The 72,089-nt window shown below is 31.5% G+C and overlaps 1 protein-coding gene across 5 annotated transcripts; it reads left to right on the forward strand.

Moving 5' to 3' along the window:
* Nucleotides 1-24,655: 24,655 nt before the first annotated feature.
* LOC101263151 (sterol 3-beta-glucosyltransferase UGT80A2) lies at nt 24,656-37,378 on the forward strand. 5 transcript variants are annotated; one of them, XM_010328019.4, is made up of 15 exons: nt 24,673-25,132; nt 26,722-26,785; nt 26,892-26,998; nt 28,064-28,303; nt 30,436-30,547; nt 31,477-31,647; nt 33,352-33,415; nt 33,555-33,612; nt 33,764-33,941; nt 34,067-34,197; nt 34,723-34,825; nt 34,950-35,026; nt 36,428-36,475; nt 36,564-36,713; nt 37,045-37,378. In XM_010328019.4, the coding sequence occupies exons 2-15, from the start codon at nt 26,752-26,754 to the stop codon at nt 37,213-37,215; spliced, it is 1,644 nt and encodes a 547-aa protein (XP_010326321.1). In that variant the 5' UTR covers nt 24,673-25,132; nt 26,722-26,751; the 3' UTR covers nt 37,216-37,378. The 5 variants fall into 5 exon arrangements, with proteins under 5 accessions (XP_010326319.1, XP_004247104.1, XP_010326321.1 ...); XM_010328018.4 differs by having other exon boundaries at nt 24,789-25,132; nt 26,767-26,785; XM_069288695.1 differs by lacking the exon at nt 24,673-25,132 and adding an exon at nt 25,672-25,964.
* The last annotated feature ends 34,711 nt before the right edge of the window (nt 37,379-72,089 follow it).

Below are 72,089 nucleotides of genomic sequence, written 5' to 3' on the forward strand. Positions count from 1 at the left end.
CGGAACGTGGCACCCGATCCATATTCTATCCTGGTGTCGGAACGTGACACTCCGATCCTCATATACTATCCTGGTACCGGAACGTGGCACCCGATCCATATTCTATCCTGGTGTCGGAACGTGACACTCCGATCCTCATATACTATCCTGGTACCGAAACGTGGCACCCAATCCATATTCTATCCTATTGTCGGAACGTGACACTCCGATCCTCATATACTATCCTGGTCCCGGAACGTGGCACCCGATCCCCTAATCTCACTACTTTCGTTCATCAAACCTTCTTTTATACCAAGGCATCATCATTAACAAAGTAGATTAGGGTTTCTTTTTCAAGATTTAGGATTCAATAGCTTCATCATGCTTATTTTATCACAATTATATAATCACAACATGCAAACACATAATAAGCATATAGAAGGGTTTACAACACTACCCAATACATATCATTCGCTATTAAGAGTTTACTACGAATAGTATAAAAACCATAACCTACCTCTACCAAAGATTCGTGATCAAGCAAGCAATTTCCCAAGCCTTTTCGTTTTCCCTTCGTTCCTTTCTCTCGATCGATTCTCTTTCTCTCTCTTTCTGTTCTTTTCTTTTTCTTATTCAAACCCTCTTTCTTTAACCCTAATTAGCATATAATTAAGTATGAAAGATGATGAATTTAACCCATTAATTAACTAAAGGTTACGTCTTTTAACCCCCAAGTAGTTAGACTTATTAACATTAACCCACTAACTTTATAATTAAAGCAGGATTAGTCCAAAACGCCCCTTAAATTACTTAACAAAAATCCGACCCAGCCCTGGATTACGCAGCCTGTGACAGGCCGTCGTGCCTGCGACGGTCCGTCCTGCTGCTCCGTCACAGATTTCAGAGACTCTATTCCAATAAAGGGTCTGTGACGGTCCGTCGTACCCGCGACGGTCCGTCCTGCCATTCCGTTACGAAGTTCAGAGAGTTGTTCTCAGTACCTAATTTTCCAGAGTCTAAGTATTTTGGAACAAGACCCCCTCGACGATCCGTCGTGCCCATGATGGTCCGTCGTGGGATCCGTCGATCCAGACAGTTATTATCAGAAATAAACTCTACTGCTCAAAACGACTAACAGGTCGTTACAATAGATACCAATTTACCCATCGTTCGTCCTTGAACGATCACAAGAAGAAAAACAAGGGCGAAAAGGAGTACCTGAATTTGTAAACAGGTGTGGGTATTTTTCTTGCATATCAGCCTCCTTCTCCCAAGTGGACTCTTCAACTGGCCGATTCTTCCGTTGAACCTTGATGGATGCAATCTCCCTTGACCTCAACTTGCGGACTTCTCTATCTAAGATAGCAACAGGCTCCTCCTCATAAGACAAATTCTCATCAAGAAAAGCTAAATCCCAACGAATGATGTAGTTTCCATCCCCATGGTAACTTTTCAACATAGACACATGAAATACCGGGTGCACTCTTGACAGTCGTGGGGGCAAGGCTAATTCATACGCTACCTCCCCCACGCGCTTCAGAACTTCAAATGGACCAATATACCTCGGACTAAGCTTACCTCGCTTACCAAACCGCATCACCCCTTTCATGGGTGAGACCTTCAGCAAAACTTGCTCACCCTCCATAAACTCCAAGTCTCTAACCTTTCGATCTGCATATTCTTTCTGTCTACTTTGAGCCGCTAAAATCTTTTCTTGAATGCATTTCACTTTATCTAACGATTCCCTTAGAAGGTCAGTACCCAAGGTCTAACCTCAAATGCATCAAACCACCCAATGGGAGACCTACATCTTCTCCCATACAGTGCCTCAAATGGGGCCATATCAATACTTGAGTGATAGCTATTGTTGTATGAGAACTCTTCTAAGGGTAAGAAGTTATCCCAATGACCACCAAACTCTATCACACATGCACGAAGCATATCCTCCAAAACCTGAATCGTTCGCTCAGACTGACCATCAGTCTGAGGGTGAAATGCAGTACGAAGATCCAATCTAGTACCTAATTCGGCATGCAATGTTTTCCAAAACTTAGAAGTAAACTGAGTACCTCTATTTGATATGATGGAGAGTGGAACTCCATGCAATCTAACAATTTCTGAGATATAAAGTTTGGCTAACTTCTCTGCATTGTAAGTCACCTTAACCGGAATGAAGTGAGCAGACTTAGTTAACCTATCAACAATTATCCAAATGGAGTCATACTTACCCATTGTCTTTGGAAGACCAACCACGAAGTTCATTGCAATTCTCTCCCACTTCCATTTCGGAATGGGCATTATTTGAAGTGTTCCTCCGGGCCTCTAGTGTTCATACTTTACTTGCTGACAATTTGGACATTTGGCAACAAAATAAACAATGTCGCGCTTCATTCTACTCCACCAAAAGTGTTGCTTTAGGTCACGGTACATCTTGGTTGCACCAGGATGTATAGAATATCCGGAACTATGGGCCTATGTAAGAATGGTGTGGATCAAATAATCAATACGGGGCACACATACCCTTCCCTTAATTCTCAAAACACCTTCCTCATCCATTATTGCTTCCTTAGCCTCTCCTTGCAACACTTTATCTCGGATCCGGATCAATTTCTCATCATTAAACTGCTTTCCCTTAATCTTGTCAAGAAAAGAAGATCTTGCCTCCACACAAGCCAGCAAACCTCCCTTATCATTTACTTCTAACCTCATAAAGTCGTTAGCCAGAGTTTGAACCTCTCTAGCCAATGGACGTCTAGAAACTTGTAAGTGAGCTAGACTTCCCATGCTCCCTGCCTTTCTACTTAGGGAGTCGTCTACAACATTAGCCTTTCCTGGGTGATACAAGATGGTAAATCATAATCCTTCAGTAGTTCCATCCATCTCCTCTGTCTCAAGTTCAAATCTTTCTGAGTAAAGACATACTGTAGACTATGATTATCTGTATAGACTTCACACTTGGCTCCATATAGATAATGTCTCCATTGCTTTAATGCAAACACTACCGCAGCTAACTCCAAATCATGGGTCGGATAATTATGTTCGTGCACCTTTAATTGCCTCGAAGCATAAGCAATTACATTCTTCTCTTGCATTAGTACTGCACCCAAACCCGAATAGGATGCATCACAATAGACAATGAAATTCTTTTTTTCCACTGGCAAGGTAAGGATTGGTGCGGTAGCCAACAAGGTCTTGAGCTTCTGAAAGCTTTCTTCACATTCATCCGACCATACAAATGGAACATTCTGCTTAGTCAAGTTCGTCAATTGGAAAGCAATGGAAGAGAATCCCTTGACAAATCGACGGTAATAGCTAGCTAAACCAACAAAGCTCCTTATTTCTGACACATTAGTAGGTCTTACCCAATTTCTCACTGTTTCAATCTTAGAAGGATCCACCATCACTCCATCCTTAGAAACTACGTGCCTCAAGAATAACACTGCATCTAGCCAAAACTCACACTTGGAGAATTTGGCATAAAGCTTTTTCTCCCTCAACATTTCCAATACAATTCTCAAGTGCTCCTCATGTTCCTTCTTGCTCTTTGAGTATACCAATATATCATCAATAAATACAATCACAAAGATCGATTCTCTTTCTCTCTCTTTCTGTTCAATTTCCCAAGCCTTTTCGTTTTCCCTTCGTTCCTTTCTCTCGATCGATTCTCTTTCTCTCTCTCTCTGTTCTTTTCTTTTTCTTATTCAAACCCTCTTTCTTTTACCCTAATTAGCATATAATTAAGTATGAAAGATGATGAATTTAACCTATTAATTAACTCAAGGTTACGTCTTTTAACCCCCAAGTAGTTAGACTTATTAACATTAACCCACTAACTTTATAATTAAAGCAGGTATAGTCCAAAGCGCCCGTTAAATTACTTAACAGAAATCCGACCCAGCCTGAGATTACGCAGCCCGTGGCGGGCCGTCGTGCCTGCGACGGTCCGTCCTGCTGCTCCGTCACAGAGTTCAGAAACTCCATTCCAATAAAGGGTCTGTGACGGTCCGTCGTACCCGCGACGGTCCGTCCTGCTATTCCGTTACGAAGTTCAGAGAGTTGTTCTTAGTACCCAATTTTCCAGAGTCTAAGTGTTTTGGAACGAGACCCCCTCGACGGTCCGTCGTGCCCATGATGGTCCGTCGTGGGATTCGTCGACCTAGACAGTTATTACCAGAAATAAACTTTACTGCTCAAAACGACTAATAGGTCGTTATAAAAAACCTTGTTGGCTTGATGCATACATGTGTTGTTATATGTTAAATAAATTTATCTCATGCCAAATCTTATTTGAAAGTTTTGCTCTCATACGCATGGTTTAGCTATAATTGAAGACATATAATTTCTGGTAAACCAATCAGCATTATCATTATAATTTCATAGTTTGAATTGTGCTCTTAATTTAGCAATCAAGCAAACAATCTTACAAACATCAATTTGTAAATTGGCAATAAAGCACATGTGACTATTGCATAAATGCATCTATTATATAAATGCAAATGATCTACATGGCAGGTGAATGAGCCCATATTCACCTTTTTATATGTTCCAAATAATTTCAGGGAATACAATCCCTATCTTAGTTGGTACAATGATAATTTATCCAGAGAACAAGCAACACAAGAGAATTCTTGAAAAATATTTTTATTCTTCATCATATAAGCCAAATGAATTCTCAATTACATTTGCATCACTTTTAAACAAGAATGGTCAATCGGTCATGCCAACTGATCTTTATTTCAATACACTGATAGTTTACTTTTGCATGTGATTTCATCAGTATGCCCATGTTTTTGTGCAACAAAGAAGAGGAAAAATTGGTAATGTTTTACATAAATATTTATAACCCGCTTCGGTTGTAGTAGTCTAAAAATATTAAATTTTTTCACAATTTATAGCCTCAATATTTCTTTTCAATTCATCCGAAACTTAAAAAGTTTCTTTTAAGTCATACTACAACTCCAATATTATTTCTCTGATAATAATACAACTCGTTAGAGCTTACAATTAATTTTGTGTACTATCACATATTCCATGACACCATTTATATGGTGAACATCTCCATCAAGGAGAAATTATATCATTATTTTCGTTGTCATAATTATTACAAGCAAGACAAGTACCATAGGTACACAACCATTGACAAATATGTACTGTCACACAGTAGTATTATTTTGGTCATGACCCCAACCTTTATGGGCAAGAAATACTTCTTTCTTTTTGCCATTTCGGTAGTTCATAACAAACACACCATAATATTTATGACGTATAAACGTACACGATCATTGGTCATTTCTGCCAAATAAAATTTAATTATTTCTCTCAAACCTCCCGTAGAGGTGAGTTTGTGACATATATCCAATCCATAATATTTATTATTATTTCTTGACTCATTCACTTTCAAAATGACCGAACATTGATCATATTTATCACAAGTCATAATGTCTTCATGAGTTGACCATAATCATTTAAATATGTGACATATTTACATGACTCACCTCAACATCACCTTGAAATATAAAGAGCACCATCGCTTTACATTCTTTCTTTTTATGGAGGATTTATAAACATATCAAATTCGATCGCACGATAACCGCGTGTCCAATGACCTTTCATGCCATGCATTTTGATAATAAAATTATTTTTCATAGTCTAAAGAACTATTTGAAGAACTCATATTATTCTTCCTTTTATAATCACCACAGTATTGACTATTATAATTATGTCCCTCCACGTCCTTATTCATATATTTAATCATTTGTTATATTTCAGACTTATTAGTCATTGCTACCACATTCATATTATAGAATGGAGCAATGGACCGATTTCGAACTTATCATACTGCTATCACATTCGCTTTAGAATGGAGCAAATTCAATGAGACACATTTTCAAGATTTTATAATAAAAATTGTCATCATTGTGTTATCACTATAGTGCATTGACTCAAACCCATTGTCTAACCCATAAAAGGCGTGTTACGCCATAATTTATGGGACTTGAACCAAATCATGGTGTATCAAAATTCAAATTGATGTCTTACCCTCTTGGTGTGATAGAACATAAATCCATCGTATTACAATCAAACATTTTTCATTATGGTGCATCCGGATTTTAACCTGATGTCTTACCCTTTTGGTGCGATGGTACTTGAATTCATCGTCTTACTCTTCAATCAATATCATATAAGTCAATACCAATAAAACTTAGCCATGAGCCTTAAAAAAATATCAAGAATTATAAAAACAAATTTAGTCAAAAGAAGACTGAGAGTTTTCTCAGGTAATTATAAATATTAACTAGATATGAAAGTGCCTGTTAACGGTCCCAATATTTCAATCTTAAATTAATTATTTTTTGATTAAATATTAAAATGCATATTTGTGTCGCGGACTTACTCCCATACAATATTTCCTTGAGCGTTCATCATGATTAATTACCTAAAACTCATTTAATCATAACGATATCTTTCCTACCACAAATAATAACCTTGGATTCATAATTCAAATTTCTTGAGTCTACATTATCATCGAGATCCTTCATATCATAAATCATAACTCTAATTCATAATTCAAATTCAAGAAAAAGTCAAGAGTATAGTTCGAGAAAGTCTTTGAGTTCAATTGTGAATCCTTTGAGAGCAACTATTGATTTGGGCTAAATTTTAATGAAGTAAGTATGAAAATTAGAAAAATTATATACATGAATTCCATATTGTTATTTAGACCCTCAAGTCGAGTCGTTCATGCCCATAAATTTGGCATGAACTTCATAAGTTGAGTATCTTCAAGATCTAAGTCTTGAGTATTGAGTTCCTAATCATTTAGGGATTATATTCCTAATAATGGGGCTACTACATGTTACCCACGAAGGTCCTTGAGTTGAGAAATGCATGTCTATACACTATAACAAATTCGATTATCAGGAATAAATAATTTCGTCATTTATAAATTATATTTAGTCACTGAAAATCTTGTGAGACGAAAAATAATTCGTCAGTAAAAGTATACAATGACGATTTAGTGCTTCTTCGCTCAAAATATTATATTAACTACAAAAAGAAAAATCGTCCCCAAATTCTTAAACAGTTGTGACAAATTTATTTGTCGTAAAAAGTACGTATATTTTTTGTAATTAACAGTATGTTTTGTCACTAAAAAAGTTATTACTACCGATAAAATTATATCGTCGCAAGTTATTTTACTTCAATCAGTGACAAAATCAATTGTCTCTATAGTTAAATGTATTTCATAGTTGAAGAAAATATCTAATTTCGCCACTAATTATTATTTTTTATATACAAAAAATTATTTTGTTCTTTAATGTATTAGGGATGAATCTATCATTACAAAAAAAGTGTATTTTCCTATGATATATATATATATATATATATATATATTAACCAAATATCTTGATTTTGAGTTTTGGATATGAAAAAAAATTTAATAGGGAGCGCTATATCCGAATAGACCTTATTTCGACGCAAAGTATAATTAATCGAATTTCCATATGGATATTGCATAATTATTAAAATTACTATTAGGAATTTGCTATTTTTGTATCTCTTTCTAAATAGTAACCAACTTAAATTTATTTACTTCTCTAACCAATGTATTGATTTCATGGGTTTAGATTCTTAACTTTTTATTTGAAACAAAAGAATAGCAATATTAAGTAAATAAAGTAAATAATCTACTATAATAAAATAAATTTTAATTTGGTTAATTTTAAAATATAAAACATTTTATCATCAAAATATTTTTATTATCAATCTACGTAAATCTAACAGGAAAAGTATCATTACTTCTCTTCAATATTTGATTCGCAAAATTTTAAAGCCCTAACCAAATAAATATTATTCAAAATTTAGTAAGAATCTTAATTTACTTTAATTTCATTTAGTTTATCTATCTATTTTATTTGTTATTTTTTATTTTAATGCCCCTAATTAAAAAAAATTACCGTCATTTGTTACATTTTAAATCATATTAATTTTGCAAAAAGAAAAGGTGTTAATGAATCATAATAAAAATAATAAGTATTTTTCTAAAAATGGGGTCCCACAATTTTATATAGACACATGATCATCATAATTAAAATTTTATATTACTCTAAAAATGAGATTACAATTTTACCAAGGTGTGATAATTATTTTCTTCCAATTTATGTGACATAAATGAAGATCGAAAATGAACTAAATTTGTTATATGTGTTTTTTCAAAAAAAATATTTTAAATTGTTAATTTTATGTACCTTCTATGTCATTTTCAAATAATATATGTTATTCCATCTGCTTCATTTTATATGATACAAGTGATTTTAGGAAAGTCAACGGAATTTTTTATATGATTCTCACATATTTTTAGGCGTCATTTTACTGTGATTTATAGTACTTTTTTAGTTCTTATATCATTTTCAAACAATATATGCAATTTTCTTTTGTTTCGATAAAAATAAGGGAATCAACCAACTTTCATTATGATTTTTAACTATGTTTTTCTAAAAGTATCTTGAATTGTTACATTGTTATTTTAAACTTGTTTTTATGTAATTTTTAAATATGCAACAAATTAGAAATTAAAACGAAGAATTAAAATTTTCAAATCATTATATTTTTATATTCAAATCTTTAAAACTCCACATATATGCACAAATTAATAGAAGGAAACCAAAAGAATTTTTTAAAAGAAATATATGAAAGCTCATTTTAATAATAACACATATATAATATATGATCCCTCCTTTTCAATTTATAGTAACATATTTTTTTTATTTTATCTCAAAAAGAAAATAACTTCTGAATTTTAATTTTTTTATATAGCATATTTAAGATCACAAAATTTAAAAATATTTTAATACACAAAATTTAAATGTACATATAAATTTTAATTTTATTTTTGATTGATTCCACCTAATATTATATTTGATATAGAATTATTAAGAGTTAATCATAATCATAATGTATTTACTTTCATATAATGATTAGATATCACAATAATTCATACAAAATGGAGTGTAACGACCTGTTAGTCGTTTTGAGCAGTAGAGTTTATTTCTGGTAATAACTGTCTGGGTCGACGGATCCCACGATGAACCGTCATGGGCACGACGGACCGTCGAGGGTGTCTCGTTCCAAAACACTTAGATTCTGGAAATTTGGGTACTGAGAACAACCCTCTGAACTTCGCGACGGAAGAGCAGGACGGACCGTCGTAGGCACGACGGACCGTCACAGACTCTTTAATGAATTTGAGTCTCTGAACTCTGTGACGACTCAGCAGGACGGACCGTCGCAATCATGACGGACCGTCACAGGCTGCGTAACCCTGACTGGGTCAGATTTCTGTTAAAAGTTTTAATGGGCGTTTTGGACTATTCCTGCTTATAATTATAAAGTTAGTGGGTTAATGTTAATAATTCAATTACTTAGGGGTTAAAGGAGATAACCTTGAAATAAGTAATGGGTTACTTTTAGCATCTTTTATACTTAATTATATGGTAATTAGGGTAAAACAAAGGGATTTTTAAAAAGGAGAAAATTAAAAAGAAAAAGAAGGGAGAACGAGCGAGAGGGAGAGAAGAACGAAGAGGAAAGCAAAGCATTGGAGAAGTAGATTGCTTGATCACGATTCTTCGGTGGAGGTAGGTTATGGTTTATGCTATTTCATAGTTAACTCTTAATAGCGAATGATATGTATTGGGTAGTATTGTAAAGTCTTATATATGCTTAATTGTATACTTGCATGATGTGATTATGTAATTGTAATGGGTTGGAAGATGAGGTTGTGAAGCTTAAACCTAAAACCCTCTCTGTTAATGATGATGTCTTGGTATAAAAGAAGGCTTGATGAACTAAAAGAATGAGGTTAATGGATCGGGTGTTCACGTTCCGACACCAGGATAGTAGTAGTGGATCGGGTGTCACGTTCCGACATCAGTATAGTAGTAGTGGATCGGGTGTCACGTTCCGACACCAGGATAGTAGTAGTGGATCGGGTGTCACGTTCCGACACCAGGATAGTAGTAGTGGATCGGGTGTCACGTTCCGACACCAGGATAGTAGTAGTGGATCGGGTGTCACGTTCCGACACCAGGATAGTAGAGGATCGGGTGTCACGCTGCGACACCAGGATAGTAGAGGATCGGGTGTCACGTTCCGACACCAGGATAGTAAAAAGAATGAATCTTGAATCATGTTAATATACTCAAATTTAAAGAACATATTTCCCAAACGAGTATGGTGTGGAGGCGTGAGTCCTCATAGATGTGCTTGGGTTGTGGCCAATGGTTATGGTACTTGTTGTTGTTATCTGTTAAGTATGGTAGTCGATTTTATGTTATTATCTGATATATATTGCTTTCTATTTTGAGTTGGCCGATGATACCTACTTAGTACTTGTGTCTTGTACTGACCCCTACTTGTATTTGTTTTCTTGTTATTTGTGGAGTGCAGCAAACGTACCAACAACTTCGACTCGTCCGCAACTCTAGCCAGTCTTCAGCATATCAGATTTCAGGGTGAGCTATTGTTCCTAGCTCGGACTGGATTCTTTCATTCATGTCTTGATGTCCTTGAAGTTTGGACATGGATCATCTGTTTACTTATTTTAGCTTCCTAGATACTCTTAGATTAGTAATTTGAGGATAGAATGTTCTTGTGGTGATGACTTCCAGATTTTAGGGAATAATAAGTTTTGAGTTTTAGAAGTTAATTATTGATTTCGTTAATGAGTTTTAAGTCTTCCGCATTATATTCTGTTTATTATGGTTGAAATGTTGGGGTTTAGATTGGTTGGTTCGCTCACATAGTAGAATAAGTGTGGGTGCCACTCGCGGCTCGTTTTGGGTCGTGACATGGAGAAATAGCAAAAATGATGTAATATCAATAATAATAACTAAAGATGTTTTTAGAACTATTTTAATTTTTTTTTAATCATTGGCAGGTTTTTGTTTGCATGAAGTTAGATTTATTTTTATCTTTGATCATCATTCACTTCTTATATAGAAATATGCTTCTAAAATTAATTATTCTTGAAAATTTTTTGTTAGAATGAAATTACATTTTAATTTTTAGTCGTCTTTAGTACAAATATATAATCCTATTCATTTTATATGTAAAATTACTGTTTAACATCTTTTTCTTTAATTTCAATCTAATCTATATTATTAATTTTTATCACACTTATTTATTTTCAAGTATATTAATTAGAGTCAAAATAAAGCTAGAAATAATTAATTTATGATAAATTTTTCTGTAAAAGGTAGACATTTTTTATAAGCATAATGAATACAAAAAATGTTAAGAATTAAACTAGAGTTATAATAAAATAGAGTAATAATTAAATAGATATCACAATAACTAATAAAAGAAAAGAAAGTGAAGTAATAACAAAATAAGTAAATGATAATAAAAATAACTTAAGATGTTTCTACAACTATTTAATTTTCTTGTCATCATTCTAGGTAGATTTTTGTTAGTGTGAAATTACATTTTTACTCTTGATCATTATTCACTTTATTATATAAAGAAAGAGATTTCTAGAATTATTTATTATCTTTCTTAATAGATTTTTGTTAGAATGAAATTACATTTTTACCCTCGGTCTTCCTCCCACTTCACTCTTCTATATAATAGAAATAAGTAATAAGTTTCTCATAATTAACACTAAGAAAATCAACTTGAAAATTTACTTCTTTATCCTTCAATTCTTTTCTGAAATGAAGAACTATTAGTATAATCATAAACCAATGTATAAAATTGTGAAAGTAAAACAAATCAATATGTTCTACCTTTTCATATATAGTAAAAAAATTATTAGTATAAGAGGAACTTTTAAAAATATAAATGTGTAACAGGAAGAAATAAATAGAATATGTTTTTACTGACAAGTGTTTCAACTACAACACTTTTGTGAAGTGCTACAACTTAGAGCATATTCGTATTAATAACATGTTATAAAATCAAGCTCATAATGATATAAGTATAAATAGAAGAAGATAAGAGAAGTAGATGAAGGAAAAGATTTTTCTTCTTAGGGAAAAGGGTCTGATATAGCCCTTAACTTTGTCATTTAGAGCTGATATACTCCTTGTTATGAAAGTGGCTCATATATCCCCTACTTGTGAACAAATGGCTCATATATACCCTTTTCCTCTAACGGAAATGAAAAAAATAATAATTTTAATCTAAATTTTTATTATTTTTTTCCAAAAAATATAATCCCATATGATTAAATTTAATCCTCGTCAAACATATTTTTTTTGACTTTTTTTTGTTTCATTGACTAATTTATAATTATTATTTTGATAATCAAATTTATTTATGTTTCACTAATATTCTTGTAAAACTTATTGTAGATGACCAAATTTTTTCTTCAAATACGAAATTAAATTAAAATACACATAAAAAAATAGTTTAATTTTTTATTCTTTAAACTAAGGAATGAAAAAAAAAACAAAATAAAAATAAGAAATTCAAATAATTATAATAAAAGAAGTCAAAAATAATTTATGTATGAAAAAAATTAAAATATACCTTGAACTTTGATAGAAGAATCATATATACCCCTAAATATTTTTTTAAAAAAAAATTAGAAGTAATAAATATAAATTTAAAACTAATTTTTTATTTTTTCTTCCGTTAAATGAAGGGTATATGTGAGCTATTTTGTAACGGCAGAGGTATATGTGAGCCGTTTGTATAACGGGAAGGGCATATATGAGCTACTTTTATAACGAGGAGTATATCAGCTCCAAATAACAAAGTCGAGGGGTATATCAGATCCTTTTCCCTTCTTCTTATGCAAGTGTATCATTCATTAAAAATGATACCTCTATTTATAAGTAGAGAAATCACCTCAAAAGTTACTTTAAAGAATGTCAAATTAATAGATACATCATTATCCCATAAAGGTTCATGTCATCTTGGGAACATACATATCCAAGATAAGAATAAATCTTGGAAATACATATCCATCCACAATAAGAATACGTTCATGAATAAATGGATCATTAGAATTTATAACAATTTTACTATTATAGTATTCAATAATTAAAGACCATCAAGAGATATGATTTCCTAGATATCATAATTAAATCAGATAATTCATTACTCAGTTATGTGTGTCTATTATACAAAATTGATGGATTTATGTCTTCAAGTCTCTCCATCCAATCAGAATAATTTAACATTAAGTCCTTTACACACCTGGGTGTGTATTGATTTTTTATTTTTTTTTGGTCATCATATTAGCTTTCTTATCTCTAGATCAAGCTATTAGATGAGGCTAGTAATACGAAATCACTGTTAATGATCCTCCTTTTCTAATTTTACCTTTTTTTTACCAAGCAAATGTAATACACATATGATTTCTAATGTTTGCAAAGCCATATTTACGAAAGAACATTAATATATACAATGACCAACACCTTCATGCGAAAGATTTAGTATCCTAATCCTTTTTCATAGTCTGATAATCCTAGTTATGATATTTAACTACTTGTAACTATTTGTGAAGAATTAAAGTAAATGTAGAAATTAACAAACATTGCAATAAGAAAACCCATATATAAGATTTCCCTGTTGTTCGTGCAAAGGTAACCATTACAAAAGTAGTAAAGTAAATCCTAGCAACGTCTTCACAAAATAATAAACAAAGAACTCTTGCACAATAGGTAATAACTTGTCGTAATAGTTTGTAACAATCTACAACCCTAGAGAAGTTATCTATATGTTTTCTGTTTATAATAATGGTAGAAAATAACCACCCTTAACTTCTCAAAAATCAGGATAGATGCCCTTATTTTTATCTTTTTGAATATCATATTTCATTTCTAATTATTTTTAACGTTATAAAAAAAATCCCTCAAATGTACTCGAGGAATGTCTCGAAATAGCATACGTCTTTATGTAAATACTGAATCATGAGAATAGTCTTCATAATTAGTTTCATCACGAGTACAATAAGGTGCAGACCCACGTGGGTTCTAGGGGGTTCATTCAAATCCCATGATAAAATATTACATTATATATATAAGGTAATTTTTCTCCATATATTAATTTTGAACCCCTTATGGACAAGAACAAAACTATAGCGCAATGGCATATCTCCTTAACATTAACTTTCATGTCTGGAGTTTGGCGTGAGCATTTCATTTTTTTTTAGCTTTCTTTTCATTTAATTTCACTTCCTTTTTTTTTGCTTTTTTTAATAAAAAAAATAATAATAAACATGTCAAAAGTGTGGGTTTGAACCCAAAAAAATCAAGGTCCCATTTCTAAAGGCTAAATCACTTTTTACTTTCCGAATCCTTATTTTTCGACCCACTAACTAAAAATTTTGAATCTGCCTCCAAGTACAATCCATAGCAAAATCTTCTCACCAAAAGTACCTAGAAGCCTAGTGGTTATCCTACAAAATTGATTCTTATTACTGACTAGTTTAAATTGATACAATCGAAAAAAGGATCAAAAATACTCTTAAACTATTCGAAATAGCTCATATACACCCTTAAACTTTATTTCGATTCAAAACTACCCTTCGAGTCATACTATTGGGTCAAAAGTATCCTTCTTATTAATGGAAGTTATTAAAATGTTACGTGGATGCAATATGGATGCCACATTGCATGCCAATAGGATTCCACTGCCACGTAGACTAAATAGAAGGGGTCAAAAATACCTTCAACTATTCGAAATAGTTCATATATACCCTTAAATTATATTTCGGCTCAAAACTACCCTTTCCCTCAAACTATTGGATCAAAAGTACCTTTCTTATCAATAGAAGTTGTTAAATGACATGTGGATGTCACATTGCATGCCAATAAGGTTCCGTTACAACATAGACTAAATCCCTAAATCCTAATTACTTCCCCCCTCATTTCATTATTTTAGAAATGATATATTCACCCATTTTTTCATACTTTTTTTCGTGGCTGAGTTTCGTAGTGGATATTCATGCTTGTAGGTTAGTAAATATTTTTTCTTATTTTATTATGTTCACGATTTTAAAACATGATAGTTAGAATTTCACAACTTTCCCCTAATTTCGTAGCTAAGGCTTCGTAGCTTTCTTGGAGGCTCAGTTTAAAAGTGGATATTCATGGTTGTAGGTTAGTAAATACTTTTTCTTATTCATTACGTTTACGATTTCAAAGTATGATAGTTAGAATTTCACAACTTTTCCATCATTTCGCGGCCATTCATGGTTGTAGGTTAGTAATTTTTTTCTTATTTTATTACGTTTTCGATTTCAAAGTATGATAGTTAGAATTTCACAACTTTCTCGTCATTTTGCAGCCAAAGTTTCATAACTTTTTTCGGAGTTGAGTTTCAAAGTGGATTTTCGTGGTTGTAAAAATAATAAAATAAGAAAAAAATTTACTAACCTATAACCACGAATATCCACTTTGAAACCCAGTGACAAAGAACATTGTGAAACCTTAGGCGCAAAATGAGGGAGAAGGGGTGAAATCGTTTCTGAAAAATAATGAAATGAGGGGAAAATGAGTAATTAAGATTTAGGGATTTAGTCAATGTGACACATGTGGAATTTTACAACTTTCGCTAATAAGAAGGTCACTTTTGACCCAATAGTTTAACAGGAAGGGTAGTTTTGAGCCGAAATAGTTTAAGGGTATATATGAGCTATTTCGAATAGTTTAAGGTTAGTTTTGACCCTTTTCCTTTTAGTCTATGTGGCAGTGGAAACCTATTGGGGTGCCATGTGGATGTCACATGACATTTAATAATTTCCGTTAATTAGAAGGACACTTTTGACCCAATAATTTGATGGAAATGGTAATTTTGAGCCAAAATATAGTTTAAGGGTATATATAAGTTATTTCAGATAGTTTAAGAATATTTTTGATCCTTTTTCCGAATAATTAATCACCATATGGACATTTCTACTAAATTCTTATACAAGTTCACACAAGAATATCCACTTTAAATTTTCTTTATCTACGGTAACATTTGATTCACTTTTCTAAATCTCATTTGATATTTACTGACCCTCAATTAAATACCCAAAACAACTTGAACATGTACCATTGAATATTTACCACCTTAGATTCTCTTGATAATTGATACCTCAAGTGTTTGTAGTAAAATCTTGTTAGTTCTTTAAATTGTTGAATGCAATGTTAATCCTCAAGTGACTGCAATCCATTATGCAAGTCAACCAGTAGCTAGCCCAAAAAAGCATGTACTGTTGTCTTCATCTCACATCAATCTGTATACATGCTCTTTGATAAAGATTTTTCGCTGTATATATCTCAAATACTATCATTGATTACTTTCCTTACTTGGTTTAAAATTGACGATCATCTCCCTTGAAGAACTCTCAACCACGGATCTTTTTTCCGTTGACATGCGTTGGAAAATTCTAGTATCTCAAAAGGAATTATTTTATTTCCTATTATACTTGAAAGAGAATATTATTTTATGCGCTAAATATTTTCTTTTCCTAAATAATATTCTAATGTCATTATTATTATTATTATTCTTTAATAAACCATTATTTTCTGTCATGGATGTTACAAAACGTCTCTTTGCTTAAATGAATTGTCTTCAATTCATTAATTGTGTTTACTAATTTTCTATATATATCTATTCTGACTGAGGGTGAGTAAGTGTGAAGACAAGATAACAATTTTTTATTTCATATATCGTTATGAGAAAAAAATTTATCTGCACTGGATGTATTACTCATTTAATAAATAAATAATATGTGTCAATTTTTCTAACTACAAGTATCTATTGTTAACTAGAGTTAACTAATATTATATTTATACATATCATAATTAATAAAGTAATATTTAAATAACTTAACTGTCTTTTTAATAGTAATGTAGAATACAATTGTTGTTGTCGTACCCGAAAAGTTTTCTAACATCAATCTGAATTGTATCTCTTTGATGGATGCTCAATACAAATCACATGCTTTTACAAATACAGAAGATATTTTATTTCTACTTTTTGTGTGGTCCTATTACATACTACTCAAGTTATACGTAATAAACTACTCAAGTTATACGTACTAAGGCGAACTTATTTACTAACTTTATCCAGCTCTGTCTAACACTATCTAGCACTATGATAAACAGAGATAAAAAGGTGTTTGGATTGATTTAGTTTTAGTGTTTCTCTTTTTATATTTTTCAAGTAGCTTCTATCAAGAAAAAATTTTCGTAAAAAATATATCGCACGCACACTAACATTAACCTAATGTACTTAATTTCTGTGCATAAAACTACACAAACTATGCATATTCAATATGCATGATAACAACACAAAATATACAGTACCTCTCTATGCGTAAAAACTACAAATTATGTACATTTATCCAGCTCAATATGAATAAGAACTATACAAAATCTGCATCACTATGCTCCAGAAGCTAATTTTGTATCTTTCTCCATAAAAATTACACATATTCTTAAAATTTTAAATAGAAAAATTGTGAATTAAAAAGAGTTTACGCAAGTGTTATATTCATGTAAATGTTACTGTCTAAAAAGCAAACGAAATTAATTTGCTATGTTCGCCTCATAACTATCTCAAAACATTTAATACCATATTATTCTCTACACAAAGAATTCAAAATTTTAAAATAAAGGATTTCACTAGCTTGCCAAAACTGCATGTGCCTCAATTATACTTGTTATCCAACGTAGTTGTAGAGTAGAATTGTTGTACAAAATTAAAATAAGTAAAATAATGAAAATCTTATTAATTCTACATAATTTCTATATAAGAATACATTGATAATACCCTTGATGTGTTCTCAACACTCTGTAACAAAGTTAACAGTGAAACATTAGATTCATTCATATCAAAATCAAAAGTATCATCCTTGCAAACAAAAAGAAAATTAAGACAACAATAATATGAAATAATTATTTGACATAAGAGAATATACATTGAAAACAAAAAAAAAAAAGAACAAGAAGAAAACAAACATGTTGATTGACTTCCAGTAAAGGTGAAGTTGCTTGACAAGGAAGTATACACATTCTCCTCAAAAAATTCATTTGTTGAGGGAACAACAACTTCTATCGATTTCTCAATAAGTAAACAAAATTTAAGTAAATTATATATTACAAAAAATTAAAACTAAGTGAAGATAAAACTTGAATTGTACTTGCTATTTTTCTCACAAATTAGCTGAGTAGTTTTTCTTTTTTTGGGTTTCTCCCAATGTCTTTGGATACGATCTTTGCAAATACCTTGTCTTCTATGTTTTTCATGCCATGTTTTGTTGAATGATGAAGAAAGGTAATGGGCAGTTTTCCTAGATAGTCATCCAACTCAAGTGAAGCATTTTCGAGATGTCTTTGAATAACTTCTCGACTCTTCTCATTAGATTTGCTAAGATGAACAAGATTGTAACAAGTTTGCATTACACTGTTAGTATAAACTATCTCAGATTCTGAACTTTCATTGATGATACAACTCTTACGTGATATAAATCTTGTGAGTGTAGATTGTAGATGCTTGAGCTAAAATTGGACTATATTTAATAGCAAGAGTCGGCTTACCTTGTTTACAGTTGAAATCTTCATGTTCTTCATTCATCCGCCACTTAGTCACTACATTCTTTTCATAATTAGTCACAAAAATATATAAATAAGTGCTTAAATCTCCAAACCCATTTTAGGACATTATTAGCACTTTCAGTTCGAGATGTCGCTTTCAATCCAGCACTAAACACATCATTATTAAAAGTTGTAGACCACGTATGTCGAATATTATAAAGGTTATTCAACTATCTATGTTCTTCTACATTGTACATCGTAAGCATCATCTTCCACGATTCATCAAATTCAACAATAGAATCACATTCAGACATGCACTTATTAAAAAGTTTTTAAAAACCTTTATTATTCTTAAGTGAACCCAAATGAGATGTGGCATTCTGAGCTATGTACCACTGACACAATCTATGTTTAGTGCCTGGCATCACTTCTCTAATGGCAACAACCATTGCTCGAGCTTGGTCAGTTATAAAAGTTTGGGGCATAATACCTCCCATTTACTTTAAGAATGTCGAGAATAATCATTTGAAAGATTATACCGACTCATCGGATAAAAAAGCACAACCAAAAATCATATTTTGCCAATGATGGTTTATTTCAATAAATGGTGCACAAATCATATGATACTTGTTTGTTCGATATGTGGTATCAAAAGATGACTCATCGGATAAAAAAGCACAACCAAAAATCATATTTTGCCAATGATGGTTTATTCCAATAAATGGTGCACAAATCATAGGATACTTGTTTGTTCGATATGTGGTATCAAAAGACACAACATCACCAAAAAACTCATAGTCAATTCTAGATCGACCATCTCTCTAGAAAAAGCTAGTCATACGCCCTTCAGAATCTAGCCCAATAAAAAAGTGTATCACTCACTTGTCTATTATTAAATTTGTTAACAACACTTTGTGCATCTCCGACTTCCACCTTTGATTTCATCAACTGATGTATAAAATTAAAACAATCTTTTTTCGAATAACCTAACATATCAGTCCATCCGGCTTCTTCTGTCAAGTAAGAATAAGTTGTTGTTGATTTTATACCAGCGTTAACCGTATTTTCAATAACCAATCCTTTGGTTTTCGGTATCAAACGAGCAGATCTTAACAAATGTCTTTTCTTTGGTGAAGCCGTTTCATGGTTATGCTCAGTAACAAATCTGTCTATCATGAAAGGACTACTCGGCAGCTGTCGCTTAAAACTTATCATTGCAAGACACTTTAAGTGCGTCTATGTGAGTACATGATGTCTTGCTAGATTTCCTTTGCCTTTCATCTTTTTCGTCGTGTCGATAACACACAAAGCGTTTTTCTCTAACAGCCAAACCACATGTAAAATAATATCGCCGAAACCTTTAAAGTGTGCATATTGCAATATATTTTATAAGCTTCTTCCTCGTCCTTAACAATCTGAGTTTTCATTTTCTCTTTAAATTCGATTATGAAGTTTTCTGTACTTTTCTTCCCTTCATCAATTTTAGTATATCCTACTAAATCTTCATGACTTTCAACATTATTAGTCTTCTCAAAAGTTGACATTCTGTTTTATTGAAAAAGAAGAAGAAATCAAGTATTTGTAATTCATTTATAACATGTGTAACCACACACAAAAAGAGAAAAATACATAAATCTATGATCAAATTTACCCAGGTTCATGTAATTAGATATCAAAAGATCAAACTAATAATTAAGAAAATTTAGAGAACATAGATTTTTATAACTAAATATTACGCGTTTTATTCAACATGCACAAGCAAAAAGATGAGTGTTTTGTTTTCAACTTGACAATCATTGTTCTTAATTATTCTTTCATTATACATGTATGCTTAGATAGATAGAAAATTGACTAATCTGATATGTGTAGGCTCTTCTTTAATCTGGAGAATCAATGACACCAAAGGGTAATAAGAACAAAGATGAGTCCCAACAAGAAAAAGGGTAAGATGTGGAGGGAAAAAAGAAGAATAATTTGATGAAAACCCTAATTACAATGCGCCGGAAAAAAGAAAAAGTTGTCAATAACCCTAGCACTTTCAAAGTTGGTTATTTTCAAGAAATATTTAATATTTTTTATTTAAATAAGACCCCTAATAAACTTTAACTTGTGGTTAGTTCAACTATAGTGGGTGTATACACCCGGTGAGGGTAAGTTTTTTCCTCCTTATGCTAGATTTTCTTTTTATTGAATCTTTGTTAGTTTCTGACTCCTAGTTTTATACAAAAAAAGTTTGTTGAATCCTAGGGGATACACCCATATCGGGTGAAATATCATTAAGGACAGTATCTTTCGACACGCCTTAAGCTATGAAAATTTCCTACAAGAGTTTGTGGTGAAGTACAAGCTTTGGTGAGTTCGGTACAAGTGTTTGTTATGAAGGTATTTTCTGTATGGATTTACAACATGTCCCCGCATTCACATTATCCATTGATTCAAGGATCATATGTGACAAATTTCTCGACTTAGGATGATTTGTACTTGATCTACATAATTTGAGGGACGTTAGTGACATATTTCTTAATCTAAGATGATATGGACTTGAATTTACATAATTTGAGGGTCGTTAGTGGCGTATTACTCAAACTAGCATGATTTGGTCTTGATATTCTACTGGTGTATTTCTCGAATTAAGATGATTTGAATTTGATCTCTTTATGCCTTTTCAAGAAAATATAGTACCATTTATGTAGACATGTTGCATAGTCTCCAATAATTCTAGTTGAAATTGAACACGCCTTGTAGAGTTCCGATTCAAATTAAACACATTTTCTAGAGTCCCGCAATTTCAATAAGTATATATAAATAAATACTTAAATCATTTTTTAAAATAATGGTGCATGTACCTATTCAATTATTGAACCCTTGTTATTACTCGTGCCGAATGACTAGTAGAAATTTTGATCTCTATTGAAGTATTTTTATTCTTATCATACCTCGAACAACTCATTCTTGTTAATTTAGCAACACATCCTTTACATTGGCCTACCACTTCCTTCTTGATACAATAACCTGCTCCATACCGTACGATATCACTAATATAAAATCAATATTTTTCTTTCATACAAAATAATTGTAATCACCTTAAATAAGATTAATACTCATTGCCACCACCCTTCTTTCAATTAGTATATGGTATACCGAATGTGACACACCCGTACGACGCGCACACATTATAACCAATTAATTAATTGATTCTACAATATATAAACTTTTTTTTTCTTTATTGACTTGCCAAATGGACAAGTAATTAGGAATAACTAAAAAAAGAAAAATGGACAAATAATTAGAAAAAAAAAAGTATTATATAGTGAGTTTGAGATTAACAATTTTAATATTTTATAGAAGGGAACATGCTCAAATATGTAATCGAATTTTAAAAAAAGACTCATTTATGTCATTCGTTAAAAAAGTTGGCTCATCTATACCATTACCCTTTAAGAAAAGTCTCATCTATGCCATTATCGTTTAAGAAAATGTTCATTCATGCCATTATTTTTTAACAATAGTTTTGCAAAACCATTTTGACACTTCACCAATTATGATTGGTCATACGTCATTAATTTTTTTCATGAAAAAAATCAAAGTTCTGAAAAATAATTGAACTAAAATAACCCACCAAAATAAAGACCCACCCAAATAAAATTAGGAACATTTTAAAATTTGGTTGGGTTATTTTAATTCGATTCTTGTTCAGAATTTTGATTTTTTTCATTAAAAAATTAATGACGTGGTCGAATTATAATTGGTCACGTGTCAAAAAATATTTTTGCAAAACCACTGCTAAAAGTAATGGTGTAAATGAGTCTTTTCTTAAGCGATAATGACATATATAGACCAAACTTTTAACGGTTGACATAAATGAGTCTTTTCTGAAAGTTCGATGACATATTTGAGTTTTTTCCCTTTATAGAATCAATTTCAATGTATGATACTCACTCTGTCTACTTTTAATTGTTATGATTTTCTTTTTAGAGTCAAATTATTAGAACTTTGACTAATATTTTATGATTTATTTTTTCATCAAATTAATATACAAAATTTACAATTTATAGTACTTTTAGTATAATTCAATTTAATGTAATCTAATTTAATTTTTAAAATTAATCAAATTAACTTTTAAAAAACGTAACATAACTAAAAATGACAATTCTATGTTTGATCTATTATTGGAGATTCTAATATTATAGGGTGTTTTCTCTATTCATACAACATATGTATCTAAAGTCACTATAACAAAAACAACGATTAGCGGCATTAAATATTGACGTTAATAAAGAGAGCTACAGTCTTTATCGGCATTAGTTAAGTGCCATTAGAACCAATGTCGCTAAATATTTTAAGAACATATACAAAGAGTGATAATTACTGTTAAAAATAAATTTTTAGCGGCAATTAATTCATGAGTTTTGATACGTAGGTCATGCTTATTATTGTATATATATCTATAGGTTTTATTAATTGCAATTGTCAACCTCAAGTGAATTTAAGTGACATCCCTACTTGATTTTTGATTTTGATTCCATATCATTTCGTAAAAGTTTGTAATTAATTGAAGATGACAATCACAATAAGACGTTTTGTTGTAAGCTAAAGATCTCATTCTATGATTTATTGATTGTAATGAGTTTAATTTTTTTTTCTTCCCTTTTTAAGTTTCTTTGTTGCTCTTTTGTATGACTTATTTTATTTATATATTTGTATTAGGTATCCAGTCTAATGCCCTTTCTATTTAAGCAAAATAATATTAATAGTCAAAAAAAGTTGCAATTTTTTTTTCTTTTCTATTTTTATCATTTAAGATTGAAATCTTCAACAATAGTCTTGGAAGAGATAAATATATTTGAAAATTGATGTATAGATAATGTCACAAAATTGGGGTTTTAAGTAAAAGAGAATAACAAAGTTGACTAAAAACTTGTTAAACAAAATCTTAGATTCCTTTAATTTTAATTTGTTTATCTTAATTATTATAATCATTCTAAAAATACTTTTAAATTAATAAATATTAAATATTTTTCTATAATTTTAAATTTTATATTTCAAAAGATTATATTTTCTATATTGAAATTAAACCTAAATATTTCTCAGTTAATTAAGTAATACCAAATCAATTAAAAGTAAGGGTAGCCATCAAGGGTATAATGGGCCATAAGTTTAGCGAAAACCGGACACCTGGATTTTCTGACAGTAACGGGATTCTTGCCGAGCACTCATCACGGCTTACGATTAAGGCTGGACATAAAATATTAAAAAATTAAATTAAATTCACTAATTGAGTATTTGGAAGTAGAATTTTAAAATTACGTTACTGAAGTATAAATTTAGGCTTCATTTGTTTTTATTTGAATTAAGAAGTTTGAATCTGGATGTGCATCTGAATACTTATATGAATATTAAGACGTAGTTTCTAAATTTCGATACTAAATCATTAAGATTGTTTGTTTTTAATATTTGAATGTGTATAATTATTTGTTTGTCCCTATTTACTTGTTCATTTTTATTTTTATAATCGTTCCTAATTACTTAATTTATCTACGTCATAATTAATATAGGTAAAATGATAAACTCACTATGTGAATTATTATTTTCTTCAAGCAACTAAAGACAAGAAATATTATTTAGTATTTGGTATTCCTTGAATACGGAATTATTACTTGATGTATCAACATATCCATTATTCATGAGTAAATGTCCAAAAAAGAAACTTAAAAGAATCAACTTAAACAAACCAAATATATATTTTTTTAATTGTTTCGATTTATTTTTCTTGATGTCTTTTTATTTATTGATCTTCTATTATATTGTGCACCATATAAAAAAATAGATATAATTGAAAATAGTCCTATTAATTTTGAAATATAATTAACAACAACCTCGATACAGAATTACCGAATATCATACCAAATTGATATTTCCTTTATTGATTATTGAATTACTAGAAAATTTGGCTAGAAATTTAAATGACTGTAATATTTTTTTATTTTAAAATAAATTAATATTTTTTTTATTTTTAATTTAAAAATATTAAATTTAAAAGATTTAAAATGATAAAAATATATAGATAATATAATATCAAATTCTGGCGAAAAAATTCTTTTCATATCTATTTTTAACGGCGGATAAATGAATTAGTGGATGCGAAATTTGATGAGCCAAACCAAATACGGAAAGCCCATCCCTGCTTACGGCCAGCTCATACAGAATAGAGCATTCGCTAATTACCAAATTATCCATTATTATTATTTCCTATGACCCATTCCGGTTGGCGTGAATTCTGTCACAATTCAAACGTGCTCTCTCTCTTCTCTTCGCACCCCTCTCTTCACCTTATACTACTACTTTCTGCTGGATTTGTCTCTTTGATTGCAGATTTCGACAAGTTGCGAAAAATCTGGAATAAGGGAACCAGAGTTCGCCGGAGGCGGTGAAGTTAGCGATACCGGAGACTTCAACGAATTTTGGTCCGGCGAGCTCATTTTCTAGTTGAGGTGAAGTATCAATGTCGAAAGAGAAGACTGTTGTAGATGATTATGGAGATTATTATGCTATTACTGAACTGGATAGCAGAGAAATAGTTGGTGGTTCAGTTTCAAATGTCGTCAGTCACTCTTCAGGTTTTTTTTTTTTTTTGCAGTTTACCTACACACGGATTCGAACTGAATAAATTCGCCTTGTTCTAAGTGTTTCCAATAAGATAAATGCACTATTTTGTTGTTTTGGTATAAGTACTAGTTTGTTCCAATTTGTTTGACTTCATTGATTAATATTTGGACATAAAATTTTCTTTTTGACTGAATAAATTCGCCTTCTTCTAAATTGTTTTGAATATTTTTTTTGAAATAAAACTTTTATATTTAAAAATTACAATATAAAGTAACGAGTCACAATAATTATTTTTGAAAAAAGGTTAAAAATATTTTCATATACTATTTAAAAAGGTTCAAATACCTGTCAATCCATCTTTTTGATTTATTTCTGCCCTTAAAATTAATATTCTTTTCATTTAAAAAAAATTCGTCTATTTAAAAATAATAATTTCTTTTTATTTTTCGTAACATTTTTTCGGTAATATTTCAATTTTAATTTTTCACATTTATTATTAGATAAATCAAATCCAACCTATTTAATTTTTCTTACCCCATTAAATTTTTCTATCTGTTCTTATTAAAAAAAACTCAAGACTTTTTTTCAGTCGAATGTTACCATTTTCAGTGTAATACAATTTCGCGTTTGCTGTTCTTGTGACTGATGGGAAGAAAAAAATTGAAAAAGAATTAGAATCAATTAGAAAAACTCTAAACTTCAATAGTTCACCAAGTATTGATACCTTTCCGGCTAGGTGGACGTAAATTCATAAGTAAATAGGAAATTTGGACAGGCTAATTGATCTACATCTGCATGGTCTCAAAAGGGCTTATGGATCTTTTGCTAAATTTCCTTGAATCAGTAGGTTGATTTTTTTTTTATAAACACTGCGAATTGACCTTGGAGGTATGTGGAATGTACTTGCATGAATATAAAACAATGGTTGTATCTATTGAAAAACTAAGAGATGTGGAAGTTTGTAGTAGGTCATTTTCAGAAATTTCCATCATTTGCAATACAGGTTTGATAAAGGAAGTTCTCATATTCATACAAAAATAAGAAGTATAGTACTGGAAATTGCATAATTTGAGTGAAAATAGTTTTGAAATTTTTGAATACGAAAAGAGGAAGAGGAAAGAAGAAAGAGACACAGGGTTAAAGGGATAAAGAATCAATTAATCAATGTGGATATTTTTAATCCAACAGGTGGATTGTGCTATATTTTTAATCCAACAGTTGGATGAACGGTATTTTTGAACCTTTTCAAATAGTCTTAAGGGTATTTTTGGCCCTTTTCCGTAGTTTCTTTGACGGTTATTTAACTAAGGCAAACAATTTGAAAAGGAGGAAGCAGTAATACATAAACTTTGATAGTGTCCGGCATAACATTTTTATACGTAAACTTATTAACTTTAGTCTAATTTAGTTGTGGAACTGTCATATTTTATCTGTGATAAGCAAACTGTGGAGCGAGCTGAAACAGTTTGAGTAATTGAGACTAACTGTTGTCATCAATTTAAGTCAAGCCGAAATGGAATAAAATATTGTAATACAAACATTCTACTTCTGTGTGATGGATGAACAAACATAGGATGATTGTTTTGTATGTGCTCGACAGGAAATGCAATTTATTTTACAGTGAATTCTGATGCTTTTGAAACAGGCCATCTTCTATGCTAACTGTAAGTGTGTAACTTTTTATGTTAGAGACTTCTGGAACGGAAGTTGCACGTTTCACTACACTGCCTCACAATATATTTAGCTCAGACAAATCTGAATCACATTCAGGTCATCTTAAGTTGGGAAGATCAAAAACTGAGCCACCTACACACAGTAGTCAATTTGCTGAAGAGGCAGCAAATATCTCTGATGACAGCGATTCTGAACAACAGAAGGTATAGTTCAAGTCTTCAAGATGAAATCATCATATCATATCATGTTTCATATTTATAAACTTATATTTTTGGCTTTGACTTAGGCTTCTTGTAATCCTTTCTCTCAGCTCTCCATTACATTAACTAAAAAACTTGCTAATTCTACTCTCTTTTATTATCCCCATCATCACTTTGAAATTAGTTTCACTTTCTATCTCAATCACCAAATAACATTAAAAAATAGCTCTTGAAGTCAAAAAACTAAAAAGTAGTGGGAGACCTACTATTGGTTTTTGACTTACTCCAAGTCATTTAAAATTTATTTTAAGTCATTTTAAACTTGTCAAACACTTCCTAACTTATTTTTAGTTATTTTTTATATTTGTCAAACACTTCCAAAAGTCAAAAGCTGATTTACAAGTAGGTTTAACTAACTTTTAAGCCAATCCAAACACCCTGTGACTCATAACTTAAATGAATTTTCATTTTCAGTGAAAATCATTCTTCATTATCATCTCCAATTAATGTCTAGGGATGTCAAATAGGAATGTTTGGCCGCTTTTAGACTTGTCAAACAAGTTTAGTCAATAAATGGCCGTGACCTAACCCCGTCAGATTCGATCAATTTGGGCTAAACAATGTTTCATTAACAATGCGCTAGTCGAAACCATTTCTTCATTTATTATACCATGTTTAATTAACAACGCGAAAGATTGTTTCTTTTCTTATAGAAAGAAAAAGTATGTGAATTTGGAGAGGAGAAATTTATAGCAAACTAAACAAAAAGAAGAAGTACATATCTTGGACTTGGTTGGACAGGTAGGCACAGGCTATTAGATAGGTCAATTTGCATATATGCTTGTTGACCCACCAATGGATATATTCTTAACGCAACCCGTCCAAACTTGGGCAAGTTGGGCAGAGTACCTGCTTGGGATTAATTTGGCACCCTTAGAGACACCATACTATTTTGTCTTGTCATTGTTGGTGTTTCATACTACTGAATTTTATATCACTCAAGGATGGATAAATCATTCAACTAATTTACATTACTTTGATGCTTGTTTTGCACTTGACATACTGCAGCTCAAGTTGTTGAAGAGGATTGCAACTGTCAAAGACAATGGAACTGTAGAATTTGAGATTCCGGGTGATGAAGAATCCAGGGTGCTTGGAGTGGAATCTCAAAGTGTCTCTAATGAAGTTGAAGATGAGCCTCTTGATGAAATAGAACTTCACTATATTCCTCCAATGCAGATTGTAATGCTTATTGTTGGAACACGTGGTGATGTGCAACCCTTTATTGCAATTGGCAAACGTTTGCAGGTACCTGACATCATTTTGCAATCTCAAATTCTATATCTGCAAGCTGTTTCCACATTGTACATGCATTATATATATGTATTTTAAAATGTTAAAACGGTGAAAAACACTTGCAAATCTTTGAGCAGAGTGTATTTTTCACTGTGGCTTGATTTCTTAATCAGAGACCTATAGTGACACTCTTTCCTTTCAAATTTCCAGTGTCCTTTTTTTGTTGTGGGTTACTGTCCTAGTCATTTCAGTTTTAACATTTTAAATTTGTTATGCCTCCAATCCATTTGGTGATTTAAACTTGGACTTGCTCAAAGCTCGAGAAAAACCAGCAAACAAGATTGCATCATGAACCTGATGACCCAGTTTGTGGTTTTACCTTCCCTCTTCCTTGTGTCTTTTTTCATACTTGTGAAATCATAATGTACAGACCCATTTTTCTTACTTATTGCATGGATTATGTCTCAAGTTTTGCTTTTCTTGCCATGAAATGTTCTGCTCAAATAAGGAGTTACAATTGAATAAACATTTGTCTTTTTGCTGATGGAACATTTGCGCTGGTAGCCATAGTTTTTATAACTCTATAATTTTCGACTGATGCTTTTGTGATGGAGTTACATAGCTATACTTTGTTAGATGTCACCAGGGATACCCTTGATAACTGTAAGTGCCAGTTGTCATCCCAAGTGTATTAGCGCATATCCAATCCTATTCTCTAGTTTATTCTCCAAATATAGAGTTTTCTATTTTCTCAAACAACCAACTTCAACCCATTTCTCTATTTTACTCTCCAAAAAAGAATCTTCTTTCTCTTTCCTCAATATTGTCTTATTATTTCGAATTCATTCTTATTTTCTTATGTCATAATATAAATCCTTTTTTTTTCTTTTTCCAAATAATCACTTTATATAATTTTCATGTGATATAAAATTTTATTTTTTCAAATTCTTTATTCGATATAAATTTATATTTTATTCTAAATTTCTAAATAACATAAATTGCAAGCAAATATTATATAATTTACAAATTAATGGACGATCTGAATAAATCTGAAATCATTTATGATAAAATTACATAAACCTACATAAATACTCAACTTTCAACTTTATTACATTGTTCCCGTAAATGCTTTATTAATGCAATACGGAGTCTAAGATAACATTTTTGTCCTTCATTTTTTTATGTCTAACTAAAAATTGTTCAATTCGGAGATTTTCATCTACCACCATTTATATTGTTGCAGTTGAGCCCCTACAATATCTTGAATTGATGCATTAAGATTACGTTCACCCACAATCATTATGTTGTGTAGTATAATACATGTACTCATTATATCATGTAACACTTTCTTTCTCAAAAAATGTGGTGAAACTGCAATAATTGCAAAACGTGATTGCAAAACTCCGAATGCATGTTCAAAATTCGGCACAATTCTTGTTTCATTGCAAAAAAATTCTTCTTTTGAGAACGTGGATCACGAATAGTGAAAATTAATAATAAATCAAATTATATAAAAGTGATTTTTTTAAAAGGAAATATTATCAATTCGGAATAAAAGTAGTATATATTAAATACGACATTTTAAAAAATATTATATTATATTTTAAAAAATTGCTAATATTAAATATTTAATAAGTGACATTATATGTAAAATAATATGTCAATTACAAAATAATAGAAATAATAATAAAATAATAAATAAATGAAATGAAGAGTGTGAATAGTAGTTCTCTCACTTCTCTAAAAATGAAGGATAGTGACTATAATAAAGAGGGATTGGAGTGTCCATTCTCTTTTACTCTCCCCTAATATAGCGAATAGAGAGTAAAATAGAAGTGGTTGGAGATGGTGATAGTTATTTTGAATTTCTGTTGAGAACCCTTCTCTTTGATAGATCTTCAGTTAATGGTGGTCCACCTTGAACTAATGGTGTTCCACCATTTAGTGGTAAATGGATTAGAAGAGCAGTTGTTTCCTCTGCAATGAAGACCCTTTGCTTCTTATAAGATGCTAATCTTGTCTAAGAAGCCGGTATTCCATGATGACTTATCTCTTGTTTTGATTTTGTCTCTGATTGTTTATTGTCATAGCTAATAAAGTATAGTTTGGTCTATGCTAGCTTGTTGACAGAATTGCTGTTGCAGGAGTATGGACATCGAGTGAGGCTGGCAACCCATGCAAATTTCAAAGAGTTTGTCTTAACCGCTGGGTTGGAATTCTATCCTCTTGGGGGTGATCCAGTAGTTTTGGCTGGATGTATGTTCCTAAGTTTCTGTTTGTTCTGAAACTGAATTAACAATCTCATGCGGGTCTAGTGTCTTGCTTGTACTTTATCTGATGCTCTACATTTCTAGATGTGTGCTTACCATTTTTAGATCTCCACAAACATTGTGTTATTAATCATCATTATCTTTGTAACTCTGTTCAACCTAAACTAAGTGAGGTATAACAAACTTGTGATTGTTTCACATGGTTGTGGCAAACCTTGATACTGAATTTTCATAACGGAATATTCATTATGTATATCCATTGACTGGTTAATGTTGAAGGACTACATCTGAATTGCTTGGAAGTGCGTCCACTTCTTGTTGCCCATAACTAGTAAGTAGTAATAAGGTTAACTAGCTTGATTCATTTTGCATTTTTAAGGATCAAATGTTAAACCTGCTGTGAAGGGCTTCAAAACATCCCATCTGAAACCAAAACAGGATAAAGAAAACGAAAAGGAAGAAAGAATCAATCTGAAAGAACAAGCCGATCCTAAGTTATTTCTTATACTCTCTAGAAAGTCATTTCCTCTGTTGGATAGACTTTTTCCTTGGTAGAACTGAAGATTAAAAGATTTCATTTGCTTGAACTTAGATTACTTTGCCAGTAAAAGTCTTTTTTTTGTGAGTCTTTTTTTGGTGCATAAATTGAGGTTTAGTATTATATAAGGGTATAAGACTTGGTTCCTAAACATCTTGCACATCATCTGCAAGTGCTTTCTCTCTAGGTTTGTAGGTACACTAGAATATGTGGTCTGTCTCTAAGCTGTTGCAGAGAATGTCCTTAGATGCTTGAATTTGACTAATTGCTGATTTCTTCAAATTTCATCAATTTCAATGAGAGCCTTCATTCATAATTGTCATTAAGTGCAAATTTCTTATCAGAATTGACTCAACATTCTTTCTCTTGATTTGTAGATATGGTTAAAAATAAGGGCTTCTTACCTTCTGCACCCTCAGAAATTCCTGTTCAGAGAAATCAATTGAAGGAAATTATAAGTTCTCTACTCCCAGCTTGCGAAGAACCTGATATGGATACTGGAGTACCCTTTAAAGCAGATGCGATTATTGCTAATCCCCCAGCATATGGTAAGATATGTGAATTGTGCATTTCTATACCATTTTGCTTGCTCATTACCTTGTTAATAATCCCCGAGCATATAGGTAATCTTATCTGTTTGCTGACTCTTTTATCAAATGTTTGCATGAAGCTCTTTAGAAAACCTGAATCTTTTATATTAAAAAAAAACAACATATAATGACAGATTTCTTCTCCTGATATTTCAAGTGTAATCTTATCTGTTTGCTGACTCTTTTATCAAGTGTTTGCATGAAGCTCTTTAGAAAACCTGAGTCCTTTATATTAAAAAAAAAAGATGAAATGACAGATTTTTTCTCCTGAAAATCTATTTACTGGTGTAAGGAGAGGACACTTGATGATTTCTCAGATGTTTTAGACTTCTTAGATTCATTGAGATGATTGTAGTTATATTGATATACGGTGTTCTTTGTACTTCTGTGACTTCTTATTTTGCAGTACCATCTTGGTGCTTGCTTTGATAAAATTTGTTTACCTTATAATAGAAACATAAATTTACTCCAGCACTTTGCAGATCACGCCAACATATTTAGCTACATAGTCTCAGAACACACTGTGCCCCTCTCAATGCTCAGAAAGAACCTAGTTATATTACCTGTTTGTCAAGCTTGTGGTCTGCCTTTTACTTTGCCGAGTTTCAGACAGTATTTTCTCACTTTTGTATACTGTAGCCAGCAGAGAAGAGATTGACTCCAACATCATTCAGAAATCTTTTACAATAGTTTATTATCTCAAAGAATTGAGATAATTCTTGCACTATACTGTACATAATGAAACTGTTAGTAGTATGTGGGAGATTTTGGCCAGAGTTTTATGTTCCACTAGTGTTCATTTAGAGCATACTTCGATATATAGTGTAAGTAACATACATTAACTGGAAATTGGTTTTGGATATCGACTTTGATGACCCATGAAGTATAGTTAGATATGAGTAAATTCATTTAAACTTGAGAAAGTTTCTTTTATTCATGCATTAATAATATAATTGCTTTCAGATGTGCAAAATTAGCACTTTATTGTTTTCAAGGATGAGAAAAGCTGACGAAGTTTGTGTCATTTTGTTTGAAGTATAGTTGTTGAATGGTTACTTCAAGATAGACTGCCATGAATTTGAACTTGCGGATTAAAGGTCCTGGAAATGGATCTGGAGGATAGTTGTGCTAGTTTTTGGCTAATACAGTCAGGGGTACATCTAGTATAATGAACACATAATGTTTATCTTAGACCTAGATTTTCAATGTAAGATACACTGACATTGTTGAAGATATTAAACACTATTAACCCATAACTCAAATAAGATGATGGGTTCAATAAATAAAACCCAATACTGAATCCATAGAATTATAATCCTGGATCCTCCTGTGAATATAGTTAATTCTAGTTTGATAACTGACATTCGTTCTTGTGGGCATGAATTTATGAATAAAAAGAAAAACAGGTCCCACTTTTGACTAGGGTGTGCCAAATGGTTCTGTATGCTTGGCTTATTCTTCCCCAATAAAGACCATTTCATCTTGTCCTGGATGAGTCACCTCCAATCAAATTTCTGTTAGTAGTGGCTTTTCAAGCTCACTTTGAACTTTGATGGAGGTTCTTCTCATTGCTTTTATGCTAATAAAATATTTTGGATGTATGTTCTCGTGGTGATAGTGGAAGAATAGTTTCTATTGCTAACCTAGAAATCTCTTTTTCAGGGCATACACATGTTGCGGAAGCACTGAAAATTCCAATTCATATTTTCTTTACAATGCCATGGACGTAAGTCTTGCTTGGGTAATGAGGAATTAGGAAGCTATTTAGTTATTTGTTATATTCATTTCATTTTACATGTCCTATTAGAAGTTTGATCTGGACCTTAGGTTATTCAGTAAGTAAGTATTCTCTCTTTTTGTACCAGGCCAACTAGCGAATTTCCTCATCCATTGTCTCGCATTAAACAACCAGCTGGATATCGGGTGAGTTGGATTCTAATATCTATACTTTGCATCTAGTGTTAATTTTTCATTTGGTACTGCCTTCCTCTCTTCCCTCTCCCACCCACCCAATGGAAAAGATAAGAAAGAAGGTTGGTTTCTGTTCACATTTGCTCTTTTATGAATTCTGCAGCTGTCATATCAGATTGTTGACTCCTTGATTTGGCTAGGGATTCGAGATATGATTAATGATACCAGGAAAAGAAAACTGAAGCTAAGACCAGTTACATATTTAAGCAGTTCTCAAGTCTCTGTGCTGGATATCCCACATGGATATATTTGGAGTCCTCACCTTGTTCCTAAACCAAAAGGTAATTACTCTTCAGATGTCAATAATCAAGCACAGAAGTCCTTTACTTCCCAGCAACAAGTCTTATCAAATGCATTCTTGTTTAAAGAAGTCGCAACTGTTCTTTATATAGTTACACTTTTGCAGATTGGGGACCAAAGGTTGATGTAGTGGGATTTTGCTTCCTCGATCTTGCATCTGGTTATGAACCTCCAGAATCACTAGTAAACTGGCTGAAAGATGGTCAGAAACCCATTTACATTGGCTTTGGTAGTCTTGTAAGTTACAAGATCCTCAATATTTGACATATTTGCTTTCTGCTCATTCCTCTTTCTCCTTCTTTTCCCCATCTTCACAATAAAGAAGGAAAATAGAGAGTTATAATATTTTTTAGAGAAACCTAAAAAGACATTCCATGTCCCTGATAAATTTAGGAAAAAGAGGAATGGTGGCTCCTTGTTTCTTGTACTTCGATTAGTTGTTATCATCAAATTTGAATTGTGAAGCAAATTTTGTATTTGAGACTGTTGAAAATAGTTATAGGTAGAAAATGTTAATTTTCTGTCAGATGTTGTATGCTAATAACATGTCATATGAGAAGTGATATAACACAATTGCAAATTCTCTAGGAAGTGATCTGTGTTAACATGTCAATAATATTCGTCGTCTTCAGACATAATTCAGATTATGCTCAAAATTGGTCAAACTGTTGTATTTCATATTTACTTAATGTTTAGATATCCCAAGATTCAAGATTTAGATTATATTATCCATCTCCAATTTTCTTATTTCTACAATCTCAGCCTGTTCAAGAGCCAGAGAAAATGACCCAAATAATTGTTGAGGCATTAGAACGCACTGGACAAAGGGGGATCATTAACAAAGGCTGGGGTGGCCTTGGCAATTGTAAGTTCTGTTTATTATTCTAGTGTAGGAATAATCAATTTATTTAATTATTTATGTTTGTGTAGGTAACTCATGAAATTTTGGAGGTGGTACTCAGCTAATACTTGTTTTTTGTTGTATCCAGTGGCTGAGCCAAAGGATTTTGTGTACTTGCTTGATAATTGTCCCCATGATTGGCTATTCTTACAATGTTCTGCAGTGGTGAGCCTTTCGCAACTTTTACTCGTTTTTCTGTATCTTTTAGCTATTCAGTGATGAAGCTCAAGGAAATATCAGAAGCCTACGGCCATAGGACAAAACTTTAATTTGAGGCGCAATTAAAAATGGATGACTGACATGTCATTTTCAATATTGACTTAGGCTTATTAATTGGTATACATAGTTTTTATGTGGGATTATCAATAAAGACTTCGTTTTTATTTTTTGTTACTAATGGTATAATGTTACTATCTAGTTGATATTATATGGGTCACAATTCTTAACTGAAAGAGTTGCATGGCCTAGGCTTGAGACTAAGATGCTATGCATGACGATGTGTGCATGTCTCTGAACACTTTTTCGTTTCTACAGCTTTGTAAGCACATAGAGCTCTCTGATTATGTTACATGCAGTGGCGGAACTAAATGGAACCCTTATCACTCCCCTATTTTTAGTTCTTGACCAAATTGAACTATTTCACTTTAACCATTCAAAGATATTCATAGCCACAGGAAACGGTACCAAATCCCCTTCATCGATATTGTAAATAGGCTAAAAATGTATTTTGCTGGTTACATTAAGCTATTGAATCCCCTTGACATCGGGAAAACTAGAGTAGTAGAGGGGGGTTCAAGATTTGCTTAATTTCACAGTCAAATCCCAACAGTAACATTCTAGTTTCTTTTTTTGAATCCGCTTAAATAAATTCCTGGCTCTGTCCCCAGTTGCATGTGTTTCCCGTCTTGGCCTCCCTTTGTTTTTATAGATGCGTAAATGTGTGCCAGTTTGGTGGGTATGTAGACTTCTTAACATAATCCTAGACTGGGTTGTGATAGCCATCAGCTGCAAAATATGGGTTCAGATCCAGGACCAAAGTGGCATAAACCTGCAACGATAATGTAATAGCAATGGTTTGGATTAAAATGTTTATTAAGCCTAGTGGTTGCCTTTGACTGTGTAATTTTTTTTTTTCAAAAGACTTGATTGTGCTAACATAGGAAATTGAGTGCTTTCTCTCACAAAATATGAAAAAATATTTCACTCGTCAAGATTCGAGATTGAAGTGCTACTTTCTTTATAGTGTCTTTCTGATAGGTTACTTTCTATATGAGTGGAGTCAACAAATTTATGCTGCTGTGAGTTGCACGCGGTTGGGTAGGGCTGTAGGGAAATTGGTGGTTTGAAAGTTTTTGTGCCACTGACAAATACATTGCAAGAGTGGGAGTTGAGCAGAGAAGGGGAGGGGTGTTGGTGTTCTCTATTGGTTCATAAAGGCCGCTGTCTCTAGTTCTCAGTCAATTGAAAGCTTTAACAAACTCTCTTTTATGTGATTTGTATTTGAAGTATCATCCAGCTTAGCATGTGTATTATAAGTGACATTACCAGTTTTCTCTTTCTTTCCAGGTGCACCACGGGGGTGCTGGAACAACAGCTGCTGGTCTTAAAGCTGCGGTGATGATTTCAGCAACCTCTGTTTTACTCTTGTTTCCTTTTGTGTTTATTTGGGCTAATTGGATTATATCATATTTTGGGATTACAGTGTCCAACAACTATTGTACCCTTCTTTGGTGACCAGCCATTTTGGGGGGAAAGGGTGCACGCTAGAGGTGTAGGCCCTCCACCTATACCTATCGACGAATTTTCCCTTCCTAAGCTGGTTGAGGCAATTGAATTCATGCTTGATCCTAAGGTACTTTGCTATGGATTTTTATCCCATATACCTGAATTTTTCTTGCAGAAATTATGTAAAAGCAAAAGTTTTTAAATCATGAATTAGCATACATACTGGAGTTTAATTTGCTCAAGTTATGTTCAATGGGTCTTTTGAATCTTAGTGTCATATCACATCATCCTTTATCTAACTAGAAACTTAAGACAAATTGTGAATTATCAATTCAAGATGGAGTTATTTACCAAGTTGTTCCTTTTATTTTTAAAGGGAAACCAAAAAACTCAAGGCATGGTTGTATGAGACCAAAGCTTAGTTGTTGTTAATGTATAACACATGAGGTAATTCACAGGTAAAGGAGAACGCAGTTGAGCTGGCTAAGGCGATGGAGAATGAAGACGGGGTCACTGGAGCAGTAAAAGCCTTCTTTAAGCATCTTCTCCGCAATAATGAGCCTGATCTTGATGAAACACCTGCACCACGAAGTTTATTTTCTTTAAGAAGATGCTTAGGTTTTTGCTAGATCTCAATGTGTGAAATTGTCTATTTGTCACTATAAACTATTTGTACCTTGTTCCTGCAATAATGTAATATTTTTATACACAACCAATGGTGCTATATTGTATTACATTGCTACCCTAAATAGTTGGATACCATGAATCAAATAAAAGTTCTAAATTGTCCTAGTTTTGTTTCAAGAACTATTAGTGTTTGCACTTCGAAAGGGCGTTTACCACAATGAAAGTGTTGTCTAATTTATTCATTGGTTGTTCCATTTGCAAGATTTTCTGGGAGTTGAGGGGCTATGTATAGGCTACATATTAGAGGTTAGTATTCTGAGTCTAATTTATTCATTGGTTGTTCCATTTGCAAGATTTTCTGGGAGTTGAGGGGCTATGTATTGACTACATATTAGAGGTTTCGTATTCTGAATTTGCTCAGGTTGGCATAGTTTGTTGTAAAAATTTATTTATTTATTGCAGCAGCATGCCATTGGAGAAAGGCACACAGGTAACGATGTGAACAAGAAGGGGGTTCCTGTAATTGATATTCCCAAAGGTCTGTGCACTTTTCAGTTGTTGCAGCATTTAATAGTGAGTTGCACTTGTTCATTGGCTTTCTACAACTTGACCTTCACTGGTGCACTGTTTGATGCTTAAGGAAACAAAACACTGATAGTCAGTCACACATGCAAAAGTAGTAGAGAGATAAATCCTGGTGTGGTAAAAGTCAGAAATTCTAACAAAGATTTGAATTCATTTTTGTCTCTCTTGGGATATTTTTCTTTATTATTGGGATGGGGGTGTGTGGCATTAACTATATGTGCTGCTGTTACATGACTGATGAAATGAAAAACTTGTTGAGAGTTGCCACGTCTGTGAACATATGGACCACTGTTGTTATACGTGAAGTCCCAAGACATGCAACCAATGGATGGGGAAGAAGGGACAAGTTGCATAACAATTGGCGGTGGATGTCAGATTGGAGAAAGACAACTTGTTCTTTTTCTCCCATAACTATTTATTGAATAAAGCACAGTCTACGCCATTTTGTAGAAACATGAATGGCAACTAAAATTCTTAACCAATCCCCTCAACTCGGAAACCCCAGTAGGCAGCAGCATCTAGCTTTTGGGCAATATAGTTGAATTTACGGGAAATTACATAAATGGATCATAAAATTTTAAATAATTTTAACTGCACATTCAAATTCAAAGTCATTTCTGAAATATCCATTCTCTCATAAATAATAATAGCCTATATACCCCATTCATTAAGGCTGAAAATTTTTGCTTAACTAATACCAAATTAGTATCATATATTCTACTTATATCATTCATAAGACTGATAATTTTCGCTTAACAGTATTATTTATTGTGATATCTTTAAGGCTGATAATTTTCCGCCTAACTTATACTAAATCAATATCACATACTGTATTAGTATCATTAAGGTCATAATTTTTGCTTAACTGATATTAAATTAGTATCATATGTTGTGTTGATAACATTAAGGTTTCTTGTTCAGAAGCTACTCATTAGTCAATGATATTAGAAAAATATATGTATATTGTTGTGGTATCATTAAGATTTCTAATTCAGAAATTACTTAATGATACTATAAGAGAATATTATATTCGTAAAATATCATTGACGATACAGTATATATATACTGATTTAGTATCAATTAAGCAAAATTAATTGAGGGATGTATAATATAATTATTTAGTAAGATATAAATATAAAGGGATATGTGTTTGTAATTATTTTGCTTTTATAAATATTTGCTTAATTCCTCTTAAGAAATTATGTTTTGTCCCGAATCTAGGCTAGACCAGTAAAATTCATGGAAATCAATCAAATTAGAATAGTAATCAAAAAATTATGTTTTGTCCCGAATCTAGGCTAGACCAGTAAAATTCATGGAAATCAATCAAATTAGAATAGTAATCAAAAGAAAAATAGGAAAGCTAATAGCAAAGTAATGCTAAACACATATGCATGAAATTGTAGTAATAACGACAAGGTGCATGCACAATAAACCATAAATGATAATAAAAGTATAACACCAAAGAATACATAAATTAGTAGTCTAGTAGGACCAGAACACGCGACCTCAAGAAAATTTTGCAACCCCTTAACTATTAGATTAAATTTTCAACTTCTATTGAAAGAAGTCAATACTTATATATATATATATATATATATGAAAAAATAACCATGTAATTTTTTGACGACGAAATGTTGCTTGACACCCCTTATGTGTGGCTGGCAAAGACACGAATAAGCTAGTAATAAAAACAATTCTCAACTGCTTATTAGCATTCTACTCTAATATGCAATCTCCACTAAACTCCTATCTAATATCATATATTCGCCTAATAACCTCTCCTAAATACATATATAATAAAGACTATAATTCTGAATTATGAGGACAAATGTACACATCTATTTTATTGAAAACTTAAAAAAGCTTTTAAGTGTCCTTTTTTAGTTGAAAAAAAAGGAACAAAAAAAAGAAGAAGGTGAAGTTGGAAAAGCAAGTGCTTAAAAGGTGTCAGAAGCTGATACAATTTAGCCAATCCATACATAAGTGTTTTTCTGTTCTGAATTCTGATCTAACCAATCTCTTCCATTTCCTCAGCATGCAGGAAGGATGATGATACTTAGCTTTCTCCCCACTTATCCTCTCTTTCTTATCTCTTCTCTGTTCAGTTTTTCCAAGCCCATACACCCCCCATTTGCACACTTTTTAATACTCTACTTCATTATTTCTGTCTTCACATTTCCCAACCTCACTTTCTCAACTTAAAACTCTTTACCTCTTTCCTCATTTTTTTCATAACTCACTACTTCAAAACTCCATAATTCTTGTTTCTTTCTGTTCCCTCTTTATTTCTTCCTCCTACCTCACTGCTCATCAAGCCAAACTCTTCTCAGGTTTGTAACTAGTTCAATATAATTTCAATTTGTTTCCATGTTTACATTACCCATAGTGAGGGAAAAGTACATTATCAAATAGGATAAATTTTTTTGTATGTATAAACTTTTGAATAGGAGTGCAACATTCTTACATTTTTTCAATCCTCTTACTTCAATTCTTGGATCCATCACACTAATTTTCTGTCCTACAGGAACCTTTTAGTCCTATAAGATATCACAATACTTTTAAAGGGGTTGTTGTTTGGTAGTTAGTTTGAAAATGAGTTAATGCGCATATTAAATTTTGCATAAGTAATATCATGTTTGGTAGTTAGTTAAAGGTGCTTCCTCGGTTCACAATTTCTTGGCAGATATACTAAAAGTAGATGTCTAAGATTAATTGTCAATTTAAATAATCAAGAAAGAATTAGTCACCTTTTTTCAAATTTGCTTAATGATAGTGTAGTTCAATTGATAAATTATGTAGATTTTTTATATTCTTGGTATAGTAGGATTATATTAGTCAAATTATACCTTGTATTAAAATATTTCTTGAGGAGTGTGTATGACCTTAACATGACAAACAATTATGGACGAAGGGACTAAGTTATTCACATATTAAAAATTAATATAGTATTCGATTTACAATTTAGAAATTCACATATATAACTATTACATGTATAACTTATGAGAAAATATATGTATTATCTTATGCATGATAAGAGAAGGAATAACTAATACATGAATAAGTAAACCTTGCATAACTAAAAATATAATACATAAATTCTTTATAACTCTAACCAGCTATCGAACGGTTGAATGTAGCTGAGTTAAGCCATTTGGAATTTTTCTTTCATTTTTCAGGAATGGAGAGTGAGAAATTAATAAGCCATGTCCAATCAAATAACAATTCATCAGAAGACAACAACAACACAAGGTCATTCCCTTGTTTATATTGTTCAAGAAAGTTTCACAGTTCACAAGCATTGGGTGGTCATCAAAATGCTCACAAGAAAGAAAGGACAGCAGCTAGAAAGAACAAAAGATCAATTATGTCAGCTCACCATAATCATGACTATGCTACTAACTTCTCTTCATTACTACCACAAGGCACACCTCTTGTTTTTGCACCTAATCATCATCCCATTGGCCTTATAAATCATCCTTCTCTTTACATTACTGCTCATGCAGCCAACTTTTGCCACTTCCCACCTAGCCAACAACACTTTTCTAGTAGATCATTTGGATCAAATGGAGCACCAAGATTTGAAAATAATAATAACGCCACGACGACGATGCTCTATCGAAATCAATTTGGGAATTATATGAATAATACTAATACTAACCCTTATGTGTGCAACGATGACTTCTTTGAAGAATGTCAAGAGAATGTACCAACTTTTGTTAAGGAAGATAGAGATCAAAAGCAGCTTGATTTGTCACTTCATTTATAATTTCCCCTTTTTTTTTGTATGGGATTTTTGGATTTTATTTAGACTGCCCATCACTTCTTTTTTGTTCTTCAATGATTATTATAATTCATAGCTATTCTGAATGATTAAGGTTATTTTTTAGACCTAATTGAAATATACATTTTAGTATTGTTTGGACATTATTTGATTGAAATTGAAAAAAAAAAGCTTTTGATAAGAAAATATGACGAAAATGACATTTTACTTTTAACTAAAAATGAAAAAAATTAGTTTATTTTGAAATTAAAAATATATTATAAATATTTTAATTTTCTGATCAAATTTTTTAATCATTTAGTATTATCCTATTTTTTCGGGGAAGTGAGAGTTGACATTATGGTTAGATCTTTTTAGATTTATGGGCCGCTCTATTGGGCAATTTGCATGAGTGATGAGTTTAGCTCTTTTGGGAATATCTTGGTTTGTGTTGTTGGAATGAAATAACTTTTTGATGGAATATGTTGTGTATATAATATTTATTTTGTCCAATAATAGTTGTTATTATTGATTTGATATACCTTTTAAAAATTTATAAATAAAAGGATAGTTTTACTATATCACCATTTGAATACATTCTCTTCGTTCGGTATTGTTTGTCATAGATTCTATTTTTAGAGTCAAACTATAAAAATTTTGACTAATATTTTAAGATGTATTTTTTCAATTTATTAATATACAAAAAATTACAATTTATAGTACTTTTTATATAGTTTTAAAATATCTAATTAATATGATATAATTTAATTTTGAAAATTAGTCAAATTAACTTTTGAAAAGCGCAACATGACAAACAATACCGGATAGAAAGAGTAATAAATACAATGTCTTGAAAATATGATAAACAAATGACTATAATTAATGATAAAGGTAACTTAGGAACGAAGTATAAAATTATTTACTGATTTTATAAAGTCGGCAAGTATTGTTAGACATCGCGAAATAGTATGATGGACAACTATTATTGAACGGAGGTAGTATATATACTAAACTATAAAATATTACTCCATTCTTTTAAAAAACGGATGGCCTACTTTTATTTTTAGTCGGTTGAAAAAGAACAACTTTTTTTTTCAAAATATTTAAATTTCAAATTTTCATGTGACCTGTTTAAATTATAAGTAAGTTAATCATAACAAATCAACAAATAAATTATAAAATGAATTAACAAATCATAACAGTATATTACACAAAGATTAATAAAGTTTATTACACAAAGATTAATAAAGTTTATTAGAAGAGAGAATTAAGTATGGATAAAAAATGTAACTAATGTAACACTAGGCAATGAACTATAGAATGAATTAAACTTATATCAATAATGAATTAAACAAGTAATCCAATAGTAATAAATAATAAACTATAAAATGAATTAAATTTGTATTAAAAATGTATTACACAATATGAAAGTTGAATAAGAAGAGAAAATTAAGAATAAATAAAAAACATAACTAACGAAAGACAAGACAATAATCTATAGACTGAATTAAACTTGTATTATGTATAAGTAAAACATGTATTATATGTATCTTTTAAATTATTTGATTTGTATCACTAAGAACATGAGTGATGTTTGCGATATCTATTAAAAATGTAGTGTGCGTGTATTAATCTTTGGTTGGTATCACTAAGAAGAGAGTAAAGTTTACAATATTTATAAGAAACGTATTGTTCATGAATAAACCTTATATTATATGTGTCTTATAAATTATTTGATTTGTATCAGTAAGAAGATGAGTGATGGTTGCACTATTATTATAAATGGATTGCTAATGAATAAAACTTATATCATATGTGTCTTATAAATTATTTTAATTTATCATTAAAAAACGAGTGACGCTTGTAGTATGTATTAAAATGTAATGTGCATGTCTTATAAATGTATTATTATTCTTGTTAGTGTCACTAAGAAAGGAGTGAAGCATGCAATATATATTATAATTATTCATGAATAAAACATGTATTATAGATATCTTATAAATTATTTTGATTTGTATGACTAAGAAAAAGAGCAACGTTTACAATATGGATTACAAATGTATTGTTCCTATATTATAAATGTATTAAGAGTGTGTTGCTTAAATTATTTTGGTTGATATCACTAAAAAAGAGTGAAGTATGTAAATATGTAATATGTATTATAAATATATTGTTCATGATTTTAATACAATTATGAAATATATCTAATACAACTTTAATACAATTGCGATGTAGTTTCATAAACTTTACTTTTTTGAGTTTCAATCTAATATTTCTCCTAAAATCAATTATAAACTTAACCAAAACCTCTTGGAATTGAGATATAAATTCCAAATAACATTTTCAATAATTTGTTGAATTAACCAATCCAAACTAATCACAAATTTGTAAAATTCAAATAATGAATTCAATATTTGAAGTTTTATAATGATCATCAATGGTAAACTCTTGTTGTTGTAATTTTAGAGATTTGAAATTTCTACTTGAAAATATGATTTTGTATAAATTTTCATCTTTTCATTTTTTTTGTCGTTTTTTTTTTTTTGAATAAAAATAACAAAATATGAAAAAATTGATTTGTTATTAAATAAAAATTTGAAAGAAGGAGAAGAATTTATTTAAAAAAGAAAAGAAGAGTACACAGATAATAATGATAGAGAGAGAAAGATAAGAAAAATAATTTAAATAAAAGATAAAGAGGAAAAAGGGTTGAGAAGTAAGCGACCGTATAATTTTTTTAAATTTTAAAAATTTGTTATATTTAGTTATAAATTAGGGATAATTGTATAGAATGACAAACTAATAATATAAAATAAATATCGTAGCTACCGTTTGATTTATTTGCGTTCCATAGCAAACTGTTTGCCAATCTCTCTCTCTCATATTCTAGCTCGCCACTCTCTCTCTCTCGCTCGCTTTCTGTCGCTCGCCTCTCTCGCTTTATACAATAGAATTGTAAATTGTGTTTCTAATTGCATAAAGCGAAAGAAAATTGTATATACACATGCAATACATATATTTTTGTTCTGTACACTTATAATTATACGATAAAAGTACTCCCTTGCCCAAGTCTCTTTTTCCTTTCTCTGTTTCTCGTTTTATACTAATTCAAAATGTATATAATTTCTTTCTTTTTCATATTATATAATTCGATTCAATTGTATATTCCTAAAAGTCTCTTTTGTCTTTCTCTCTTTTGTCTTTCTCTCTTTCTCATTCTATACACGTTCAAATTGTATATAATCGTTCTATACACTTATAATTATACAATTCGTTTTATACAATTCTCTGCCTAAGTCTCTTTCTCTTTCTTGTTTTATACACTTCATTTTATACTATTTGCTTCAATTGTATATGTATAGCGAATTATGTATGTATGTATGTATATATGTATATGTTTGCTATGAAGCGCAATTGTGCAAACTTTGTTATATCATACAAATATAAATTTTATGTTTGCTATATGTGAAAGTTGCCCTAAAAGTTATATTGACATAAATGATAAGTATTTTTTTATATAACATATTTATGTAATTTACCCAACTAAATTTCAGATATCGACCCACTTAATCTAAGATGGACTGTTAAAGTGGAAAGCCCATTCTCTACTTACCAGATCCAGTAGTAAGCACTAAACAAGTAGTACCACAAATCTTGTTGCCCCTTTTGTCTATGTAAATATGTATATAAAAAAGTATAATTTATGTAAATTTCATAGCGTAAATTCTAAATTATATTTTATACCTATTCTTTTCTATTTTATAAAAAATTCTTAAAATATCAACAGTCTAGATATATAATTGACTATTTGGATACATTAATTGTGATACATTATATATGTGATTGTTGCGCTTAAAAAAAGAACAAATAGGAAAAATTAAATTAAAATCTCATAATTTACGCTATTCGGGCCATATTTAGTGTCAATCAAATTAAATAAAAATTCTAAAATAACAAATCAATTCAAAATTCAAAATCTCCGTTCATCTTTGTCTTTGTTTTAGCGAAGAAATTTCCGAGTAGGAATTTCAGAACTTTTGATAAGATACATAATGAATATTTTGATTTTTGAGAGGAAGAAAAAATTGAAGATCATAACTTTTGGGTTCCTCAAATTCAACATAAATCTCAATGATTGTCAATCGGGACTTGGGTTTCTTTGCCAACTTCTTGGAATTTTTATTTTCATGTTGGTGATTTCTTATCATTGTGAGATGCAGATTCCAAATATGAAGCCAATTGAAAGTTGTTATTTTACAATTAGCTTGGACAAAAATAGTTATGTTTATTTGGCATAATTTCAATTTTCGAATTGAAAGATCTGATAACAAAAGGTATGCAACACATATTCTTGTGATTTAATCATTGTTTTTTTTCATGACTTTGTATATTGACCGATAATTTTGTGATACATTAATGATTAGAGATTGATACATTAAAAACTTTGACGTGTATGGTATGGATTTGCAAATCTGTGAGTTACTGTAATGTTAATGTAAAATATCGATTACATATGAATTTCTTTTTTGATTATTGAATTTGTATATGCATATATAAATCATGGTACATTACTGATTTCAACTTGATTTAGTTTTACTTTGATGTATATGTAATGGAGTTTTATAGATATGAGTTAGTTTGTTGTTAAAATAACGTATCGGATACATGTGATTTTTTTTCTAACAAAAAAGGGTCAAAATTGCCCCTAAACTATGTGAAATAAATCACTTATACCCTTCGTTACATTTTAGGATCAATAATGCCCCCACCCTTATGTTTAGAGACCAATTACCCTTAAGACTAACATAAGTGATGTAGCAAGCCACATAACACTAAATTCGCCACCTAGGCTTGCCAACTAGGATGCCCACTAAAATATTTGACCCAATTAATAATATAATCCAAACTCATTTTTGTTGGATCAACCTACTAATATTAAGCGAAAAATACCATCTTTCTCAAGACATCGGAACACCCGCAAGCCCTGATTAATTCACCCTTGAATTGTGATTCGGATTATGTAATACCAATAAATTTGTTCGATCAAATATGCATTCGCCATATCAAAATAAGAACGAACAAAATTATCAGATACTTTTATTGTCCAAAAAATCACTTCAATTTCAGTCATTGACTTCGACGGCTAAAGGATTCTCCAAGAGAGCAACATAAAAAAATAAAGATATTCATAGCATAACAACAACTTAACTGCAACAAGCAACAATATAGTTGCTAATCACTTCTCAAATTTCAAAAATTGGCCGAACAACAATAATGCAATTCAAACAATAATGGTAAACACCTTAACTAACCCAAAACAGATCAAGAACCTAAAACAAAAATTGACAATTAAATATTCATTCTAAACAAAGCTTCGGAAATAGATGGTGTTTCCTACTTAATATTATTGGGTATCCAATAAAGATGGATAAGGGTTAAATTATTAATTGGATCAAAATTTTTAGCGGGTATCCTAGTTGGCAAGCCTAGGTGGCGAATTTAGTGTTATGTGGCTTGCCACGTCACTTCTGTTAAGTCTTAAGTGTAATTGTGGTTTCTTAAGATAACGGAAGGAGCATTTTTTATTCTAAAATGTAACTGAGGGAATAAGTGATCTATTTGACATAGTTCAGGGGTAATTTTAACCTTTTTTTGTTTTTTTTATGTATTAGTATATGCACTTTTTAATCGATATATGAAGGTATGTATCAATTTATAAATTATCATGTATCTGGGGGCTAGTTATCATTAGGCTGTTGTGTATCCTAAATTGAGTTAATTGATATGTGATGTATCTCTAAGTGTTAGATGTGTGTAGGTAGTTTCATCCTCTAAATTTATCTATCAAGTGTATAAAGGTGGACGAAGATACATTGTTTGACTTGAGAGAAAAATATGTAACTGTATATTTCAGCATGATGAGATACCTTGTGTGCACACAATTGCTATTGTGAAGAGCAAAAACATCATAGATATACATTTCCCCACTCTGATTACTACAAACCAGCTGCATCAGCAACTACGAATGAAGTTTCAATGACTCCAATGTCGATAAGGAATAAATATTCTTGTCACGTAAGTTTAAAAAGATGACTGAAGGACCAAAGAAAATATGGGAAAAGACATAAAATGAAAAGATAACCACAAACACAAATTTTGTGTACGCTCTGAATAAGAATGTCATAAACGAAGAACTTGTACTTTTTTTTCTAAAGAAGATTGAAAAACTCATTTTTGGAATATGTTTCAGATACATTATTTTGAGATTATAAATTTTTTATTTTTATCATTTCCACTTTTACCTTGATAGAACATTACAATTTACTATTAGCTAGTGAAATTCTTATACAATTTTAATCTTGTGTTCATTTCTGTAACACTTTGTGTATCATACACCTTTTTAAAATAATGTATTATTAGCTATTTATTAATAATGTACCAGAGATTGTGTTAGTGGGCTCAATATGGTTATGATACATTTTTATATAATGTATAATGATCTAGTTGAAAATGATATATTTGATACGATAAGGATGTGAAAAATAGTATGTAAAATAAATAAATTGCATTTGTTAATGTACCACAATAAGTAAGAATTAATCTATGAATAAGATATATGAATCAAGAACTAGCTACAACTAATTATTTAAAGTATCAACATTAATGAATAAACAACTAACTAGAACTAAGTTATCAAGTAAATAAATAATTGAATCAGCAATCAAGTTATAAAATACATTGCATTGTTTAGGTGTCAAAATGTATCAACAATCAACAACTAACTAAAACTAATGAGAAGAAATAATATTATGTGTTTATGCATTTATGAATCTAATACTTAATTTTATTCAAATTTTATATCATTTTATAGAAAACAAATGTGTACCGTAAATAACAACTAAAAATAATAAAAGTTAAATTTAATATAAAATAACTTTTTTAGGGGAGCACTCTAAAACTTTGAGTACGAGTATCTTAAAACAATAACAACTTAAAAATGTAAAACTAGAATTAATGTATCTCAAAAATAAATAAATTATAAAAAAGTATTCAAAACCCCAATTGTGACATTCCTTCTCTCCCACTTCACACCTCGGAACACACCCTTCTTATAGACTTACAGAGATAAACGCGGTTTCACATCTTCTTAACCCGAAATGGCTGGGGAGAGGAAAGGTTCCTTTTTTTTAGGGTACTCCCCAGAACAGATCCAGTGGAAGTGTCTAACAACTGATACATTGAATGTTTAGCAATATGTTCTACTTCCCTCCATCCCCACCTCGCCTCTTTTCAATAAATATTTATTTCCAAAAGAAGATAAAAGTTGCTAAAGCTTCTTTCAGCTCCAAAGTTGTTCAACTTTCTCTCACTTCTCCAACCAAGATCTTATGTACTTAAATGAGGAAGAGGGATGTTTGAGATGGCGCAATCATTCTCGACAATTTTAAATCATCTACAAAACTAACTAAATCCTGTTAAATTACAACATTAAAAAAGTATTAAATCATTAATGTATCATAAAATCATTGAACTAATAAAATCAAGTTTAACAATCCCAAAAATTGATAGAAATATATAAAATCTAACCTTACGTAAAGGATGTTGAGATATTGCTTGGTGCGACTTTTCGACACCTCTTTTTTTGGGGTTTTATCGACTACGCTTTTGAAGAAGATTGACTAACCTTCTTCACTTTTTTAATGTTTACTTTCACCATTACAAAAGGATTATGTAATATTTTAGATCTGTTTTCTGTCCAATCAATTTTTTCGTAATCGTAAACATTATTGGTGTTAGATGATATTATTTGGATAATTTCAATATTGAATGAAGGCATATCATCCATAATGTATCACAATTTTGATGAATTTTTTTTTTTTTTAAAAAGAGTGTATTGTGAGTGAAAAAATTTGAAACAATATTGGATAAATGATTGACTGAAGAGAAATCTTAAAATTCAAAATTTTAATCAGAAAACAAAGTGATAAGATTGTGGGAGTAAAAAAAAAAAGAGTGATTTAAGGAGTGAAAAGGGGATAGATAAATATGTGTTGACATCCAATTTTAGCCTAACATTGTCAAAATTCGTAACTTTTAAATTTTGTTATTTAATTGCTCGAAATAATTTTTTTTATAATTTTAAATAAGTTTATCAATAACTATTTTTATTTATTAAAATTTAAATTTTTTTATCAGTTAATTTTAAAATTGTATTTTTTATGTGTCATTAGTTATGTTTATTATATTTTTTTAATATTTATTTTATTTGTTACATTTATTAATATTGATTGATGTTGATATTTAGCACAGTTTAAAATTTATTCAAATACAAAAAAAATTTAGAAATTCTATTCATATAATTTTGAATCACATTGCTAAGCCCATCATCTCAGCCTATTTCGTATTTTCCTATTCAAGTTATTAATCAGGTAAACAATAGTGGTGGATAAGTATTAGATTTGAGGGTGAATTCTAAGATTTTATGAATGGAAGAGTTTCTTATTTTTTTCCGATGAGTATGCCAGAATCCGGCGAACTATCACCACTGAAAACCCTCTTATCTTCTCCGTCAAACAACCTAAAACCTCATTGCTTCTTACCAGTGAACATTAACCACTCCCAAAACCCCATTGTCATCTCTTTCTTTTTTCCGATCAATCTGCCACCACCAAAGATAAACCAGCAACCCTTTTGTTCCATCTTCTTCTCTCTTACGACAACAAGCAACACCAAAACAACACCTGCAGACCACCGAAAGCCACCAAAATCCCCATCAAAAAACACCACCTGAAACAACCATCAAAAAACACCTAGAACACCACCTAAAACAACCATTAAAGCACTGCCAAAACTCCGATTGGTCACACCCAAAACCACCCACGAGACTACCCTTTTTACGGCGAGCAAAAGAGTTAAATCTCACACAACAACCCCTGTTTTCCCCCTTGTTTGTTGCAACCAGCAGCTCTCACGAGGAGCTCAAAGCTTCGATGAACCAAAGCAAAGAAAAAAGAACACGCCTCCAGTCCCCCTTCTTCTTCTCCTTCACGATTTATTTTCTATTTTCGTAGGTACTTCAACAAGAACCACCAATCGATCACCTCATCTCTGACGAGCTCGCAACCATGCCGGAGTGACAATGGGCAACAACAACAAGTCACCGTGAAACAACCAAATCCAGCCGGGAAATCTTCACTTCCGGTGACCTTCTTCCTTTTCACATTTTTTATATTTTTGTTTGGGATGAATATGCTATTGTTTTGTTAGATATTATCTCTATTGTTGTCATTTGGCCAATTTGATTTTATTTTTAGCGTCTTCCAGTACTTTTTTTTATTATTATTATTATGTTTCGGGGAAAGTTTTGATAATTAATTTGATGGCTTGCTCTTTATTTGTCCTCTTTGATGCATTAGTAAATATAGATTGGGGTTGATAGGAAAATTGTATATAATAGCAAACTAATAATTTAAGATAAATGAAATAACTAGGGTTTGATTTAATTGTGCTCCATAGCAAACGTTAGCTAAAATTTGCCAGCGTCTCTCTCCCAGAAATCTCGCTCGCCACTCTGGGGACGTGCTATATCCGAAACGTACGAAATATAGTAAATATCGTAAAGGCAGATGTAGTAGGGGTTGCAAACCGGACGGTACACAACTTGGTTTTGAAAGATATGGCACTAAAAGTTGTAGAGTCCTTTTCCGCTAGTGCGCAGGAGCGCACTTCCATTTTCCCTTTACTAGTAGGGGGTCCCATGGTTCCTATGCCGCCGCGTTTCCCGGTCCGCCTCCGGCATCTGCAACGTCCTCCTTTGATATTCTAATCTGGGAGAACTAAAAGACTGACCCATTCGGTGACTTTCGCGGTCGCCCTCACTAAACCAACTTGAATCTGAACTACGTAGATAGAGGCAATGAAATGGGAATTGCAACGCACTATTCGGTCCAGCCCCAATCTACCTTCCTCTTCCGAGATGCCTTCTTCACTGGCCAGGCAAGGGATAGAGTCTTGTCTTCCTTCTACAGATTGGTATTGGTAGAGTCGCATTCAACCCCGTCTTTTTGCCCTTTGGCTGGTAATCACATCGGCCATAAGGTGGTCTATCACCTCGGTTGGGGAGAAAAGCTTTTTTGTTGTCCATTCTCGCTCGCCTCTCTCGCTTTATACACAGAAGTGTATAATTCTGTTTCTGTTTTGTATAAAGCGAGAGAAAATTGTATATACACATGCAAAAATATATATCTTCGTGTTATACACTTAATTATACAATTTACAAACATTTTACTTCAAATATTGCAGAGAAAAAGGTCAGCGAATTATATAATTGCGAATTATACAATTGCAGTGAAATACAATTTTCTCTAGCTTTACACAACAGAAGTGTATATGTTGTGTTTCTATTTTCGTATAAAGCGAGAGAAAAACATATATCTTCTTGTTATACACTTAATATTGCAGCGAAATAGGCAGTGAATTATACAATTGTGCATTATACAATTGCAATGAAATAGGATAGCGAATTATACAATTGCAGTGAAATAGACCAGTAAATTATACAATTTAGGCCAGCGAATTATACACTTGTATATGTATAGCGAATTATACAGTTTTATGTTTGCTATGGAGCGCAATTATGCAAAGTTTGCTATAGCATACACATATGAATTTTTTGTTTCCTATATGTGAAAGTTGCCCTTTATAGATCGATTAAAACATTGGCTCCTGTTTGGGTTAGATTTGTCTAGATTTATATGTTTTCTATTTTTCTCTATTTATATTATTAATATGGTTCCGTGTAGGGGTATCAGATCCAAACATAGTAATCCGCCCAATCCGTCCAGAATTTTATGGGTTGAGTTCAGAATAATTTGAATTTGGTTCAAACTCAACTCATTCAAGCTTAACTCATTTAAAGAGAATTCTCAATTGAGCCCAATTCAATCTCCAATTTCAACCTATTTTAAAACTTTATATTAAGCTATGTTCATACATTGAATGTATGAATTTGCATCTATTTAATGTATTTTAGGATTTATCTATCCTTATTTATTACTTTTTTAACAAAAAATTCTTGAGCGGAAATTCAAATTGTGATATAAAAGTTAAGTATAAATACGTTAAATTATTGAGATTAATCGGATCAAATTGGGAGGATCAAGACACAACCTGTTATTTAGCCCATTTTAGCCCAAAGTAAACTTGGGCGGGTCAAGACCCAACCCATTCTATTCAACCCATTTAAATATTTTCAATTTCAACCCAACCTACCCATTTAACACCCATAGTTCCGTATTTGTTCTATTATTACTCATAGATGATTGCATTGTTTGTCCAAGATTTTGTTACTTTTTTTATTTATTATTAATTATAATTATTATTATTTTAGAAGTTTCCTGTGTGCATTTGGTTTGTTTGTGTCTATTCTATTTTGGACTGTTCAATTTATTATTGAAAAAAATATCTACCTAGACATACTTCACTATCATATATATACATTTTACCTCTAGTTTAAAAATATTACATATAATAACACTTTTTAATAATTATACCATAATTTTTTAAAAATTAAATTAGATACATAATCCCTTTAAATATGATTTTTAATAATTATCTTAAAAGTATATCTTCTTAACTAATAGGACTTCAACAATTCAAATTACTTCATCTCTTTTCACACAATCAGCGCACTTCCCCACATTATTTACTGTTCACGCACATTACCCCCTTCTTCCTCAACCATTTCAATATATGTTTTGTTTAACACACATCTACCATTACTCCTTTCTTCCTCGAGCATCTTTGCATATAATAAATTCATAATCAATTCTCTATAATCAACATTATATAAATAGGTAAAGTAAGATTTTGTTCAGTTATTTTGAGATATTGTATTGTAACTCTGCTCTTACCATGTCAATGTATCTAATTCACAGTTCTAATTATTTTAAAGTTTGACTTTCGAATTTTTACATTGTTTGAATCTATTAGTTTTTCATATTTTTTAATGGATGAAAAATTACAATGTCATTAATTTCGTACATTGATTTGTAATTTTTACATTTTTGGATTAACGATAAGATAAATACTTTACACTCGTGATTTATTCCTAATTTCATGTGTTTTGATTACATTTCATATTTAGATACATATAATTATAAATATATGCTTACTATGTATCCGAGATACATGTTCTTGAATACAATATATGAAATTGATGCTTGATACATCAGATTAATAGTAGATACATATAGAAGATACATGAAACTAAAAATAGATCATATAAATAGATACACGAAATTAATATTAGGTCATATAAATAGATACATGAAAATGATATTAGGTTAGATAAATTGCTTAAGTCATATGTGTCCACTTAAAGTTGTCCATATATTTCACTTAGACACTTCAATTTAATCTCATACCTATTGAACACCTTATGTTCAAAAACAGTTCCTATTGGAGACAAATTGCTTATGTGGTAAAAAATGTGTATTTCACAGTCCCCAAGCGCGTGAAACCATTGGAAATGATCTTTTTCCTTTTTCTTTTCAATTAATAAACCTAATTAATAAATAATGCATAAAAATAATTAATTTAAAATAAAAAAATGATCTTCTTCCCACACACCTTTCTGCAACTACTTTCATCTCTTTAAACACCCACACCCACTCGTCCATCTTTTCTCCAATCCCCTCAAATTCTTCTTATGTTTTTTCTTTTTCTTTTCTTTTTCTATGTAAATCTAATTAAAGTCTCAAATATTTTGGCAAAGTTTCATTGTTTCTATAAAAATAATATTCCAATGAAGCAATTGATTATCTTTTCTATAAAAAATTATTTTTTCTTGTAATTAGTTATAAATAATTATTAGTGAAAAGAAGATGAAAGACAACAAACAGAAGGTTTTGATGCAATCAGAATGAAAGGTGAATGAGGAATTATCTTAGATTGACAATAATGGTGAAATATGTATAAAATTCAATGGAGAAGAAGAAAAGACTGGAGGCTATTGTTGACTGGCGTTGGGACGCCGGGGCCAGTGAAAAGGAAACGAAGAAGAAGAAGCATGGAGGTTGCAGTTCAGGTCGACGAGAAGAAGAAGAATGGTGGGTGGCCGGTGGGTGGGGGTGGATTAATGCAATTTTTGTTTTCTTAAATTGCTTTTTGATTATTTAAATAGAACTTTTTAAAAAATTAATCCAATTGCCTTGTGTCATCGCTTCTTTGGTCCATTTGTTATGTTTGAGTGTTTGAAATGCACACATATTTCTCTTTTATTTGACTATCATTTTGTGTTAAATTGATGTAACTTTGTTAATGTTCAAGTGTTCAATAGGTATGAGGCAAAATTGAGGTGTCTAAGTGAAATATACGGACAACTTTAAGGGGCCGCGTATGACTTAAACCTAGATAAATAGATACATGAAAATGATACTAGATACATTTATGATACATATGAATGTACTTGTATGATACTCATGTATCTAGTGTTTAGTTTGTTGGATACATCATATATTGATCATAGATACATTAAATTAATGAATTTATTATTTTAAGAGTAATAAAATGAAACTAGTCAAACTAAATGAGCAAGATATACATATTTTTATCTTTTATTAATAATATTAATGAAAATTATTATTTCAAAGAATAGTAAAATAAAATTAATTAAATATATAATTAATTTAAATAAATAAAATATGTATCTCGATTTTAAAGTTCAACAGATAAAATCTATTTAGCAGATTCAAATTCATGTATCTCAAGCATGAAATATGCTACAAAAAGTAATATTTGAAACTATCCGAAATTTTAGTTATTAAGACCTAAACTAATGGGATTTATGTAGTTTGCCCTTTATTATTTAACGAATTGTTATCTTGTTTGACTTAATATTGATGGGCATCATTTTACTACTCAAATTTGGTTATTGGATCACTTGGTTATTTATTTCTTGAAAAATAGATTATTATTTAAAAAAAATATATATATCTTCACTTTATTTTGACTTATTATTTGATTGTGCTATTAATTTATTAGTTATTCATTAAAATTGACCAATGAGAAAATCTCTCTGTTGATTTTGGAGGCCTTCACGTTGTAAAAGACGAAATTTAGTTTAAGTTTATATATTTTTGTATGATAAAATTGACCAATGAAAAAATCTCTCCGTCGGTTTTGGAGGCTTTCACATTGTAAAAGACGGAATGTAGTTTAAGTTTATATATTTTTGTTTGATAAAATTGGCCAATAAAGAAATTACCATCGATTTCCAAGGCCTCTCATGTGAATAAGACGTTTTTTTTTTAATTTTTTAATTATTATTTGAGTTATTCATTTTTATTTATATTTATTTAGTACTCACTCATTACTAAGTGTCTATATAGGTACACCGAGTTGCTTTCCATTGAAACTATTCGAATAAAACTTGAATTGTAGTTTTATTTATTATTGTGTATATAATTGGTGATAAGCAAACTTAGACCGTTTCTTATTATTGTTTTATTTTTATCATTTGTGTATATTGCATGACTATTGTACTTGTTTATAATTTTATTTTCTTCTCAATTTGAAAAAAATGAATTCAGTCGTGATCCACAATTGATTATTTCGAAGGGTGCCTAACACGTTTTCTTCGAAATAACCTGAACCCGTACCTAGAATTTAATGTTTTCGTAGATCACCTTTAATTGGTTTCCTAGTTTTCCCTAAAATTAGATGGCGGCTCCTGTTAAAATTCATTAATAATTGATTTAATTGATTATTTTTTGAGTTGCCACGACGTTTCGTCCTATTTGAATAGAGTAGGGATGCGTGTTAGGAAAAATATGTTATGTATCTGGAAGTTGAGTTTAGTGGAGTAAAAAAAGAGATAGTAATATTTAAAAAGGGTAGGGAATAATAGAAAATATGTGAAATAATGTTGTGCATATAGGTAATTTATCCTAAAAAAAGTGCTACAACAAAACCCAAACAAGTATAACTTTAGCTTGTTGAAGACGAAAACCTTCATATTCATTGATTGAATACTTGAGTTCCAAAAAAATTAAATAAAGGTAGAATTGAAACTTACTTGTTTCTTAATGAACGTGAAATCTAAAATGGTGTCATATAAATAGGAACGTAAGGAGTGTGCTTTTTAAGAGCATATTTTACATTACTATTAAAAATTATTTTTGTAGAAGCACTTTTTAAAAATGTTTTTTTTTAAAAGAAAAGTTCTTTTGAAAAAACAACTAGTGTTTGAGTAATTCATTTGAAAAGTGTTTTTTATAAGCAAATCGTGTTTGACTAATCTTTTTTAATTTAAACTTCTATTACAAAAAAATAAATTTATTTTTATTCTTATTAAATTGAAATTTTCAATCAATATTACACACATGCACGCACGCGCGCGCACACACACACATTTTATTCGATGAACAAAATATTTAAGTCGTGTTTAGATATTAATGATATATTGATTTACACGATGAATGAGGAAGTTCGTGCTAGTCATCTTAGAATAGTCATACAAACTTTCAAATATCGAGAATTATGTGCTAAGTGTGAATTCTGACTTGAATTCGTGGAGTGGCCACATTGTGTCTGGCAAAATAATTTGTGTCAACACTTGCAAGATTGAGGCAATGCAAAAGTGGCCTAGACCCACCTCTCCAACTGTGATAAAAAGTTTCTTAGGGTTGGATTGGTCTATCGATGAGTTTCCATCTATTTTGTCCCCGTTGACTAAGTTGATTAAAAAAAACGAAGTTTCAATGGTATGACTTATGAGAGAAACTTTCAGGTATTGAAAACTTGATTAATCACTACTCTATTGTTGACCCTCACTTATTGTTCCTACTATCTTATGAAGAGATTCCCATTTAGATTCTCAATTATTAGGTTTTATAAGTTGAGAACCAAAATGGTTGCATTAGTTAAGGTCTTATGGAGAAATCAATTTGTTGAGGAAGCAACATGGAAAGCTGAGGAGGATATGGAGACTAGATACCCTCACCTCTTTCCCTTAGAAGCAATTATAGACCAAGTACTAACTTTTTGTAAAGTACTCTTTTAAGTTGATAGGTTGAGTTTATGCTAATTGCATATTTTGTATTTGTGTTGGGTTGATAGACACTTCCTACACATTCTGTGCCTATTTTGATCACATTCGAGGATGAATGTTTCCAAGGGAGAGATATTGTAACACCTCGGACTTCGAAAAGGACTGAATAGGCGTTCGTACAAGTCTTCCATTAGTTTTAAGTTTTGGTCAACTCAAAGACTAAATCTCTCAGCACATAAAGAATTAGGTGGCCCGTAACATATCAAATGAAAAGTCTTTGATTTCTCTTTTCAATGCTACCAAGTTTGCTTTATTTTAAATTTGGACTAAAATGATATGTCCATTTTAGTGAACCTTCTTTTAAGGCACCTCGACAGTTTTAAAGAGGGGGTAATTTAGTCTTTTTCCACTTTATTTAAGCCTAAGCAACAATTTTTCTTCACCTAATTAAGGGTCTAATCAGTGTTAAAATATCTTTTCACATTCTTTAACACTTTGAAGAATCAGAGCAAGGTTTCAAGAGGAAAAAAAAGTTAAGGTTCAAGCGTTCTTCAAGTTTCCAACAATTTTTGTCAAAAGCCTTTGTTCTTTTCAGGTATATAAGGTTATTACAGTGTTTGACTAGTTCACCTTCACGCCTTACATCTCAATTATGTTAGAAATTGTTACATTTAAAGGATTCATTCGTAGTTCTTGATATTGAATTTGATTCTTTAACAACTAGTGTGCAATTTTTTTAATAATATTGTATCCTTTCTCAAACGAAATTCTTTATTGTATTTATGTTCTTTATTGTATCCTTTCCCATTTATTTCTTAGTTGTATCCATTACAAATAGAGGTATGTCATCTGGTTTAACATTTCTTATGCAAATAGATCTGTATTATATTTTTTCACTATCCACATTTTTTCCCCCAGAACATTGTATCTTTTTTCAATTTGTATTTTTTACATTATGTATGCTATTTTTTATTTGTATGCATTATAATTTTTAGGTGAAACTTGTGTTTACTTGTAGGTTTCATTCATTACAATATGTATGTCCTTTGATATTATATTATTTAAGCATGTTTGTATCCATGCATTTTTCACATCATATTTGCATTTTTCAAAATTTAGTACCCTTTCTGAAATTGTAAATTTTTGGTATTTGTGTTCAATTCAATTTTACATATTGTGTCTTCTATATTACATTAGTTTTTGCATGAAAATTTGTATTCATTTCAAAATCAATGTTCATACAGGGAACTGAATTTCATGTGTAAAATCCCTTTATTCGTTCTTCATCATACGTTGATACTATAAAATTTTTGACACAATACCTTTTAGAGTAACACACGAAGATCAAAATTGAAAATACGACAATTTTTTTTCCGATTGATTATCTCCAGATGCTCCAATTTCATATTTAGTAAAAACTTCAATGGTCGATAGTTATGAACTAAAGTAGATTTGAGGAAGATGAATATCTGATGAATTGAATTTGAGGATGAATAATTATCAATGAAATATCAACGGTTAGTCGCTTTGTGTTCGAGGAAGGAGGAGGAGAGTCTCCTTTTTTGAGACTCCTAATCTTTCGAATGTACTTTTTTTTAATTTTCTTTTGTTAGTTAAGTTTTATTTGTATTCTCTTAATCGATTTTTTTTTTTAAAAAAAAAAATATATAAATCGGTCTAATAACAAACTAAATATAGCTATTTTTAATAAATACTGTTGAAAGTGTAGCTAAGGAGTCCAATTAAGTGAAATATTATTGTTTTGAAAATTTTCCCAAAAAATTTAGATTGGAAAAGAAAGAGTGATAGCATGAGTAAAAAAGAGAGAAATGTGCTTCAGATATACATATTATACAATGTATACATATCATATACACTATATGAGGAAATTTATTACTCCCTCTATATCAATTTAACTGACTTATTTTTAGTTAATACACATATTTTCTTAAGAAAGTTAAAAATATTGAATATGATCCGTGAAAAGTACCACCTATACCCAACACACCCTAAATTAAGCTTCTTTGATTACTTTGACAAATGAAATTGTAATTGTGATTCAAGCTTCTTCTTTTTTTGTTGAAAATAATTTGGTACGACTAGGATGGTTTTTGGATGCGCTTCTGACTTTATTATTTCATCAAATAGCTATAGTAAAAAGTTTATAAAGCGTAAATTACATAAATTTCATAGTTTTAATATAATATTTAATTTATTTTTAATTAGTTTTTAATTATATTAATTTCTGTAAAAATTGAAAATATCGGATAAATAATTGAAGGTTGGATGCATTAATATGCAGCTCGAATACATTAAATACTGTCTCGGATATATAGTATGTAGCTCAGATATATTAATACTTGTTCGGATATTAATATGTAGCTCGGAATTCAGATATATTAATATGCAGCTCGGATATATTTAAAAAATATGAAATTTAGAAAATTTTTATCAAAAGTAATAGGAGATAATGAAAATAAATAAAATAAAAGGTATGTATTTTCTGTACTTTGTCAATTATAAATTGTGGAATTAATGTTTGGGCTAAGCAAATGTTATAATCTTCTTACCGAAGGACCATATAAGAAGATTATTAATTCCTTTTTTTTCTTTTTTTCAATATGGTACTCTTTAACGTTAGCTAAGTCAATAAAATTAATTTTTGTAATAGAAAAAGCTAATAGCACTGAAAAACAAAAAATGTGATTACACAAAAACAGTAAGAACTAATCCTATTTGAGTTGTATTTAAATAAAGGGCAACTTTCACATATAGCAAATAAAAGATTCATATTTGTATGCTATAGCAAAGTTTGCATAATTGTGTTTCATAGCAAACATAGAAACTGTATAATTCGCTATACATATACAGTTGAAGCAAATTGTATAAAACGAAGTGTATAAAACAAGAAAGAGAAAGACATTTGGGCAGAAAACTGTATAAAAACGAAGTGTATAAAACGAATTGTATTATTATAAGTGCATAGAACGATAATATACAATTTGAATTTTTATAAAATGAGAAAGAGAGAAAGACAAAAGAGACTTGACAAGGAATATACAATTGTATTGAATCGTATAAAATGAGAAAGAGAAAAATTAGATACAATTTGAAAATTGTATAAAACGAGAAAGAGAGAAAGACAAAAGAAACTGGGCAGGGGAGTATTTTTATTGTATAATAATAAGTTTATAGGACGAAAATATATGTACTTGCATGTGTATATACAATTTTCTCACGCTTTATACAAACAGAAACACAATTTATACATTTCGCTTTTGTTTGTATAAGTGAGAAAGGCGAGGGTGGCGAGCGAGATTTGGGAGAGTGGCGAACAAGATCTGGAAGAGGGGAGAGAGGGGAACAAAAATATATGTATTTATACAATTTTCTCTGTTTTATACAATTAGAAACAATTTTTATACACTTGTATTTGTATATAAAGTGAGGAAGCGAGCGAGAGATTGGAGGAGAGTGGCGAGCGAGATATTTGGGAGAGAGGCGCCTGATAATTTTTTGCAAACATTTGTTATGGATCATAATTAAATCAAATCCTAGCTACTTTATTTATTTTAAGTTATTAATTTTCTATTATATACAATTTTCCCTTAAATGAATGTTGGACAATTTCAAAAGGCTGTAAAGCCTGTAATGACTTAAATTTGTTTAAAATTACCATATAAGTAATATGAACAACTACTTTACATATTATATATATTTTCTCATGCATGGCAATAGGCAATAATCAAAGAAGAAAAAAGAAAGACTTTCATTTTGGTTTTTATTTTTCTAAGTGAGTAGTCAGTTATAACTATTAAAGTTGTTCGTATATTTTGTTTAGATACTTCAATTCAACTTTGTACTTATTGAATATGTATTAAGATTGGATTGAAGTGTACAAGTGAAAAAATAAGCTGACAACTTTAAAAGTGTTAAATTCATGGTATTTCAAAAGATGACAAAGTTGCATCAAACATGTAGTGGCAATACATTCCAGCGAATTCCAGTTTGCATAAGGATACAACACGTTTTAACCATCCAAGTTGAAGATGAAATAAATAAATAACAATATTTTCTTATTTAATTAAGGAAAGCTTTGTGAAAGGTTTTCTTATTTAATTAAGGAAAGGTTTGTGTTATTACTTGGTAAAGACGAGTTCAATAAATATTTGCTAAAGAAGATTATGTTGTAGCAGTAAGGATAAAAACGAAGTTCCAAGTCGAGTGCAACGAGGATTTCTACATGAAGAAGGATTTCGAGTTCACCAAAGTTTTGTTCAAGTTAAGTTCTACAAGGTTCGTGTAGCGGCAAAGACAAAGTTGAATCAAACAAGAACTTGTTGAAATTTCAAGTCTATAAAAAGGGCGATAGGTCGGTTGTGTAGATTGCACACTTACATAGAGAAAAAATCAAACACTATCAAGAGGTTTGAAAGTGTTTTGATATTAACTTGGGTAGTGTGCGAGTTAAGTGAGAAGTTGTAAGATTGTATTCAATAGTCTTGTTTACAATCTCAGTTTTGTGAGTAGAAGTTGTTCGACAAGTTGTAGAACTTGAAGAACAATAAAAGATATAAAATTGGGGGGTTTTGTGTCTTTGGGTAGCTAGAAATTAGAGTTTATAATATCTTATCTAGGAATTAGAGTTTATAATTCCTTAGGTTACAGAGTTTTGTAATTGTTGTATTGTTTGAAGTTTATAAATAATACAAACTATTGTTCGAATTGATTATCGTTATGTTTCAAACAAATAGAAATTGTATGTACATGTTCCTTTGAAGAATTCAAAATGATAGAATTCTAACAATTGGTATCAGAGGAAGGATATCTTTGAAGAGTCTAATAACTCAAGATAAGATCATTATGAATTCTGCAACTCCTCTCGGACATGGTAAATGATATCACATCAACAGACCACCATTATTTAATGGAGAATACTACTCTTGGTGGAAGACAAGGATGAAAGACTTCATTGAAGCTGAAGATTACGAACTATGAGTTAGAATTACTAATGGACCATTAACTCCTACTATTACTGATAATGAAGGGAATAAGGTACCTAAACCTACAGAAAAATACGGAGAAGCTGACTATAAAATGCTAGGGAAGAATGCAAAATCTAAGCGCATTCTCGTATGTGGATGAGTTTAATTGCATATCTAGTTGTACTTCAGCAATACAAGTATAAGACACTTTACAAAACGGTCACGAAGGTACAACTCAAGTTCGTAAATTCAGAATTGCCAGACATTGTTCTGAATATGAATCCTTCAAGATGAAATCCGGAGAATCACTTCAAGATATGATCACCAAATTTACCACTGTTGTATATGAGTTAATATCCTTGGGCAAAGTATACACCACTGAGGAACAGGTAGACAAAGTACTAAGGAATCTGCCTAGATCATAGGAAATAAAAGTTACTGCAATCAGAGAAGCCAAGGATCTAATCAATATGACTTTGGATGAATTAGTAGGAAATTTCAAAACTTGTGAGATGAATGTTGACAAAAGAGGTGAATGAAAAAAAAGAAACATCTTGGATTTAAAGCAACTGAAAGTGATGAACCGAATATAGATGATGATGATGATGATTTAGCACTGATAAGTAGAAACTTCAAAAAAATTCTTCAAAAGGGGCTTAAATTTTGAAAAAAGGTAACACACTCCAAAGAAAAGAATACAGAGAAATCACAAAGTGAAGAATGCTTCAAGTGTGGAAAAATTGATTATCAAATTAAGAATTGTCATATGTGTGAGGCAGAATGGAGAAAAGAAAGAGCTGAAAAGGAGAAGAGAGAACTTTTAACCAAAAGAAAAATTAAAGAGAAGGAGCAAGTGATGCTGCTGCTTGGGGAACAGGTTCAAAGAGGCATGACGAAGATGATGAGGACCTCGCTTTGATGGCCTTAAAAGAATCAGAAACTAAACCTGAAACTGAATCAGATTCTAAAGGAAGGAAGGTAAATATTTTTAATTTAAAAGATAAACTAAAAAAGTTCTCTAAGAAAAAACTTTCCTTGTTATTGCTCACTTTCATTGATACAATTCAAGAACTAGTTAAAACCAAGAATCAATTATTGACATCCTTGGCCAATTAAAAAGTTTGAATATATTGATCTTGAGAAAGTTAATTCTGATCTCAAGAAAGAAAACCACTCCTAAAGGAACAGGTACAACAACTTAATTCCTGCACTTTGGCTCTCAAATCTGAAATTTTAAAATAAAATTTTACTGGGAATGAAAAAAAAATTAGTGGTGACCCAGATCTAATGAGGTTAAACAATGAACTATCTTTGAAAGAGAATATTCTAGGAGAATGAATTTTGAATTGTCTAGGATAAAAACTGATATGAAAAGAGATAATAAATGAACAAAATCTTCCATGATAGTAACATACCTAGGTAAAAATACTCGGAACATAAAAATTGGAATAGGATATGAATAACCTATGATTGAAAATTCTTTATTATGTGTTATTTGTGGTAACTCAGGCCTTTGTAAGAAAAATTGTTCGAGATACGGATATACTGCAGAAAATAAAGTAATAGGAACTTATAAAACTGTTCAAAGAAACATGTATACTTAAAGGAAAACTAATCTGCCCAAGTGGGCTCATGGAGATCTTATTCATCCTTATTATCAATACAAAGGACCCAAACTAGTCTGGGTTCATAAATCTTACCTTTGAATTTGAAGGAAAAGTGAAAGCAAGCAGACAATATTCACCAATGAACATGTTTCTTTAGATGCATGATTGAAACTAGAAGAAATAACTCTCAATTGAAAAAAAGGGAATGAATGAATAACACTGACTGTGAAAAAAACAAGTTGAAAAAAAAGACCGAAGAAGAATGTGAAAGACACAGGTCCAACCCATGCAATATCTAATAATTATGCGCACTCAAATGATCAATCAATCGAAAATATGATCAGGCAAGAAAAAACTTTCAAAAGGAGAAATTTGGAACTTGGGGATGATTAAGGTCGCATGAATATCCCTCAATGGCTAATGAACACTGCACATACTGCCCCGTAATCTTGAATTCTATGCTCAATTGGTACATTAAGTTGTATGTCTCTATACCACTTTTAAAGTCATGCTACTAATGCACTATAACAATGTATTTGCTTCTGGCACGGGAGAGAAACTTAATTGAAGCAAAATTCAGCATTATCCAGAGATCTAAGGTATGTAAACTATAATTATTCATGATTAAATATAAAGTCAATGCACTTGAACCTATTTCTTCTACTTGTCTCAAACGATATTCATGCCCTAAAAACTATCAAAACAATATCTTCTTAAAAAGTCTTATCTCAATGTGATGGTCTATGGTTGAGATGGATTTGGTGGAGGACACCTCTATATTGGTACCTTATAAAATCTAGATTGAGAAAGTAGAGTGTGCTGGTTCTTAGGGGTAATCATTTTTGTATTGGGTATGTAGACACGTAATTTTGATCGAATTTAAATTTAACACCAATTTTTAGAGCATAAATAATTTTGTCAATCTAAATTAAATATATTTTGACTTTTTTATTATTTTCATTAAGTTTATTTAAAAGATATAAAATATTAAACAATATAAATATAATTTTTATTAGAAAAGTTTATTTTTGATTGTTAATATATATATATATATATATATATATATATATTATTATTATTATTATTATTATTATTATTATTATTATCCATTTAGCTTTATTTATTTATTTACTCAAAACAATTAGCAATTAATATAATTATCATTTTCATATATATATATATATATGTGTGTGTGTGTGTGTGTGTGTGTATATATATATATATATATATATTTAATATTTAAAAAAAAGAAGAAGAAAGAAACACACGCACACAACCCACGATCCACTCCCCATCCCCACTTCCCCACTCACGCACACGTACACTACTACTACTACTATCTATATACATACAATTATAAAAAAAAGGGGGGAGGGGATCAGAAAGGAGAAAAACACACGAGAAGGAGAGGAAAAAAAAGAAAGAAAGAAAAAGGGTGAAAAGAAAAAATACAAACAAAAAAAAAAAGACTCTTCCACAAACAAAAATAAAAAAAAAATATTTACATATTTTGCTTTGACTCAAAAACAAAGGTTGAAGTTGAGGTTTACTTTCGCGGTTCCTTATTAGAATTTTTTTCTTTTGGTGAAATAATTTCCACAAGAGGTAATACTAATTTAATTTTGTATTAGTTTTATGTCATGATAATACGAGAATGAATTGCAATATATATTAAAGTTGTTAAATTTCGCGTATGTTTAAACCATTAATATTTATTCATGTTATTGTATGAAGTATGTTCAAAAGTTCATATCAATTTTATGTTTAGATCCTTGGTATAATTATATTTAGTGTGAAATTATTATATCAAACCATGATTTATTTTATATTTAAATAACCCATAGTTTATTTTATATTTAAGTAAAATTATTGTCCAAGTCATGTAACTTTTAATATTTAGTTTATAATGATAACATGTGTAGCTATTATGTAAATATATTAATTTTAGTTAGTAGAATTTTTATTTAATGTTAGTCACATAAAAAAAATCGAATAATAAAAAAAAGTATAATAATAATAATAATAATAATAATAATAATAAAAAGAAAAAGGGAAAAGTTAAAAAAAATAAACTGTGAAAAAGAACATACAAGAAAAAAAAAAGAGGGAAAAGAGAAAACAAGAAAAAATAATAATAGAAAAGAAGTATAAAAATAATATAAAAAATTCAATTGAAGAGGAAAGATTATTTTTTTATTTTTTTAAAGTTTCTTTGTCCCAAAAAAAAAGTTAAGTTGAAATAAAAAAAATAAATAAAACCTCGAAAGTATAAAAAATAATAATAACAATAAAATAATAATAATAGCAAAAGATGAGAAGTAAAAAAAAAAGAAGAAAAAAAAATGTAAAAAATAGAATAATAAAAAATAATAATAACAAAAGAAAAAGTAAAAATAAAGAATATCTTATTTTATTCAGCTTTGTTTGATTAACTTTATATGCATATATATATATATATTTCTAATTAAAGAGCATAGATTAATAAAAATAAGGGTAAATGCATTTGTCTTAATAGTATAATATTCAAAAATTAGTTTAAGTTATAGAAGTCCATAAAGTGATCATGCTAGAACCACGGGACTCGAGGGATGCCTGATACCTTCCCCTCGATCAATAGAATTCCTTATCCGAACTGATTTGCAGACCAAATAAAGAGTCATTTCCTTTTGATTAGGGATTAAATAAAAGGTGACTTGGAACACCGTAACTCAATTCCAAGTGGCGACTCTGAAAAAGCTAAAAAAATCCCCTAATTCATTACGTCACTTAAATTGGAAAAACCCTTACGCCGCAGCGCGAAAAAGGGGTGTGATATCTTTGGCGACTCCGCTGGGGACTAGAATTCGAGCTTGTAAACATTGACTTCTACATGACTGTCACGACCCAAAACCGAGCTGCGACTGGCACCCACACTTACCCTCCTATGTGAGCGAACCAACCAATCTAAACCTTAACGTTTCAATGTAATATCAACATAAAGATATGCGAAAGACTTAAACTCATTAATAAAAACCAATTCAATAACTATTATTATCCCCAAAATCTGGAAGTCATCATCACAAGAACATCTATGATCAAATTACTAAACTAAGAGTATTCTTAAAAGCTAAACAAGTAAAAGCTAGTCCATGCCGAAACTTCAAGGCATCAAGACATGAAGAGGAAGACCCAGTCCAAGCTAGAAGCATTAGCTCACCCTGAAATCCGGTGTGATTGAAGACTGACTAGAATTACGGTTGAGTTGAAGACGACGGCACGTTTGCTGCACTCCACAAATAAAAAAGAAGAAAACATAAAAGTAGGGATCAGTACAAAACACAGGTACTGAGTAGATATCATCGGCCAACTCAAAATAGGAATCAATATATACCAAGTAATATCATAAAATCAACTAATATCCTTAGAATGCAGCATTTACAATTACCATAACCCTTGGTTACAACACCAAGCTCATCAATGAGGACTCACACCTCCTCATCATACTCATTTGGGAATTAGGTTCATTAGATTCAATATATTATCATCTTTCAAGATTCATTATCTTTATTCCTCTTGTGTTGGTACGTGACACTCCGCTCCTCATATACTATCCTGGTGTCGGAACGTGACACTCCAATCCTCATTCTATCCTGGTGTCGGAACGTGACACTCCGATCCTCATATACTATCCTGGTACCGGAACGTGACACCCGATCCATATTCTATCCTGGTGTCGGAACGTGACACTCCGATCCTCATATACTATCCTGGTACTGGAACGTGGCACCCGATCCATATTCTATCCTGGTGTCGGAACGTGACACTCCGATCCTCATATACTATTCTGGTACCGGAACGTGGCACCCGATCCATAATCTATCATGGTGTCGGAATGTGACACTCCGATCCTCATATACTATCCTGGTACCGGAACGTGGCACCTGATCCATATTCTATGCTGGTGTCGGAACGTGACACTCCGATCCTCATATACTATCCTGGTACCGGAACGTGGCACCCGATCCCCTAATCTCACTACTTTCGTTCATCAAGCCTTCTTTCTCACCAAGGCATCATCAATCTCATTATTTTAGTTCATCACGTCTTCTTTTATACCAAGGCCTCATCATTAACAAAGAGATTAGGGTTTTGCAAGATTTGGGATTCAATAACTTCATCATGCTTATATAATCACAATTATATAATTACATTCATGCAAGCATACAATTAAGCACATAGCAGGGTTTACAATATTATCAATACATATCATTCGCTATTAAGAGTTTATTACGAATATCGTAAGAGGAACCATAACCTACCTCCACCGAAGAATTCGTAATCAAGCAAGCAATTTCCCAAAGTTGCGTTCTTCTCTTTCTCTCGCTCGCTCGTACGTTTCTCCCTCTCTTTCTGTTCTTTTCTTTTTCTTATTCAAACCCTCTTTCTTTTACCCTAATTAGTATGTAATTAAGAATGAAAGATGGTAATAATAACCCACTAATTAACTTAAGGTTACCTCTTTTAACCTCCAAGTAATTAGACTTATTAACCTTAACCCTCTAACTTTATAATTAAAGTAGGAATAGTCCATAACGTCTCTTAAAACGTGTAAAGAAATCCGACCCAGACTGGGATTATGCAACCTGTGACGGTCCGTCGTGCTTGCGACGGTCCGTCCTGCAGGTCGTCGCAAGGTTCAGAGACTCAATTTCCACCAAAGAGTCTATGACAGTCCGTCACGCCTCTGACGGTCTGTCCCGCCATTCCATCACGAAGTTCAGAGAGTCGATTTTTAGAATCCAATTTCAGAATTTCCAAGTGTTTTGGAATGAGACACCCTCGACGGTCCGTCGTGCCCATGACGGTCCGTCGTGGGTTCGGTCGTCTCAGCCTGTTTTTTCAGAAATAAAATTTGCTGCTCAAAACGATTAAACAGGTCGTTACAATAGATACCAATTTACCCATCGTCCGTCCCCGAACGATCACAAGAAGGAAAACAAGGGCGAAAAGGAGTACCTGAATCTGTAAACAGGTGTGGGTATCTTTCTCGCATATCTGCCTCCTTCTCCCAAGTGGCTTCTTCAACCGGTCGATTCTTCCATTGCACCTTGATGGATGCAATCTCCCTTGACCTCAACTTACGAATTTCTCTATCTAGAATGGCAACAGGCTCCTCCTCATAAGTCAAATTCTCATCAAGCAAAACTGAATCCCAACGAATGATGTAGTTTCCATCCACATGGTATCTTTTCAACATAGACACGTGGAATACCGGATGCACTCCGGAAAGCCCTGGAGGTAAGGCTAACTCATAAGCCACCTCCCCTACTCGCTTAAGTACTTCAAAGGGACCAATGTATCTTGGACTTAGCTTGCCTCTTTTACCAAACCGCATCACCCCTTTCACCCTCCATAAACTCCAAGTCTCTAACCTTTTGATCTGCATATTCTTTTTGTCTATTTTGCGCCGCTAGAAGCTTTTCTTGAATAGATTTCACTTTCTCTATCGTATCCCTCAAAAGATCAGTACCCCAAGGTCTAACCTCGAATGCATCAAACCAACCAATGGGAGACCTACATCTCCTACCATACAATGCTTCAAATGGAGCCATATCAATGCTTGAGTGATAGCTATTATTGTATGAAAACTCCGCTAAGGGTAAGAAGCTATCCCAATGGCCACCAAACTCTATCACACATGCGCGAAGCATATCCTCCAACACTTGAATCGTTCTCTCAGACTGACCATCGGTCTGAGGATGGAACGCAGTACTAAGGTCCAACCTAGTACCCAATTCCGCATGCAATGTTTTCCAAAACTTAGAAGTAAACTGCGTACCTCTATCTGATATGATGGAGAGTGGAACCCCATGCAACCGAACAATTTCTGAGACATAGATTTTGGCTAACTTCTCGGCATTGTAAGTCACCTTAACCGGAATAAAATGAGCAGACTTAGTTAACCTATCAACAATCACCCAAATAGAGTCGTACTTACCCATCGTCTTTGGAAGACCAACCACTAAGTCCATTGCGATTCTCTCCCATTTCCATTCCGGAATGGGCATTCTCTGAAGTGTTCCTCCGGGCCTTTGGTGTTCGTACTTTACTTGTTGACAGTTTGGACATTTGGCAATAAAATCCACAATATCACGCTTCATTCTACTCCACCAAAAGTGTTGCTTTAGGTCACGGTACATCTTGGTTGCACCCGGATGTATCGAATACCTTGAACTATGAGCCTCTGTCAGAATAGTGTTGATCAAACCATCGATGCGGGGTACACATACCCTTCCCTTGATCCTCAAAACACCTTCCTCATCGATTTGTGCTTCCTTAGCCTCTCCTTGCAACACTTTATCTCGGATCCGGATCAATTTTTCATCATTAAATTGCTTTCCCTTAATCTTGTCAAGGAAGGAAGATCTTGTCTCCACACAAGCTAAAAATCCTCCCTTCTCATTTACTTCTAATCTCATAAGGTCGTTAGCCAGACTCTGAACTTCTCTAGCCAATGGGCGTCTAGAAGCTTGCAAGTGAGCTAGACTTCCCATGCTTCCCGCCTTTCTACTTAAAGCATCCGCTACCACATTTGCCTTCCCCGGATGATACAAAATAGTGATGTCGTAGTCCTTCAGTAGTTCCATCCATCTCTTCTATCTCAAGTTCAAATCTTTCTGAGTAAAGACATACTGTATGCTACGATGATCCGTATAGACCTCACACTTAACCCCATATAAATAGTGTCTCCATTGCTTTAATGCAAACACTACCGCGGCCAATTACAAATCATGAGTTGGATAGTTACGTTCATGCACTTTTAATTGTCTTGAAGCATATGCAATCACATTCTTCTCTTGCATTAGCACTGCACCCAAACCCGAATAGGATGCATCACAATAGACAATGAAATTCTTACCTTCCACGGGCAAGGTGAGAATCGGTGCAGTAGTCAACAAAGTCTTGAGTTTCTAAAAGCTTTCCTCACACTCATTCGACCATACAAATGGAACATTTTGCTTAGTCAAGTTCGTCAGTTAGGAAGCAATAGAAGAGAATCCCTTGACAAATCGGCGGTAGTAGCTAGCTAACCCAACAAAGCTCCTTATTTCTGACACATTAGTAGGTCTTACCCAATTCTTCACTGTCTCAATCTTAGAAGGATCCACCATCACTCCATCCTTAGAAACCACGTGCCCCAAGAAGGACACTGCATCTAGCCAAAACTCACACTTAGAGAACTTGGCATAAAGCTTTTTCTCCCTCAACATTTCCAATACCATTCTCAAATGCTCCTCATGTTCCTCCTTACTTTTAGAGTATATCAGTATGTCATCAATAAATACGATCACAAAGAGATCCAAATATGGCTTAAAAATCCCATTCATCAAACTCATGAACGCAGCAGGGGCATTCGTAAGACCAAAAGACATCACTACAAATTCGTAATGCCCATACCTGGTTCTAAAAGCGGTCTTTGGCACATCCGTTGCTCGTAATCTTCAATTGATGATAACCGGATCTCAAGTCTATCTTAGAGAAGACACAAGCACCTTGTAACTGATCGAACAAGTCATCAATGTGAGGAAGAGGATACTTGTTCTTTATGGTTACCTTGTTCAACTGTCGGTAGTCTATGCACATCCGAAAACTCCCATCCTTCTACTTCACAAATAATACCGGAGCACCCCAAGGAGATGCCCTTGGTCTAATAAAGCCTTTGCTTAACATCTTTTGAAGTTGTGCCTTTAACTCCCTTAACTCAGCAGGAGCCATTCTATAAGGGGGTATAGAAATGGGGCGAGTACCCGGTTCAAGATCGATGCAGAAGTCAATATCTCTATCCGGTGGCACGCCAGGAAGGTCTGCGGGAAACATATCTAAAAACTCACGAACTATCGAGACC

This window comes from Solanum lycopersicum, chromosome 9 (assembly GCF_036512215.1).
Source record: "Solanum lycopersicum chromosome 9, SLM_r2.1".
NCBI classification, from domain to species: domain Eukaryota; kingdom Viridiplantae; phylum Streptophyta; class Magnoliopsida; order Solanales; family Solanaceae; genus Solanum; species Solanum lycopersicum.

Bases quoted from the DNA above. Each gene is read 5' to 3' on its own strand.
- LOC101263151 (XM_004247056.5), top strand. From the start codon at position 25,018: ATGTCGAAAGAGAAGACTGTTGTAGATGATTATGGAGATTATTATGCT. The intron at 30,548-31,476 runs GTATGTTCCTAA...CTTGATTTGTAG, and splicing joins TCCAGTAGTTTTGGCTGGAT to ATATGGTTAAAAATAAGGGC. The intron at 34,826-34,949 runs GTAAGTTCTGTT...TGTTGTATCCAG, and splicing joins CTGGGGTGGCCTTGGCAATT to TGGCTGAGCCAAAGGATTTT.